Source organism: Conger conger, chromosome 4 (assembly GCF_963514075.1).
Source record: "Conger conger chromosome 4, fConCon1.1, whole genome shotgun sequence".
Taxonomy (NCBI): Eukaryota; Metazoa; Chordata; class Actinopteri; order Anguilliformes; family Congridae; genus Conger; species Conger conger.
The window spans coordinates 24274735-24335682 of NC_083763.1; the positions used below are offsets into that span (position 1 = coordinate 24274735).

The 60948-nt window shown below is 40.6% G+C and overlaps 2 protein-coding genes across 2 annotated transcripts; both read left to right on the forward strand.

The window, feature by feature from the left end:
• The first annotated feature begins 38434 nt into the window (after window positions 1-38434).
• cpb1 (carboxypeptidase B1 (tissue)) lies at window positions 38435-60745 on the forward strand. Its single transcript, XM_061238921.1, has 12 exons — window positions 38435-38498; window positions 42443-42536; window positions 54160-54235; window positions 54834-54958; window positions 55255-55357; window positions 55494-55595; window positions 55762-55866; window positions 55970-56080; window positions 56502-56592; window positions 57387-57589; window positions 58059-58143; window positions 60502-60745. Exons 1-12 carry the CDS (start codon window positions 38435-38437, stop codon window positions 60687-60689), a joined length of 1347 nt encoding a protein of 448 aa, XP_061094905.1. The 3' UTR covers window positions 60690-60745.
• Window positions 42447-51516, forward strand: agtr1b (angiotensin II receptor, type 1b). Its single transcript, XM_061240812.1, has 2 exons — window positions 42447-42536; window positions 47396-51516. Exon 2 carries the CDS (start codon window positions 47485-47487, stop codon window positions 48550-48552), a length of 1068 nt encoding a protein of 355 aa, XP_061096796.1. The 5' UTR covers window positions 42447-42536; window positions 47396-47484; the 3' UTR covers window positions 48553-51516.
• Window positions 60746-60948: the final 203 nt, after the last annotated feature.

The window sequence follows — 60948 nt, forward strand, 5'->3', positions numbered from 1 at the left end:
AGCCATCAGTACTGACCCTCAGAAGTTCTTTTTTAATGTATTTTATTCCCTTATGCCCTTGTCCGTTGTTCTCTGTGCCAGTTGACTTTTGTGGATGAAACCGTGTGTTGCATTGCCCTTCCTTTAAAGTGTCACAACAGGCATTGAACTGATGCACATCGTTGCTTCATCCTTCTTTTTGTAGATTTTTTTGGAGATATTGCAATGTCTCCTTTCTCAAGAAACTAGTAAACTTGTCCTTTTTATACACCTTGTGAGGTTCTATTTGCGTTGTTAGAGGTTTTAAGATATTGAGCTTCAAAGATACCAAAGTGAACAGGCTCCAAGCGCATACAACCTTTTAAATTCATTTTTTCATGCATTTTTTCATACACATATTTTTGTGTAAACTTCACACACATAATTAGTTCCCCAAAACAACAGAGAATATTTATAACACTAACTAATTTTTGTCAAAAATGTCATTCATAAAGGTCTTGACCTGCCACAATCGTTGCAGTGATTATTACTGTCATGAATTGCTGACATTAAATAGATTATCTGTTATGCATTTACATTTATTACTACATGGTGCAAAGGTTCAATCCTGAATTGTGATTATTAAAAGTTGCTCACCAGTCTTTATTCATGGCTCTTATGTCACATTTCACTTCATATATTTTTTTTAATGCGTCCATTCAATCGTAAATACACCTCTGTGGCATTTAGAATACACAGCTAAATTTATTTTGGTTGATATTATGGCATATGTCAATCTATTTTCTCTTCTTAAATATATAAATAAAATATAATGTGTAATATTATCAAAAATATTCCATTAGTCAGTATTGATTTATGCAATTGATTATCATCTCCCATAAGAGCATCTTTTGTAAATCTAATGTGACAGCTGTTGTTAAAAATGTTAAAAAGTAATCTCAACACAGTTTACATGAAGGGTTAAAGTAATTGTAATTGAGTTTTCTTAAAAGCATTAGCAACAGCATCAGTCATAACAACGATGACAGCTGCACCGAGCTCCTGCGTCACTCTGCATTGTTCTGCGAAAAATGTAGATTGTTTTTTTTGTTACTCCTTTTATTGGGACTCAATTTCCCAACACCCCCTACAAAAAAACCCTCTCTCTCTCCCTATTTTTTTATCCCCAGTGGTTTCTCTACCAGATTGACTGCGGACAGGTCGGCAGCGTAGGTCTGCGGCCTCCAGAAGAACCGGCTCCCTCAAAGTTAAAGAAATGCAGGGGATCGCTAACGCCTCCGAGGGTTAGCTCCGGCCCTAACAACCCTAAGGTTCAGGAATTCTTTGGACCAGACTGAGGTCATTTTTCCCCCTCGCTCTCTCCTCTCCCCCTAATGCTTTTCTCTATTAATCAGAGCTCACGGCTCAAACTGGTCTTCAGCTTCCTCCCGATCCTTGCTAAGCCTGTCATTTCTGCCCATTATTTACTTTAATGGGCTTTGGCTGATCCCTTATGAAGCCTTGGATCTGAGAATAATAAGGCCGAGGGTAGCGGGCCCAGACATGGGTGCGGGCAGGCCTGTAGATTAGCCATGGCAGATGGGCTTTACAGGGGTTTCCTGTGTAGAGGAGTGTTGATTGAGAGTGCATAATGAGAGAGGTGGTGTCCTCACAATGGACTCAGCCACCTCACTGCACCTCTCGCGTCTAAACAACCCCATTTTCCAAGCTCCTCGGCTCGTGATTTTTTTCTCTTTTTTTTTCTCCTGAGGAAGTCAGAGAACAAGAACAAGCACAAAAGCAACTGTAAATAACCATGAATGTTAATCCAGCATTAATTGGTTCCCTCTTAGACGGGGTGTGCACTTTTGCCGAGTGTATTCCTCCGCAGGTCGTTAAAAGGATAGCCCCTTCCATTGTTTACTTAACAAGGCATCTATATTTTGGTGGGGGATTAACAATTTTTTTTACTATTGATTATTTATTATTTTCTTTTGCATGGGGTTACTATCATTGTTTCAACTTTTAGCATTTGTTACTTGACCTTTGTGTTTATGATTATTCCAGTGGTGTACTGTAACATAACAATACAATGTCCTTTTTAAGCATGAAAGACATCAAATATGTAATGTCATAATAATCATTCTATAATTCATATTGCATATTGAATATAATATGCATGTTTTATCCTTTTCTGTCTCTTGATTATACCTGGCTCTATTTTAATGGACCATTTTGATTTTACTGCATTGTTGCCATTTAGCCCTAAACCCATAAAATGATATCTGAAAAAAGGTTGTGAATTGGAGAGCAGCTTCCTTTGTGGGATGGAATCACATATATTTATTCTTTTCATCCCCAGAGCGTTGGCCTGTTTAAACACTTTCATCATAGCACAAGGAGTACACAAGGCACTGTTCTGCAAATGAACTGTTGAAACCTGGAAAAGTCTTCAGGTCAAGTTTGTGTACAAGAGTTTAATTTTTTTGGTGACTGTTTTCTCTCTCTCCCCCAGTCTGGAAGTTTCCACACAAGAGATGCGGCACAATCCGGCAGCGCCAATTATCCCCCGCTTTGAGCGCCTTTTTTTCAACTTTTTCAAAACTTCTTTCACTTCGCTGTTGTCAACCGATGAAAGAAAAACTAACCACCATGTCAAGAGAACTCAGTTGCCTGGCAACTGAGCCACAGTTTAATTCTGATTTGCTTCAGGTCTTGAGTAATGGAAATTGACAATGTTAAGCCAGTCAGGAGTGTTGTTTGTCACCTCTGAAATGCAAACAAAACTACATTGTTTTCCCCAAGTACTGAGCATGATTGATGTATAGAGCTACAATAACATCATTCATTTTCCCTTGTGTTTTTGCTAGGATTGATGTCATATCTTTTCATGGCATATTAAATGTTTTGGAAGAGCATGAAAACATGTTGCTTTTCATCTTGGGGAAGAAGCAGACTCCTAGAACTAGCGAAGTTTAATGATTCCATTCAAGTTGTGTCCACTCCACCCATAAATAATTTAATAAGAGGGAGGCCCATGAAGAGCCACTGTGTGTCTCATTGTAGTCCTGAGAGAATAGACAAAAGCAACTTGAATATGACAGAAAACAAGTTCAGCCTTTAGCTTGAATGATTTTGACGCCTTTTAGTGGTGTTTATTTTGTCGGTCTGTGTTTTAACTTTTCTACTTTTGACACAGTTTCGTTTGTTTTGTCTTTTTTTCCCACATTATTTGTTAATACATAAACAATAAAAAACAACCTTTGCCAAAATGCTATTATGCGTCAGTTGATTAAAAGAAAATATTTCACTTATTTTTGAGGGAATTATTTTGAAGATTTTGTGAAACATATTTGCTTTCAGAACTACAATTATTTACTTTACTCTGGTAATTCTTTGAACTGAGATGTCCATATGACAAATATGTACAAAACATAATGCAACAGTGACCATTACTTCACAGTGTATTTTCTAGCTTTCTAAGCATTGTGTGAAAATATACTGGGAACAAGGTTTATTGAGGTTCTGCACTGTTCATACTGCATCTGGAGTGCATAGCAAACAGCATATATTGCTTGCAGTAATAATATATTTATATAATAATTCACAATTATAAACCACACACTTGATTGGTGAGGACAGATTCACAGCATATACTGCACAGCCTATTGCTCCCACAGGTGATGTAAGCCAAAATCAGGTGAGATTTTGTAAAAAGTCTAAATGTAGGGGTTTGTTTTTATTACTTATGCCAAATAACCTTTGTGTGAAGCTACAAGCAACCCTTATGCATGTAATCGGTTGTTTATTTTAAATTCATACAGTATTTTGCTGGAAGTTAAGGGAGAACTGCGATAATCTAATGTTTTTCAGATCTTCAGTCCATGATCTGCTTATTATAGATCAAATGAAAAATGCACAAAGAGGGAAAGGCCAACAGTGTGATCTTCCAAGCCGGCGATTTCATCTGCTCCAAACAAAACTTCTCAAAGGGCCGAGTGGCACAATGAGAAAGCCATCCATCATGGAGGCTGAAGAATTAGTGTAAAATAAATGACACTCTTTCTCTGTACCATAAAAAGTTGAGCTCGATATCAGAGGGACGCCCGTGACAATAGTAAACACGCTCACATCAAAGGGCTGGCCGCAGGCATTGAGGCAGGCCGCGGTGGGCGATGAGAAAAAATGTCAGCGTCCAACGGCAAGCTGCAATAAATAATAATAACGGAAAAACAAACATTTCCTCTCAGCGATGATAGTCTTTTTCAAAATTATAAATCCAGAACCGTGTTGGCGTGATTCACATTACTGCGAAGGACAACCTTGTGGCCAGAAAGATTTCGAATGTAATCCTTTGAGTAAATAATATCCTCCCGCCTTTAGTTTGATACAAACCACCTCCTTGTTTTGGACAAACAGCCTTCTTATCGAAATGGAACATAAAGGAGTAATGCTCAGTTGCAGGGGCTTAAGGCTTTTAATTCTGAACGTTTATAGAGTTTTCTTTGTCGGTTTTCTATGCATTGACATTTTTCTGTGCATTTGCATTTATATGTGTATGTTTTTTCCTTCTCTGGTCTGGGTGAAAGTTTGAAAGAACACCATAGGGAATATGTCCAGTATTAAAATGGCTATTTCATTTATTCCGGTAATATCTATTCATTGTTATTTTGGCAAAACACAGATTGAGACATTATAAAGCATGGATTTACATAGCAAATATGTTTTACTCAGCATGTGTGTGTGTACATTTGCCTCCATGTCTATCACGAAAGTTCACTTGCTTCCACTAGATACAGCAATAGTTGTTTGAATCCCACTGTAATATTTTTTATTCCGGCTTTGCCAGCAGTTATGAAGACATATTTCATCCTTTAATGTGTAATTATGTGTTATGTACATGTCCAGATATATGGTATAGCCCTTAAATTTTTAACTCTATTTTCAATACTGCATTGCCAAGACATATGCTTACTACTCTCAACCATGTACTGTAGAATATCTCAGTAAGGACTGCATAAAAAATGCATATACATTTTCAATATGCAGTGAGGTGGGTAAATGATGTCTGTCATTTCAACACAACAGTGTTTATACATTCCCTAACAAAACAATTGTAATCATGGGCACGCTTTAGAGAAATAATCAAAAGCCATGCTGCCACGACAACTAGTATTTTGTGGGACAAACATATTGGATGACTTTAAGATTTTCCACTGTCTTCAATGCTTCCCTCCTCTGTAACAAATGGTATTTTGCTCTACTGCCATCTGTTCTTAATGAGTCCATTTTTTGTCCCTATTTTCCATACTGTATTGTCTTGCTATACAGCCATTTGCATAATTGTTCAAAGATTTTCTTTCAAAATTAATATCCTGACTGTGAGTGTGAGAAGACGAGGTAGAAACAAAACCAAACAAAACAACAACAAAAAAATCACTGCAACAAAGTTTTTGAAATAATGTGAAAAGCAAATCCAATTTTCCCAAGCACCATAGTAACCTAATCAGGGATAGCTTTATCTAGTAATCCACATTTAAACTTTAACCTGTAGGGGGGCTCTTTGTGTCTGTTAATGTAAGCATAAAAGGAGAGGCCAGGCTGACTGGCTAATCAGATTAATCATATTTTTCAAGACTAAATAGCTTCACTAAAAAGAATCAGAATGAGCGCTAGTTCCATCTGGGTTGAGAAAGAAAATAATAAAATGAAACAAATGCGTTTGACAAAAAGCTGGCGGGGAATAAATTAATGTTCAAAAGCAATTTTTCTTTTTTTTTCTTAATCAGTTCAGTCAAAGATAGAAAGCCACTGAGAAAGTTGGCTCATTACAGATATCTAGCTTGTCAAGGACAAACTAAAGTGAGACGTGTCCAGTCACTTCTGGAGTTTAAGCCACGGAGAGAGGACATTTACTGGGATCGTTTTAAGCACAAGAATTGTGGCCAGTAAACTGATGTTCCTCTGAAATGCTTGGAAACTTGGTTAACTAATACATTTTTAAAAAGCACAGATTATGACAAAATGTTTTTCTAGGATGATAGTGTGACCTATGAAAGGTATATACACTATGACTGGTTCATTGATTGAAGTTCATTGATTAACAGTTCGTATTACAGTCAATGTCAAATTAAGTCTGGACTTATGTATGTGTATACAGTATGCACACACACACACACACACACACACACACACACACACACATGGTTTTCAGTTATCTCCAGTGTCTACAGGTACATAGATGTAGATAAAATCAAAATCAAAGTACCACAAGAAGCTAAATAAGGTGATTCTAACAAGACTGCTTTACCATGACAGTATTTCCAGGTCTGTCTCTAAAACAGCTGGACTCAGAAACCTTTATACCTTTGGGAATAGCACCCTTACAGTAAATCAAATTCAGTTTTCTTAGTCCCAAGTACACTGTTTCAAACATACTAGCCAACAAAACAAACTAGGAAAATCTTTACAGGCAGTGCCATATTGATGATCGGATCCAGATAGCTTGCTGGTCTAAGAAAGCTGTCAAAGATGTGAACATGATGTCCAAACATCAGTAAAGTGCAGCTGCTAATTCTGTATTCAAATTTATTTTTGTAACGGAGTTCCCCGAAATAGCATTAAATTCAAATAATGTTGCACGGAGGATAACATATACTTTGGACAATATACTGCATAGGACAACAAATGTTTTTTCCACATTATATGAGCAAATTGATTCTCTTTTTCATGGTCAAACTGGCCATTGTTGTGCTTCTTGAAATGCTGAGCCAACTGTATTTCCTTTGTTTTTTTCAGATCATAATACATCCATATGATATCATTCCAATAGCCTTCTTCTATGTTTCTGTCTTGACAACCTTCTAACTACAAACACCACAACAGCAGGCTAATTTTTCAGTTGATGGAGCTTGTTTCTTCAATTGAGAAATTATGTGTTTTGCTGTGCTTACAATACAATTAGAAAATCATTATTCACCATGCATGGAAAAACGTATACGTAATACCCTTATGCCAGAGTATATATAAAAGATATTTTTTAATGAAAGAATTTAAGAAGTTATATATTAAAGTATGGGTATCAAATGAAGAACATTATAGGGCTTGTAATGTTATTGGAATGTCCACGCCCTATATACATACATACATTTATTTTGTAACATACAAGCGGATGGTCACTAGACTACTGCTACAGGGGGCAGTTCGCAGAACTTTTTTCTCAGGATTAATATTCCAGGGACATGCGTCCCCTTTTGTATTATGGGCCGGAAGATCTTGAGGAAATCTGGGAAAATATACAGTACATATAGATATATCAAGTATACATTTCAACGCTGAGAATCACTGTGATTGTTTTTCCTAACTGTAAACCAAAAGAATAAATCATGTTTTACCAACAAATATTCAAACATAACAGCTCTTATATCTTAAGTTATTGTTCGGAAATGTCAGAAACTTAGGCGTATATAAAGAAGAAGAACAGGCATGTGTGGCAGTAAATGGAGTTCAGAAGAAAAGCAGTTGAGAGAGTTAAGAGAATCCGCTCTCTCAGTGTGTTATGCGCTGAATCTGGACACTGAAGAGACGGAGGGGTGTGTGTGGAGAAGTTCTGGCCCATTGCTCTCTGAGCTGAAAGCCTTGTGGAGTGCAGCAGCGAGGCTGGAAGTCCCTGTCCGGCACTTTGGCAGGATATGACTCCATCTAGTGGCCCTTCTGCTTCGCTCCCTCTCCTCCAGAGGAAATATGGCACTCGGCTCACAGACAAGTGTGACAGGCGAGAGTCTGCTGGGGCCTCAGCACTCCACAATACAAGAAGTTCTCAAACCTAGTTGTTTCTAATTGTGTAATCTTTTCGTCATATCAGATTGCTGTTTTTTTTTTTTTATTCAGCTGGTACATTGCTTTAATACCAGTGCTGCACCTTTGAGTTCAGAGAAGAGCAGGGCAGAAAAAAAATACAATTTATGGGGCAAAACTACAATGGGAATGATTACAGGGGCTATCTACTGGAGCTTAGCCTGTCCCCTGAAGCTTATTATTATTCTAATACTGTAATAAAGTTGTCTGTCGTATTAATTTTCGTGTGTCGTCTATACTTTTCAAAATTCTAATGAAGTTGTCTCGGTCATTTTAGTTTAGCAGATTACTATATGTAAAGAAACAATAAACCAGCTAAGGCTTCTCCTCCATAATCATGTAATTTACCGTCCCTCACAAGCCTTATTTGACAAGGCAATTTTCACAGTTATTAAGCTTCCGACACACTTGAAATAATCGTATTAGCGTTTTCTTTAAATTAGCTCCATTTCTGAAGGAGGTCTGTAATGCAGAGCACTACACCGGCCTCACTCAAGAAGTTCCGATGACTCCATTTTGTATCCTCCACGCAGCAGCCATAGGGGCGACGTAGTCCACCATCACCGACCAATCACGGAACACCGGCCCTCTCATCAAGTCAAAAGCGAGCTCCGTGATTTTTTAAATGTTTCTTTTTCCTTTTATTTTTTCAATTCATAATCAAGACGTTTGTGCTTAACGGCAGTAATGAGCTAAGTGCCCAGGGGCCTGGGAGATATCAGTGGTTTTAATGGAGCCGTCGGGTAGCCTGCTGTGGGGTAGGGGTCACCAGTGCCCTGGGCCGAGACTTGAGAACCAACTTTCACCTCGTTTTCACCCACGGCGCTTCATGGGCTTGACATTTCGCTCAAGTGACATCGCTAAACAGTGTAAAAGTGGAGGGTATGAAGTTGGCGCATCATAATTCACCCGCATGAAATGGGACCCCTCACTGGGTGAGTCGAGGAGAAGAAACGAGAGCCTCCTCACCGGCCGCCCCCCTCTGGTGAGGAGCGCACACACTGGAAACCAGTTACTTGTTAGGATACGCCACGTCCTAATACTTTTATCTTTGACCTTTGACCCGTCCACATCTGGAAACATAGTTTGAGCCAAACAGAAGGAAGTTTTCTTTTCGCTTTTCAAACAGTTTATAGAAGAGAAACGCTGAAGGCTCGACAATGTCGCCTTTCTCAGAGAGAGGAGCTGTTTTTACGGCTGCACTCGTACTGAACTCTGAGATATTGACCGTTGTCCAGGCCTCATGAGTAGAGGACACTGGGATAGTGAGAACAGCGTATTGTTTCTCTCTGCTGGATGGATTCCAGATTTGGGACAAGATAAACATCTTGTGTGGGGTGAGAGGTCAGGAATAGAAAGACTTTAAAGACTGGGTCTCTTTGATGTTCTTGGTTAACAAACACCCAGTTCATAGCCAATGCAAACAGTTCATCACAGGATATTAGAAGTGATACACAGTCACAGATTTACTTGGACTCTTGAATTCATTCTGTTATTTGTGACCCGTCCTATCATAATCAGTTGTTAGTCGGGACGGCCAATTTCGATGTTTATATAGAAATGTTCTTAGGTTGTTTTGGGCTTTCATCGTCATTTTGTAGGACCATACCTTGGCTTTCATAATCTGCAAGTCTTAATGCTACATTCAGGGTAATTTTATGGTTTTTAAGCTTTTTTTTCAAGCTGAGATGTCAAAATTAAAGTAACGGAGTTGTGCGTTGTTTGGAGGCTAGCCAGCTTGTCACCATTCACCACACAAACAAGTCCCCAGTCTGCCATTCACCAGTCACAAACAACCAGATCAGCTGCATTCTTGGCTACATGTTAATGCATTTGCTTTCATGCTCTGTAACTAAATGTTCAGAGTAAAAATAAGTTTATACATATTTTTTTTGTTTTTCCCAAAAACATGGTTTGGTGGCACTCAAAATCAAATAGGACACAACCTTGATATCTGGAGTAGAGTGATAACTTTGGTATCGTTAGAAAGCAGTCTCCTCTTTCAATAATTTTCTAAAACTACATTACATTATGGGGTCAATATGACTGATTTTGATAGACAGATACACACAGCTTATAAGGGAACCAAGATTAATTTAGATTTTTCACAATAGGGTTTTTACTTCATATGAACATGGTAAAAGTGTAATACAAGTAGTATGTGCATGTATAGTGGATTACTGTCCACTTCTGTCTGGACAATAAATACACAATAAATGTATGTGTATTTTTTATGGTGTATTGCACTGGAGAACTATTGCAGACAGAGAGCTGTTACTGGATATTCCTTGATGCACTGTAATCAGTCAATATGTGTTTGATTAACAGCTGGAAAATTCCTGAAAGTGTCGGTCCTCCTGACCAGACCCCTAACCCTTATGAAGTCCAAGACCAAGATATTTAACCATGACTGCCCGCTTTCATCTAGGTCAAAACAATTTCAATGAAATTGTCATTATGACAGGTTTCTCTTCCCTCAACTGTTGTCCTCAAATGTTTTGATCAAACCCATATTTATTAAAACTATTATGGAAAGGAAACGTCACATTGTCCTTTAATTTTGAAATTCGCCGTTCAAGATCATAACACTATTTATTAAGAAACCTATGTCAAGGTGAGTCTCCAGTTCCCAAGTTCAAGTGAACTTACTTCAAGTCCAACTTGAGTCCCAAGCTCTCAAGTTGTAGATCAACTCCAGGTCACCCATCCAAGCTATTACTGATTACAAGTACAGAGAGACAGAAACCATGAATCCTCCTTTTATTATTAGGCAGCATGAATAGCCCATTAGTAACAACTTCACAAGAAATTATTGGAGTGGTCTCTGTCACTTCTTGTGTCCATTCTTTGTTCACACTTTAGTATTATGTGTCTGCCTCAAGGTGGCGCTGAACCCATAGTAACATAGAAGACAGCACACCTTCTTGTGTGTTATAAGTGATGGCTGCAGCACTTTTCAAACCAGCTCTGTGATATTTGTCTTCTTCTTCACAATATTATTATTATTATTATTACTATTCTTCTTCTTCTTCTTCTTCTTCTTCTTCTTCTTCTTCTTCTTCTTCTTCTTCTTCTTATTATTATTATTATTAGCCTTTTTAAGTGTGAACTATGAACTCAATATAGCGTTTTAGTCACGGTTCATTCAAAATTCAAAATTCACACAATATAATTTACCTGCCCTTACTTCATAGCATTTGTGTATTCTAGTAGTCAACACAAAAAGCAGATTTTTGAATATTTATTTCACTCATTATTTTTTATTAATGCTGAGTTACTGCCATGTGATTGGCTGATGATTTTTGCATTAATAAGCTGGTGTACAGGTGTACCTAATAAAGTAGTCAAACCAGTTGTTCATGCAAATATCTAGTCAGCCAATCATGTGGCATCATCTCAATGCATAAGAGCATGGTCATGAGGTTCACTTGTTCAGACCAAACATCAGAACGGGGAATTAATGTGATCCAAGTGACTTTGACCTTGGAATGATTGTTCGGATCAGGCAGTGATCTCAGGAACTGCTGGGACAGTAGTCCAGGAGTTTACAGAGAATGTACATCCAGTGAGTGGCAGTTTTGTGGGTGAAAACACCTTGTTAATAAGAGAGGTTAGAGGAGAATGTCCAGACTGGTTCAAGCTGAAAGGAAAGTGATTGTAACTCAAATAACCATGTGTTACAACAGTGGTATGCAGGAAAGCATATCTGAACTCCCTTTGGTTGTTTCAGAGCTCATGACATTTAAAGAAAATGTACTTCTGTTGTCTGTTTGGGATACTCCAGTATGGGATCATGGTAGCCTTTCAGGAAAATCTGCCATAGGGTTCAGTGCACAGAACATTCAGAAGTCTTCTCGGCACCCAGGATCCTGGCTTGGTTAACCTGCCCAATCTGGGCCTACAGCTATCTAATACTTATTTTTCACAACAGCAAGTAAATAGTACATTTCACTTTTCCAACTGAAAGATATGTGACGCTCGATACAAACAAATACAGTACTGGCGCTTTCCAAACCTTGCTCCCCTCAACGTTCACCAGCGGATAGAAGCTTGCAATTTAATTAAAGTCTTTCACGTGAACTGGGAGTGTGAAGAGAGCCGTGGGTGAAATGTCTCATGATTTTATTTTCCTCTCACCCAGACAAGCGAGTCAGTGCCTCCGACTCAACGTGTAAATGCTGTGCTACATTTGACATGTTAGTGGGTTTTTTTTGCCTTCTATCTTAAACTGCTTTGGTTCCACCCGCAAAAACACCCTTGCATGTAAAATAAATACATGTATTTAATGACATATGAAATGCTAATAAACGTCTGCTCTCTTCATGGTTAATTGCAACTTGTCACCCCAATGTATTCCATGATATACTGTAGAAAGTGGTACATATATCCAATATGTGTGGTATACAGTATGTGATATATTGTAGAGCACTATACATACACACTGTACATACTGTATACATACATACATTATATATGGTAATATGCATTCACATAGCATGTATAATTATTTAGATTACAGACTAGATTAGAGCTACAATATAACAAGTCTATTATCACATTTTAATATGTATAATTAGACCAGTAGACTGCCTTTTTGCAGTGCCAGAGGCAGCAGGATTGCATACTAGTCACAGATTACACTGACATTGTAGCATTGGCTTATTTTGCATATGCTTCTGTTTTCTAGCCATGTTAAATGCATTGTTTGTCATTCCTTTCGGCTAAATGTATCAGCTAACACCTCAATCAGAAATTATACACATTCAGTAAAAGTATAGGGAAGGTCCTACAGGTAGTAACATACTGTCAAAATGTTGACTGGCCCAGTGATTGGTCACAGACTTCATTGGATCCCTCTATCGAGGAGGGCAAGGCTCATGGTTTCAATTAAAAGGAAACATCTGAATTGGCAGACGTTACGTGAATATATTGTATATGTTGTATACAAACATTTCACATTTCAGTATCAGTTGCCCTCGGTAAGCAATTCGGCTTTACCCTTACCCTGACTTCCACTTAACAAACAGCAACTGTTGGTGGACTTGCATTTGCATCTCTTATGAGATCAATCAAGCAACGATATTCACATCTTCACAGTCCACCATATTTAAAAAGAATGGCCTGTACCTCTAAACAAACCCAATAAAGTAATCTTAATCTGGTATCCTTTGCTTTGTGATGCTGCTGAAATTAGCTGAGGTCACCACAAATGCCTGCCAAAACCCTCTCTGTAAAGATAAAGGACAAGAAAGGAACTGTATGGGGATGAAGAACATCAGAACAGCAGTTAGATGTAAGACCCCCTGCTCTACTGGATCTTCATTGTTGTGCTATCAGTTGTAGCACATCAGAAGCAATCTCTGACCCACAACCCTTCTCTCCAACCGGCTTTTCAGACGGCTGAATTCACCCAGATTAGAGGAGGTTACCACATCCTAATAAGAATCACTATAATCAAATGGTAGGAAAATAGACTAATTGTCAGCTTATTTACAGGACATAACATTTCCAAATCAAAAAAAGAAAAGAAAAAGAAAAATCCTTGTCTGGACATGGTTGCCTGCTCGTTTCTTGATAAGCTTTAGGCGATGACATTCACCGATTACTTTTAATTTTTACAGGAAGTGCAACACTGTATAATTAGCAAAGATCATCAAGCAAGAGTTTGCATGGAATAGTTTTTCAAACTTGCTCACCCTGAAGGGCTCTCAGTCTGTTTACTCCTCCCAAATTAGATCGGTTTAATTGTTATGAAAAGAGACCGCTAGGATTGTGCAGCCTAATTATGCAAATACTTGAGTGTTCTGCAACAGTGATGCGTTAACTCTGGCAGCCAATGCATTTCCTTCAGCGTTGTCATGAACCGGCTGTCATCCAATCATCTGTGCGGTGTCTGCACCTGAAGGCAAGACAAAGAACACATCAATCCACCCAAACTCATTACCCTTAGACATGAAAGGAGACAAATATTGTCGCAAATTTGTCACTTGCTGCAAATTACATTTCTCGGGCCAGATTTATTAAATGTTTGTGGGCAAGTTTCACAAAGCTAGCAGTTAGTGCCACAACATTTTTATTTTTACTATGAAGCTATAATTGAAAATAAATGAAAAACAGGTGTTGTTTAATTGATTCATCAGATGCCATATGCATGAAAAAGAGATTACAATCTGCTTTGTTTAATAACAGCTATAAAAGCTTTAAACAGGACTTTTTGCTGAAATATTTAATTAGCATTTTGCCCATCAAAATGCACAATAAAGATATGTAATGATATACCTCTACCTCTATAGTACAATATTTTGTATCTGAATATTATTGTGCAAGACAATGTATTTTACTGCCCTTAATTTGATTATGGCTCATTGATCCAACATGTAGTATACTCAGACTTTGGACGATAATTTCCTGGTAGGCTTGTAGGAGGAACCAAGAGAATAAGTAATTATTGCCCCTACCCCATTAAAGAGAGCTAAATTGCTTCCTTTGTGGAGACAGACATAAGTGGTGTGTGAATGTATAGTTAGAGGCATCATGTTCACTAATGTTTATGTTTTGTTCTTGTTTGTTTTAATTAAGATAAGTGGTCGCTCACCCTATGCCTACAAAGTAAAGTCTAATGTAAGGTGGATCACCCTGTGCCTTTTCAAAACTTGCCATTAGAGCATGTGCTTAAACTTAAACGTACAGCCAAAAGCTGATTGGTTTTTTCCCTCAAATCATTTTGGTAAACATGGTCCTCTTGTATTTCTATATGCATGTTTTGTACCTCCATTTCGTGATGATATAATTAGATTTTGGTGTCCCCTTGGACTCATGTACCAAAGAGTCACAGAAGTGCTGAACATCTGAGAGGTTCACTGAAGGTTGCCCAGATTATGTTCACCCCACTTTGATCTCACAGACCACCATCTATAAGAATGCCCCTAACACTGAACAGGCTAGGGTGTAAACGTTTGCTGTTGAACCAATTGCTATGTTTTGTACCCAGTTTGTTGGCATGTTGATGTGAGTGTTTGTGTATACAAGCCAGCATTTATGCCTCTGTATGCTTCTGTGTGTGTTCATGTCATGAGGTCAGTCATATGTGCCCTTGAGATTCAAAGGAATTCCATCGGTGATAAGATTCAAGATTTCAAAAATTTTATTGCCTATCACATAACGATAGGAAATTGTCTTAGGATTGGGGCTCACAAACAACATGAAAACATACACCATGAAAGACTCACACAAAATGGCATTAAAACACAAACAAAGCTGTGCTGTAGAATGCTGGACTCTGGGCACAGCTGTTCATTGTACACGTCATCAGATGCTGAAACAGAACACATATACAGGAGATAATGTAATATAGTAGTAAATACTAAATTCGTTTTTATTATTATTGTTTTAGCAAAAACAAGCCAGACATCATGAACAGGGACTTGAACAATACCATGGTAGGAGCATCTGTTGTGTTTTTTTTATTTAGTAAATGACACTGCTAACACAAAGAACACATTTAATAGTGAGCATAACGCCAGATAAGAAAGTGTTGCTTTCATGGAGTGCCTCAGTCTTTTGCATGAGGGCTTACTTTGGATCAGAAGCTAAATCATCCAGGGTCAACAGAGCAGCCTTAGAACTGCGTGCTTTACTGCCATTGCAGTGTTGCAACCATTGCTCACTCCTACTAAGCTAGCAGTAGCGTAGAAAGCATCCTGAGCAAATCCGTGGCGATTGTAATAAAAGTTAGGTATTTGAACCTGTTGCCGTTCAGCGTGGGCTTAACGGCACTCTGAGGACCCTCCTATGGAGCCAATCCGTATTTATGTTGGCAATATTTGCAAGAGAATTAAGATCATAAAACCCAGTGGCCACACAAAGCTCTCATTAACTTTGAGGGGCCCCTGTTTTGCAAGGAGAGGCTTATTTATATTCTGTGGGCCGGAGCAAAATCTTCCTCAGTCCGTCAATATTTTCTTTTGTCTTTGTTGCTCCTTTTATGCGTCAATAAAAGCGGGATTTATTGCCCCCAAATATTCTCGTTCTATTTTAATAGATGGATGCTCTGTCAATTTTGCTTTATTATAACTTTGAAAAAAGACACGTGCATAAACATCTTTGAAAGATCACACAGAGAAAAATGCTATAACACTCTTGCTGTTGGAAAAGCATGTGTTGCATCATATTGAGCTTATTCTGCTTCAAAAAGCAGGGATGAAAGGGGACAGAAAGACCCTCTACAACGTACAGCTGATGAGGCACTTTAATGCGGAATTAAAACGCAATCGTTTTTGTTGAGAACTATATTTCGGTGTGAAATATTTCCATTCCAAAAATATTGAGGGTACTTTATTGTCTGAAGGGGGAAATTTCGCCCTTCCTTCATATTCCCGGTGGATTATAAAACATCAACATTTAACGTCATACCTTTTATGTTTTGAGAATACTAGGGGACATATTGATTATACCAAGTCTTCAGTACCATACTTATGGATTGCAATGATACCCAGTGAACATTTTCATGGTGAAAAGCCCACAAAATGCCACAGAGGCGTTCAGATAAAAACCTGGCTACATTTGGTTGAAAAGTGAGTTTCCTATTCAGCTAGGATAATGCCATCCAAGCAAAACCTTAGCTGCAGTATATTGGGATTCATCTAGCCAGTTTATGTCAAAATGTCTCTCAGCCTAGATTTCCTAGTCTAGACAAGGGCTGCCCAACCCTAATTTGGCACTCCTGATTGTACTAATTAGCAGCTCAAGGAGGTCTCTAGCTGTTGAATGAGGCATGCCTTGTTATGGTTGGAATGAAAACCTACAAGATGGTAGATCTCCAGGAACAGGGTTGTGCCAGCCTGCTCTAAACATATAGAATCCTCACTTGGTGCTTTGCTCACAGGGTAGTTTGTAATTTCAAGCCCCTAATGCCGTTACCGTGAATCTAGTTGTTAGACAACTTCTCTGTCACAGTTATGCTCATATTGGTCATTAATGTTGGTAAGTGTAGTATACAGTGGATGACAAAGAAGCGTAAAGTTTGTGGCAGACCATCAATAGTGTCAGGAAATACCTCATCGGCTAGCTATGGACTGAGAAACAGGTATAAAAACAGCAGGTAAAGCCAGTTCCAGTGGGGGGCAAAGGGTTCCATGTTGGGTTGTGGTATCCTTGTGTCCTGATTCACATGTTTGCTCAATGTTATTCACTCAGGAGTTTATGGGACCAGCCAGTTTCTCACAGTGGTTAAATATCTTCCAGTCAGAGAAGTCTTGCCCGTTATTGTGCCACTATTCTATTCTGATGACTCATCGTCCAGATGAGTTTGTGGTCACGCACTTGTTTTTCTAAATGTCGGTCAGTTGCCTGATGGAGTGCCGTGGCCATGTCCTCGGCTTGGCCCACGGGATGCCTAGGGCCCCAAAGTGATGGATCAGACCTTGGGAGTCTACACCATTCTAACAGCTAGAATAACCGGCACATTACCCTGGTATAAAATCCAGCTATGACCAGCTTGAAATTACCAGCTACCAGCAGTTTCAAAACATAGCTTGATCTGGTCAAACCATGTTGAGTACGGAGTTGGCCTGAACCGGTCAACCAGCTACCAGCTGTTTGAAAACCTAGTTTGAGTTGTTTTTTTCCAGCACGGTAGCCTTCTACTGTTATTGTTTCCATGCAAAACATGTAATTTAATGGGCAGTATGTAAAGGGTATGTTCACGTTGCAGGCCAGCAGCAGATGAGCTTTGGATGGTGTAGATGACATAAATGACCATTAGGCAGTGAAGGAGTACGAGAGGCCTCACGTGTACATGCATCATGTTGACTCGCAAGCACGCAGACGGGGGAAAAATGATAGCCCTGGCAAAACACAAGCATGACCTCAGCTGCCAAGCTGCCACCAATCACTGAAGAGGGAGAGTTTATTGGGCAAAGGTCAAGTCTAACAGTGAAATGTATCATTTTTACCTTTTCTATAGAAGGTAGTACCAATAAGTACTACCTTCTACCTTTCATGTTTACCAATAAGCAGGATGTCAGCAGGGCACTGTGGGTGTGTGTGCTTTCATATTTTCACCAGAATTAACACAATTTCAGTACATATCATATGAAACCATTGTTTGATTTTTCTTGTTTTTGTTGCCTGCCTCTTTTATTTTGAAACTGCAGACTCTTCAGCAAACCTGGCTTATATGCAAAACATGCAGATGAGCCCTCATTTCCTGGCCCTATTGTGTTCCCCTCCCCAGATCTGTTTTTGGACCTCCAAGGCTCATGTTCTGTTTGGCATGCTCAAAAGTGAGGAATGGTGCTAAAATGCGTTAGCAATTAGTCACTTCCCCAGTGGAAAATCTTCTCATTAAGCCTTGCGTTAATGAGGAAGATAGTGAACAAACTTGTCAGTGTGCCATGAATCAATCTGGCCTGCGCCTACTGTCAAAATATAAACTGAGCCCCAACATAAACATGTTGTGTAAAAAGACCTTTGTCCACCTCTGTAAACCCCTCCCTCACGGGCTGAATACCCTCAGTGAAAATAGTGCTGGTTTATTCAGAGGTTAATCGGATGCACATTTCTCCAGCATTTGCTTTGTGTCTCAGTACATACAGCACGCTGATTTGAATAGGCACGGAAAATAAAAAAAGGAAATCGGATCCATTTTAAAGAGAACGGAGAACACTTGAAACCGTGCGAGGCTCGTGCGCGCCGTGGGTGCCGGTCACCATGGCGACATGCGCTGGGTCTGCGCCGTGCCCCCCGACCCGGGCGTGGCGAAGGACTTCCCCCGGCGCGTTCGCCTCGGGACCCTGGCCTGGCGAGTGGCTGGAGTCTCCCCCGTGCAGAGAGAGGGAGGAAGAGCGGGCGAACAGCCCCGCCGCGTCACATGACTCGGTAAGCGCTCGGCCATATGTGCCTCCCGGCAGCGCCGTGCCAGAGGAGCGTGCTGACCATCTGCAGCCCCGGGTCATGTGACCGCCGCCGCAGCCACGGCCAGGGCCTCAGCCTGGAGCCGGCCCGCGTCCAAAAACAACGGCGGGGCCGCGGAAATTCTCCCCCCTCCCCCCTCTCCCCCTGCCGCCACCGACCGCACACACCTCTGAGGAGACCTTCCCGTACAGCGGGGGGGCTTCTCGCTGCTCGTAAAATAAACACAGAGATCAGTCTGAATACTTTCCCTTCCTCGGCACCGGGCGGGGGGAAGAAGGAAAGCAAAGACTACCGAGAGACCCGATTCTCTTTATTCACAGGGATTCGAAAAATAATAAAAAAGTAACATTATCGCGTAAAAAATAAAATCCCGAAATAAAATTTTACACGCTGCAGATATGCGGGATTGCCACTTCATTAGGAGAATGTTAGGCTGTTACCTCTGCCGCGAGTTTATGTTCGAAGCACCATGCTTAGTGCGGAGCTGAGTCAATGGGGGACTGCAATCTGTGAGGAGGCTGTTATGTAGCTGGAATTTCTCTCTGTACACTGCTTAACGGCGAAAAAAGTACAGATGTCTTTTAATTATCGGTTGTTTTATTTTAATCAAAATAGTGTCAGTGTGCTGCTGTTTCAAAAGCAAGCCTGCTTTTTTATTGAATTTGCTTTGTTTTAAAAAACCAATGCATTTGTATGATGACAATGTGACTGCAGTTTACCAAAATAGATGGATTTAAAATTATATCCAGACTGTCTATTTTCTGCACTGCATGACATCAGATTGCTTTTGGTGTTTTTGAGGTTTTTTATTTTTTTTATTGGCTTTTAACTGTTTAATATTGTGATGTGGCCTTTTAGCCTTTGGCAGGTAGTTGAGTGCTGCGTTTATAAGAACGCAAATTATTCTCACTATATGGTAGCTACCTCATGTAGTTTGTTTACTTGATGGCAATTTCATTTGCATATTTCCAGAAAATTGCTGGTGTTAAGCCCTCAGATAGCCTGTGAAATAGGAATATCTCATTAGATTCAAGAATATCTATTCTGCATTTTCACAACTGTTAATCAGGTCCAATGTCTCTGCTATTATTCCTAAACTCTCATATGATATTGGATTTTAATATATGATTTTGATATGACTAGATTTCTCTGCACATTTTTTTTTATTATATGCAACATATAGTAGTCAAGACAACAGGAAGAAACAAAACAACACAGTGCAAAAGCTTCTTTGATTACAATTCTGTGATTTTGAGAGGAAGTCCACATTAGAATCACAAAATAAAAAACACAACAGGTTGTTTGACTATTTGTCTGCCGCTGTTGTTATTGGCGGTGTTGCTCTTGCTGTAGAGTACACTGGTGTTCTTGGTTTTGTATTGCCGTGGGAGTTCCCATTGTTATTGTCGGTATCGCTGTTGTCATTGTTTACTGTAGCTATTGTCTGTTGTGTTGTTGGTATGTTGTTTTGGTGCTATTTCTTTGTGTCTGTTGTTTTTGCTCTGTAATATGTTGTGTGTTGTTTTTGTGGTGGCTGATGATGCTGTTGTTCTTTAGTGTTGTCTTTGCAGTGGGCGTTGTTGTTGTCATACTGTTGTTGTTGAGTATAGAAGGGGCTTGGGGGGGCTGAGCAATGAAGAGCGTGTCTGATTTGATTCGGCTCCCAGGCTGTCAGTGGGAATCCCTGATATTAATTTATTTTATCCATGTTACAGCTGTTATCTACATGACGAGAGTGAACAGATTGCACATGCTTAAAAAATCCCCCAAATGTTGCTGAAATAAAGATGCCTGCAGCAAAATAAATTCATAAAAAGATAGCATCGTGGCATGGTCTAATGACAAATAATCCATGCCTTCAGGCAGGTCAGTATCTCTGAGTGCACCTTTGGTACAAAGAACACCGACTGGTCCTATTGAGCTGGCGTGCTTTCAACAGAATGTGTTCCAGTCTCTGAGATTCCCTTGTGATTCTGGCACAGGAAAGGTTTTCCCATCTGATCTACTGCTGTTCCACTTTCTGTCAGTCCTCCGCAACATGCAGCTGCCAATCATATTTTTTTCTAATAAACACAGCACCCAGGTTCCTAGCATGCTACTCCAAGCATCTGAGATGATTTTCTCTTAACCATTCAGACTTTTTTGGCAAGATGAAAGGGAAATTAGCACATGAGGTGAGAAACAATTTTGAGCACTGCTTTTAGTAATTAACTTACATATCAGGCAATCTGATCAAGCCAAATTGGTAATTCTGTCAAATGCTGATTACAGCTAGGCCTAAATGATTATCTTTTGTAATTAAGGCAAAATTACTCAGGAATATATGCAGCATGCATGCATGTAGGGACGCATACAGTACATGTTAGTGTGTGTGTATGTGAGTGCTCCTGTGCATGTGTGCGTGTATGCTTGCGTATGTGTGTGTATGCATGTGCGCGTGTGTGAGTGTTTGCACTCTGAAATAAAGATACAAAAAGTGCCTAAATGGTACAAATGCTTGTCACTGGGGCAGGACCCTATAGTATCCAAAGAGAACATTACTGTACTTTCAGAGTTAATTTGGGAATATGAATCATTTGAGAACAAAGATGTACCTCCAATGTCGCTTTATTTCTGAGAGCGCGTGTGTGTATACATATGTGCCTGACTGCGTGTGGTGTGTGTGTGTGTGTGTGTGTGTGTGTGTGCATGTGTCAGATGCCTCCATCATAATGAAACGCGTCACTATGAATGATTTCCCCTTCCATTTTGCCTGTCCTGAGCCTGTCTTAATGAACTTAATGCATTAAAAAAAACAAATTAATTTATTGGTACAATTATACTGCACTAATAAATTACCAGTGCCGATTTTATTACGTCTCATGCAGATGGAATGGTATTACTTACGCTCATGCACTCCTGTTTATTTTATTACTACCTTTCTAATTGGTGGGAGCTCAGACTCTGAGCCCAGGGCCTGCTCTCTGCGTGACGACACTGGCAGCATGGCGCTGGAACTTTTCCATGCATCATAATTGTTTTCTAATTCACTATGCTAATTAACTAATTAATTCAGGAACAGGAGATTAGATCACACACACACACACACAAAAAATGAACTGCAGAAAAAGCGGGGCTACTGTTTCATTCTAACATTATAAATGCAAAGCATCTTTCAATTTCTGTTGTGTCTTTTCTCCCCTAGGCTATGGGAGTGATGGGTTTTTATACTCCGATAATGTGAGAGGAACAGCCTTCCCATGTTGTTCAGATGGTAAAGATCAAGTCTTTAAACATTCCATAGCCTACATGGCATTACTGCAGTTCTTATAAAACATTTTAGTCGTCTGTTTACAGACTTCGCTGGGCATGACCAGCTGTCAGGAAAGTGTACACCGTATAAGCACTGCTCTAACAAAAAGCTTTAATGCTTCCCATAATGGAACGATTCATTCAACAGCTTCCACGGCTTTGGCGGCATTATAGACCTCTGCTGGTGAATAGTTGGTACTGCAATTATTTCGGTGGGGATAAATGCTAAAGTGTGAGGGAGTGTGTCAGTGAGTGGGAAAAGTGGCGGTATTTTAATAGACAATAACTTCAATTTGTCTTACAATTAAAGCAATGATTTATTTATTTTCTTCACAAAAATTGTTTGGCAACTTCAGCAATCCCTAAAAATAACTGGGCCTGTGAAGAAAATGCATAATGCTTGTATTCACTTTTAGGTCGCAGTGAAAGACAAAGGTTGATAGAATACAGGCTACTGTTTCTAGAGGCTGCTTCTTCATAATGCACATACAAATACATTAATAAACTAACAGAAGTGACACGATTTCAGTGTGGACAGCTGCAGTACAATACATCTAGTAAAATTATCTTTGTGCTCTTAAAACACTCAGCTGAGAACCGGGTGAAAAAATATCGTCATATTTATTACTGACATTAACTAATCTTAAATGGACCGATGTTCCGTGTGTCAGATGCAATTCAAGTTCAAGCCCACAAGAGGGCAGGCTCCCTTCTACATCTGTAGGTCCATCTCATTTACACGGTCCTAGTGTTAAATATATGACTGCCAATTTAAAGCGCACTGTCATACCTAATGATAATACATTTAATTTACATAGAAAAACTTGGCACGACCACCAGTAAGGTACAGTATGCATCCAATATGGTGAAATAGTAGCAAAAATATATTGTATGTACATTTAAACACCTTTACATTTAAGTTTAATGGTGGGGGGGTGGTGGTGGTAGTGTGGGGGGGGGGGTTTATACACTTCTAAATAATGAATACGACTACTGTGTTAACATTCCTGCTCTTTGCACACCTCTGTTTTAATAATTCCACTTCTGTTTTTTTTCACAGCATTGGTGTTTCCATTGTGATCCTAATAAGACAGCTTAGCCAAGCAGTAGGATGGCCATTCCCTGTGCGAAGTTGAGGAATATGGCCACAAGCTGGCAGAGTTGAGACACGAGAGAATAAAAACCCAGTAGCCTTTGTACCCAAATAGAAAATGAAGTTGGCCACCTACTGCTATCTATTAATTAAATCAAATCAGTTAATGATCACATGAATTCATTCAGCGCTTACTTTAATTAGATCAATGAAATGTATTCAGTATGTATTTAATTTGCTCATTCTGTTAAACTCAGCTGGAATGTGAAAACATTTGCCTCGGTGAATATTTGCAGTGCAGGAATAATTGAAAGTTCTGAGCTGTGAAAGTAAAAGACGATAAGGAAATAAATTGTTACCAGGAAAACAGTCACTTGTCACAGACTCAGTATGCTTATTCAGGATCACATTTCATTTAGGCACTGGGACACTCTTATGTGTTGCTTCTCATCGTTACTGGCCTGTTTTTCCAGCAAATGATTAGCATGAACAGAAAACCCCCAAAAAAGAGTGTAAAACGTCATTTCCAGAAAACAGGTGGTTTCAGATACACTTAATAACATATTCAGTAAAACAGTGAAATAGCAAATTACAATTGTGTATTTAATTCACATATACCCATGAAACCTCATACCATAATCTAAACCAAATGTGCGTCACATTCAAAACTACTGAACCACCTTCTGGTTATATATACACACCTCTAATGGACAAGAATAGCGTCCCAACACAGTTCAATTCGGTTCTCTGTCTTATGACTGTTGTGTATTTAATAGTTAGTTCACATATATTTTGTCTGGGAAGATTCTGTACAAGCTCATCAGTGGATCATGTGTGTGCTACATTACGCTGCCCAGACTTCACAAGGCCTTATGCCAATATTTTTATAGTTTTGATGTGGTATAATATTGCTCCAACATTAAAAAATTAGTGCAGAGTTCACTGAGCAGTTATTTTCCTTGTCTTGTTGAAATCAGCACGTAGAGAACTGGAGGTTGACTCTCCCCATGCGGGTGGGCTCTACAGTTTTTTTAACTATGTGTTTGTGTGATAGCAGGGGCAATGAGGGAGAGGATATGTGCATAGCAATAGATTTACACTGTTGTTTGACAGTGGTGTCTAGATGACGAGTGTGTCTACTGGACGTGGGGCAAAAACTGATAATATGACACCCAATGGACGGAAGATAAATGCACCCTTGGTAAGTCATGGTAAAGGCAGTTTATTGTTCTTAGTGATTAGAAGAGCCCTTGTTATTTCCTCTGGAGAATTCCTAAGGATGTGATTCTGATATGTTTGAAATGGAGCAGGCATCACACTGCTTAAAATTCCACTTTGATGCTATCACTTTTTCCTCCATACAGTTCAAATTATTCAAGAGACCATAGATAAGACTCCCAAATGCATTTTTAAAATTTAATTCCAATTTATATCAGTGATGGTAGGATGAGCACTATTTCAGAAAGAATTGTGCTTTTATTTGTGTGTGTGTGTGTGTGTGTGTGTGTGTGTGTTTGTGTGTCTGTGTGTATCTGTGTGTGCATGTGTGCCTGAATGGCTGTATGTGAATGTGCGTACCTTTTGAGGGTATATGGATGGATAGGGTGTGTTTTTGTCTTGTCTTTGTGTACTTGCAGGTTTATTACTTTTCCTTTGGTTTGATGCCCTGTTAACCTACTCTTACATTTGTATCTACTGTGGTGATGTAATTCAGCTCCCACACTGTTCTGTTTAATGTTATCCGCTGTTTATTTGTTTCTCAATAAAAAGGGGAAAAGGACCCTACAGTACATAAACAAAATCCAGTATTGTTTTTATTCCAATTACTAATTCAAGCAAACTGAGTTGACTCCTGACAAACCACGTACGCATAACCGAATACGAAAAAGAGATGCAACTCTTCTGTCCCTTTAGACTTAAATAATAAACAAGACAAAACGATTGTGAGGGGCCTACTGTGGCCTATAAGAGTTGAGGACGAACAAATCAGCTTAGACTAGGTAACTGTAGACATTACAAAGTACATAATGTTAGCAATGACTGCAGGATGTGTAGTTACAGCTCACAGCTAAGGCTAATTTAATATGGGAATAAAACTCTCATGCGGACCATGAACTGACACTTGATGAACAGCAAAATAGTTTTTCTAAAATGTATTTAAAAGTAATGAGACGGGAAATGATGTTAAGCAATGTTAATGGCTTCAAGACTATTTATATTTCAAGTGCCGTGAACCTTTCTTATTATCTTCAAGCAATTTCAATGTACATGATTTGTAATTGATTATAAAAATGTTTTAATATTCAACTTGTCATATGAGGTATGTTTAAAAAGAAAACAATGGAGTATATAATAACGATATAATTTGTAGTTTTTTATGTATTTGTAACTTTTTTAGTTTAGACCCAAATCACAATATCACTTTGGTTTTGTATTCATAAAATGCAAACCATTCCCTTCTTTGGTAAAGACACACGTTTCGGTCTGCACAGATGCAGAATTTACTGTACCATGTGGTCTCATCCATGATGGGCAGAGACCTTTAAAAACTGAGACAAATGAACAAATTACAAAGATTTTTTTATAACACTGCGTAATGAAGCAAAACAAATTACACATTTCCAGGCCACTCTGAGTGTATGGTGTACAAAGAAACGGACTTTCATTGTGTCTGCTCATGAGCAGGGGCATTATGGGTTCGCTGTGTCTCGGGTGTCATCAGCAGCAGTCGCATCTGATTCAATAAAGACGAAAACAGGGATGAGTGTGACCGCGAGAGATAGGGTAGTCGTGCCAGACACACACTCAAGGGACATCTGTTTCCCCTTCAGCATAACCGACCCTACCTCCCCAACTTCTCAATCTGGGTCTGTTTACTGCAAAAAGTAGAGAGAACATAAACAACCCAACCAATTTCTACTTTCATTTCAAATGTCTTGGTTATTTATCCTGATAAAATTGATTGATGGCTTGCTTTATTGTTATGTAATACAGCTTGTAATTTTACAGTTCAAATTGCGTCCACGGACCAGGGGGTGGTGAGGGGATGATTCTATCTGTGTGTTATGGATGGCCAGGGACCCCCCTACAGTACCTTCAAGGACCCCCAGCAGTCTGCAGACCCCCTGTTAAAAAACACAGACAATACACTATAGGTATACCCAGGTATTAAAAGAATGAAACTTTTACAAGAAGACACCTTTGATTTCTGTGGCTGCTTACCACGTGGCTCATATAAATGAGGAAACCCTGAATGTGCTCGCTAAACCAACAGCAACAAATAGACAAAATTATGACTTAAATCTCCCTCCAGACATAATGTATAGCCGATTAGCTGCAGTAGATGTCAAGCCTAATTCTTGACCCTATGGGGCACCAGCACCTGGCACAGTGGCTCATCCTCCAGGGGATCTTCCGACTGGCGGTACAGGATCCCCCCAGTACCCACAACCGCTCCCACTCCCTCCACCACCTCTCGGTGGGGCCAAGCTCCAGCTTGAAGGAACTGTGGTTGTGGTCGTTCCCCTCAGCGGGGTACAGGCTCTGGCTGGCGTAGGCAATCGCCCTCTCCTTTATGCCCTCACCTGGGACAGGATGGCCCCCAGTCCCTGCCGACTCACATCTCTATACAGCCATTAAGGAAGGGAAAAATCTGCATATGTCAGCACAGGCGCAGAGAGCAGGGCAGATTTCAGCTCCTCGAAGGCGTGCTGGTACTCAAACCCCACTCCACCCGCCATGTGCTCTTACCCCTCCAACAACCAGTGCAGATCTTAGAGAAAGTGGGAATGAATCACTGATAGTAGCTGGCGAATTTGAGGAATGCCCCCACATGCTGCAAGGTCTCAAGTGCCGGTCGGTCCCAAACCACAGCCATTTTCTCTGGGTCCATTTCAACCCCTGGCAAGCTCACCACATGCCCCAGGTACCACACCTCCTTCCAGAAGAAGCAGCACTTCTGGGGCTGTACTGGTCTCTGCATCTCTGCATGAACTCCTGGAAGGTGGCCGGAGCACTGCTTAGTCTTGTCGTGGTCCCACGGATTCACCGCCACCTGCCAATACCCGCTCACTGGATCCAGGGTCGAAAACCACTCAGCTCCCTTCATCTGCGTGAGCGATTCCTCAGTCTAGGGGAGCAGGTAGGCATCCTTGTGGGTGACCATGTTAAGGTGGCAGTAGTCCTCACAGATCCGCCAAATGATCCAGGGACTCTCTCAGTGATCACCCTGCTCTCCAGCATCCCCTGCACCAAGGACCACAGCTCCGGGTACTGACCTACATTTACATTTTACATTTTAGTCATTTGGCAGACGCTTTTAATCCAAAGCGACTTACAAGTGCATAGGTTCTTCCACAAGTCAAAGCATCACATCCATAACTAGGAAAATACACATGAAATGCTGTTCTAAACATATAGTCATCATAAGTGCCTTTTTTTTTTTTTTTTTGGGAGGGGGGTATAGACAAGGAGGATAGGGATAACAGAAAGGGAGGGCAGGGGAAATCAGGAGGGAGGACTAAGGTAGAGTTTGAAAAAGTGTGTTTTGAGTCTGCGTTGAAATAGGGGGAGGGATTCTGCTGTCCTGACAGTGGTAGGCAAGTCATTCCACCACTGAGGAACCAGAGCGGAAAACAGGCGTGAACGTGCAGCTCGACCGCCAGGTGATGACGGATACGGCGTATATTATACAGAAAGAACCTGCAGGTTCTGGCAGTGGAGGATACTTGTGGAGCCAGGTTGAGGCAGTTATCAAGAGTCACCCCAAGATTCTTTGCCGTACGGGAGGAGGAGACTACAAAGAAAGGAAAGAAAGGAAATAAAGAGTTGGGTGTCATCAGTGTAAGAGTGATAAGAAAAGCCATTGGAAGAGATAACAGAACCAAGAGACATGGTGTATAGCGAGAAGAGGAGAGGCCCAAGAACTGAGCCCTGCGGGACTCCAGTTTGTAGGGGGTGAGGGTCAGAGACTGAGCCCCTCCAAGTCACCTGGTAGGAGCGACCAGAGAGGTAGGAGGAAAACCAAGCGAGTGCAAACCCTGTGACACCCATCCCAGACAGCGATGAGAGCAGAATCTCATGGTTGACTTTATTGAAGGCAGCCGACAGGTCGAGGAAGATGAGGACAGAGGAGAGCGATTTGGCTTTAGCAGAGTGGAGTGCCTCAGTGACCGCGAGCAGGGCGGTCTCAGTGGAAGAGGGCATGGTGCCGGAAGAGAGGGAGGTGTTGATTAGAGAGGAGAGAAAAGGGAGAATGTCATTGGATATAGATTGTAGAAGGGGAGAGGGGATGGGGTCTAGAGGACAGGTGGTCAGGCGGTGGGATGTAAGGAGTTTCAATGTGTCGGAGTCAGAGAGGGGAGAAAGGGAGGCTAGAGAATTGGGGAAGGTAGGAGGGTCAGCGGGGGGAGAGGGTTGGGAGAAAGAATTGCGAATGGCGTCGACCTTCTTTTCAAAGAAGGAGACAAAGTCATCAGGTGTGAGTGATGAGGGGGGTGGGGGGGGAGGGGGGGCCAGAAGAGAGGAGAAGGTTGAAAACAGTTTGCGGGGATTAGAGGCGGCCGCGTTAATTTTTGAGTGAAAGAAGGAGGATTTAGCTAGAGAGACAGAGGAATGGAAAGATGATAAGAGGGCATGGAAGGAAGCTATATCACTGGGGAGACAGGACCTTTTCCATTTTCTCTCCGCTGCCCGCAGTTCGGTTCGGACAGCTCGAGCATCAGAAAGCCAAGGACTGGGGGGGAGGCCCGAGCTAATTTGGTGGTGAGGGGACACAGAGAGTCAAAGGAAGATGAGAGGGAGGACGTGAGAGCTGTAGCAGCATCATCGGGAGACAGTCGAGAGAAAGACTCTGCGGATGGTAGGGAGGAGAGGATTGTAGATGAGAGGGTGGAGGAAGACAGGTGGCATAGGTTCCGCCGACAGGTGACAGTGGATGGTGGGAGAGATGGATGGGTGTTAGAGGAGAGTGGAAGAGAAAAAGAGATGAAGGAGTGGTCAGATATATGGAGTGGTGTTACAGAGAGGTTGGTTGTTGTGCAGCTCCTTGTGAAGATGAGGTCAAGAAGGTTGCCTGCTTTGTGGGTGGGAGGGGAAAGAGTGAGGGTAAGGTCAAAAGAAGAAAGGAGGGAGAGAAAGGTAGACTGGGTGGACTCTGAGTTGAGGTTGAAGTCACCCAGGAGGATCAGGGGGGTGTCATTGACTGGTGAGGAGCTAAGGAGGATGTCCATCTCATCCCAGAAGCTTCCCAGAGGACCCGGGGGGCGATAAACAACAATAAGAAACAGTTTGCACGGCAAAGTAACAGAAACCGCATGAAATTCAAAAGAGGAGAAGAAGAAGGATGAGGCGAAGACACTAGATCTCCATGAGGATGAGATTAAGAGACCTGTGCCACCTCCTCTGCCAGAGGTTCTGGGTGTGTGGGAAAAAGGGAAGGCGGAGGAAAGGGCAGCTGGGGTGGCTGTGGTCTCTGGTGAGAGCCACGTTTTGGTTAAAGCAAGAAAGTCAAGGTTGAGGTGGGAGGCATAGGCTGATATGAAGTCTGCTTTCTGGACGGCGGACTGGCAGTTCCAGAGGCCACCAGCCACACAGAGATCAATACCAGCGGATCTGGGAGGGAAGATGAGGTTTGAGATATTCTGCCCATGTTGGTGGGAAGCGAAACCTCCTACCTGACTGGGACCTGGGGAGAGGAGAGAGGACAGGGATTGGAAGGAAACACATGGAGGGAACTAGGGAGGACAAGAGGAATACTACGTAGTGAAATGAGGGCAGGCAGCAAAAACAAAATCAAACATCAGGCTCTCAGACAGCCTCGATGGACACCCATAGATAGACAGCCTCGACTTTGTACGCCTGCGACTTTGTACGTCGAGGCAAGTAGCCGAGGCTGCCGCACCCAGCTGCCGCTGGTGCGCTACACAACTGCTTAAATAACACTGACGCTGAATACAGAAAATGCTACCAACCCACTGCAGAACACTAATGCACACTGTGAGTTCAGGTGTGCCAGTAATTATACCCTAAGCAGGGTGCAAACTATTGGCTCCTCCTACAACAAAAGCTGTGGCCTGCCAGCCAGTAGAGACAATAGCCTTGTTTAGCCTAGCTCCCCTGAGAGAAATAAACACCTAACCCAGTTTCACTGTAAGCTAAACAAACACCACTTGTATTAACTAACAAACAAACAAACAAATAAACAGCAGAACACTATAATGACAACTAAACTGAATTAGAAACAGCAAACAAAGAAGAAGAAGGGGATACCGTTCATGACAAGCCATCACCGGTAGTTATCTGATGGTATGACCACTCAAATCGTCCCCCTGGACCCCACTCTAAGGTCGTGGCCTGCGGCAGCCATGCTCCTCCCTGGTCTAGCCCATGCCTCACCACATCCTGGAGCTACAAATTCATCCCCCTACCATCTGAACTCCAGACTCTACATCCCACCATTTGGACCATTTTCCTAGTTGCCTATTATACATTTAACCTATCGGCCAGCTGAGAATGGGCATGCCCCTATAGCCGGGTTCCAGTCGAAATTTCTTCCTATCGAGGAGCTTTTTTCTTGCTACTGTTCAAGGGTTGTTCGCTCCCGAACTGCGCAGGGGTGAGGCCCTCCAACTCTGGAAGAGGCAGAGGGCTCCCCACCTCTACCTCTCCGGGGTGTGGGATCCGCAGTACCAGGTCGCGCCCACCCTGTATCTGTGTGGGGGCATTGCGGGACACCGTGGCACCGTCGGGGTAGAGAGAGAGGGTAGGGGTGTGAATTAATTAAACACAGGGGAACCTTTCCCCCACACACGCAAACCACAGCCCAGCCCACCTTCCATTCACCTCCATCCATAACCGGCTCTAAGAAATAAATCTTCCAATCAACTTTTTCCCACCCCTCCACAGGAAGCCAACGGACGACCTCAGAGCACGGCGGGACCTCTGTATCTGCCCTCCTAGTCAATGTAGTGTACATGCGGCACTCAATCAGTACTCCCATTTTAGGAGCACCCATTTTGGGTTGCCACTGTTGCCACCCTTGATAAAAATGAAAAAAGGCTGCATATAAAAAACAACACAGTTAAGTCTGAATATGTTCAAACATATGGGAAAATACCTTTACTCACATGCTTCAATGTTTCTTATTAAAGTGGCATACTTTCATATGAACAAATACCATATTTGAGATATAAACCCACTGGCATTCCTTTAGCAATAACAATTAAGCCATTTGCGTTGTTTGATTTCATTGCTATGTATTAACTTTTTTAGTTCAGTCTCACATAACTTTATTGTGTCATTCCATCACTTTCTGTTTCAGTTGAGTATAAAAATGAGGTAACAAGCATGCAAATCCCTTTGTCATCCATCATCATGGGAAATGACAAATAAGTCAATTCAGAAAAGACAGATGATAATTAGCCATCAATCTTCCAATAACTAAGAACAAAGTGGTAATGGGAACAAGAATACATAAATGGTTAAGGATACAACTTACCACTTTTTTATGACAATAATAAAAATAGAAGTTGCATAGAATGTTGCACGCTTTCCAGGAAGAGGATACAAGTACACATTGTCCCCACAGACGGCGAGGTAGATGAGGACTGGTGAGGATAATAGTTTGATAATTGTAGTGATTGGTTGCATCTTGGGGTCACCAAGTCTCAAAGAACCATAAAATGGCACCACCATACCAGAAAATTCTTTGGAAGGGCGGCATGAAGGCAGCTCTTACTCAGCACAATAAACAAAACCATGCATCTGGAGTTTGCCAAACCTCCTTGGAATTATGACTGGAAGTCATATGGTCAGATGAGAGCAACATTGAACGTTGTGGTGATACACACCATCGACATACTGGAAAAGAAGAATGCATAGAAGAAGCACCTCATACCTACTATCAAATATTGTGGGTCATTGATGTTTTGGAGATGTTTTGCTGCCAGTGGTCCATCATATTTCTCCAAACAATTTGAATTTGTCATGATCTTTCATCCCCTCTACATACGCACAAACCATGGCAGGAAAATGTACTCCCCACCACGACAGAACCACCAGAACCCTTCATTGTTGGAAAACTTTTGTTTCCATTCTTCCCAACAGGTACAGGTAAATCCAAATGTAAAGACTGCTGTATGCAATACTGTGTGTTGATTCTGGGGGACCCTCTACAGGTGAATGTGGTCCCTGTGTTTAGCTCCTTGGGTCAACAATGCTCTTTCATGATTAATTAGGGACAGCAAGTGGAATCAGTCAATCAGCAATGGCGACTCCAAAAATATTTACAGAGCTCTCGGCCTGGAATGTCATTAGGACTGCTGTCTGAAGAACTGCTCGTGAGTATCCCCGTGACAATACCACATTGACAATAGGGGGGTGTACTGCAACTCAACCAGTCCAGCAGTGGCATAAAGAAACTGTGTAGACAAATACACATGCACAAACACACACACAAAGGCACACACAAACACACACACATCGACGGCAAGAAATCTGGGTCTGCTCGCATTAACATTCTCTCAAAACGACTGTCATGTTTATGGATGTTAATTTTGAAAGACAAATGGGATTATGCACATCCCTGTTGCCCATGGTCCTTTTAAATGATGTTTAATGGACAATGATTTATAAACAATTGAATTATGTGAATGTGCAACAACATTGTAGAAACTTAGTAGAAAGTAATATTTAATCACTTTATAAGTACATCCAGTTAGAATGTGCAATAGATCTCGATCGCTACATGCATCATGATCTTTTACTTTGTAGACAAAAGGTGCAGTGTAAAGGTCTATAAGAGTGTTCTTTCCTTCTTCCAGAGCCATTGACTAAAATAGACGCTCTGTATCTATTGTTTCAAGCTGTCTGACTCTCATCAACAAGTCATTACTGCCAGCCATACTGGCTTCACTAACACTTCACATCAGTACAAAGATATCAGGGAGAGGGTATTTCTTCATTCATTGGATTGGATTGTATGCGTGTGTTCCACACTGAAGAGATTGTGCCTGTGGGTAATGTCTGTTTGTATGCCTTAAATGTGATTAAGGAGCAGAGTCTCTCTGAGCTGGTCCACCTGCTACCCAGACTTCTCCAACGTCATTTCACAGAAACTGCTGTTTCATTCTGCTTTATTTTTAAACCGAGTTCAGACCTGAAAGAGATCTCTTAATATGCCTTCTCAGAAAGGTCAGAACGGTTGTGGTTCAGCTTGTTTCTATCATGGTAACTCATAAAGATGTGTAAATTGCTATTGTTAGACTTACTTGGCAAAAATGTAAATCCCCCCCCCCCATCAACAATCTCCAAAATGAACAACAGCAGATTGTTGTGGGAGTCTCTACCTGACAAATCAAACTCAGAGTTAGATTCACAGTTCTGGCACACATACATTTCCTAGTCTTGTATACAAGCATACATTTGACAACTAAAAGTCTGTCTTGTGTAGTCAAGGATATGTCTGCTGCTCTGAGCTATATGTATATATATATATATATATATATATATATATATATATATATATATATATACATTAATCAACTTACAATAACATTAGTAACATTAGAGACTTAGGTGCTGATTACACAGTATTACAAAGTCATTGAGACAACTGCATATCTCAATGTCAGGTTAACATAGGACTGCCGCTAAAGTTTCAAAAGATACTTTATTCACTATTCTACTCAAATATAATTTTGAACATTCATACCAAAAAAAGTTTTCTTACTTTAAATTTATTTTACTTTTGAAGGTGAAAAATAAGAAAACTGTCCTCAAATTAGTGTGAGTTTTTTTTTTTTAAAGATATTTTTTAGGCCTTTTTCAGCTTTATTGGACAGTATATAGTATAGAGAGACAGGAAGAATGGGAGCGAGAGAGAGGGGAAGACATGCGAGAGATGTCGGACGGTCGGATTTGAAGCGCCGACGTCGCGGCTCGCAATGAGCATGCAGTCAGTGCTCTACAGGCTGCGCCACCGAGACACCCAAATTAGTGTGAGTTTGACCATATGAAAACAGGAAGTTGACACAAAATGGCTATTCAATTCTTGAGGTAATCCATCTTGTTTTTGAGAAGAGAACAGTGTCATAACATCCTGCTCTCCCCTACATCATACATGTATTGTACATACTGTACACATTTATTTAACAAGTGCATAACACGTTGACATGTGTAGACACACTGTCGCTCTCGCCCACTTAAGTTTGTTTGCCACGTTAATACCATTTACGTTAGTATCATCAGTTGTTCACGTTTTAGTAGGCATATTCCCTGTAATTCAGGTGTCAGCTCTCCAAAGCATAGAAGCAAATATCTCTTTTTAACTGGTCATGTAAGTAGACCCAGGTCTCCTTATTACGAAATCATAGAGAACATGAGAAAACCAGCAAGCACTGCTAGAGCCAGCCAGTCTCCTTGTGAAGGGAAATGTTAATTTGGGTTGTAGTGCAGTTCTGAACGGCCTACACATTGTTGATTCAGCTGGGACCAAGTATCCTTCAGTTACCAGAGAGAAACAAGGAAAGAGCATGGGAATGGGGTGAGAGAGAGATTTAAAAACACCTTGAGACATTTTCCAAAAACAGAAATTATAGGGCTTCAAAAACAAAACCAACCAACAACAAAAAGAACAAACCCAAACAACCCCCACAGGGGGAGAGAGAGACAGAGACAAATCACAAATCACAAGGAAATGAAAAATGGACAAGGGGGGGAGGGGGGGGGGTATTAGGTGTTGAGAAACAAAATGTCAATGGTTGGCATTTATATAGTGACTTTATCCAAAGTGCTGTACAATTGATGCTTCTCATTCACCCATTCATAGACGCACTCACCAACGGCGATTAGCTGCCATGCCAGTCACCAACCAACTGGCCATCCTTATTTATCACTTAATTATAAATAATGACTTAATTATTGATGAGTGTACGCTACTCTCTAGAAACATGGACTTATCATACCGATATTGAAAAATTGAGATAAATTCAACCCAAAAGGCATCTGTGTGAACAGTTATCTGGGGAAGGTCCTTTGCAGTATCATATTTATAGACTTTTAACCTTCCTTACAAAGCATAATATCTTGAGTAGAAGTTAGATTGGATTTTACACCCTGCCTGCCCAAAAAATTAATATTTGCTTTCTTTATTGATTTTTGAAAAGACTTGAACTAATATATGTTCTAATTTGTAATTCCAATAAAGCATAGAGAGAAAGAGAGGGAGAGAAATATAGAGTGCAAGTATTGTCAGGATATAGTTTGTATAGTTTAAAGAGACAGAATGGGCAGAGAAACAGAATAAGAGCAGTAGACTAAACAGATAGTCATGGAGAGTAACAGATAATGTGATAAAAATAATATTCTGTCATTGTGGCGGATGGCTGTGTGTGTGTGTGAGTGTTTGTGTGTGTGTGTGTGTGTGTGTATGTGTGTGTGTGAGAGAGAGAGAGAGAGAGAGAGAGAGAGAGAGAGGTAGAGAGAGAGAGAGATAGAGGGGACTGCTTTGGACTATAAGATGGGGGAGTGGTCCACAAAGAGAAACAATATAGTTTACTGTGTGTGGAAACACTTATTGGGATGAATGAAAAGGTTATAGGGGACAGGGTGGGCAGAATGCACTTTGCATAGTGTTTTCACCGACAGACAGCAAAAGATGAGAAACTGGTTTCAAACAAACATACCTCTCTTGAAACAATACCAATCCCCAGGTAAAGTTTATGGGATAGCCATTTCCGCTTCTAGATATATTTTTTCAGGTTGATAGGTAATCTGGCAGACAAAACTTGAAGAATATATTGAAGAACAGTCCGTGAACTGACCATGGATTTTCCAAGGGCAAGCCTGTTTATTACTCAACCATCCTTTGTGTTTATAAAAAAAGCATTAAATGTATTTAAGGTAAGATATTTGAACATTTCTTAAAACTGACTGGGAAATAGTGGCGGTTTTTAGGACTGGGTAAGAGGTAGCATTCATGCAAAGGGAAAGTAAATTTTAAGTAAAAATACTGTGAACTTGAAATCCTTCATGTGTTTCTCATTCCAATGGTTGAACTGAACCAGGATTTTCTGTGTTTGAGCCAGTTTCCCAGACCGCTTCAAGTTTGGAGCCTAAGCACTTTGACTGTTGTTGTTTTCTGTTCCCTCATTCCTCTTCTTAATTCCATTTGAGAGACTTCCTGTTTGCGTAAGATTTGTTATTTTTGACATATTTATGGTACAGGGGATTATGATACAGGTCATAAAACAGGCACGCTCATTTTTACAGTATGCTGACAAGGGTGAGGAGTTTCCATGACGCTGAAGTTGGTCAAGGCCGGACAAGGCCCAAAAGGCAGGATGCACATCCGCAGAATTGCAGATAAGCATACAACTTGTACCCCACTCGTGACCTGAGGCCCAGAGAGCACATTCGAGAGGTTTACAGTTTTGCATTTACGCACATAATGTCAGTTGGTACAGGCTAGCCACACTGACTGCAAGGCAGGATTTATCCCATGGCACCACAGCCAGTGCCATAGAGGTCCTGGATTCTCCCGCAAATCAGCAATGTGCACGTAAAGGCAAAGTGAAGCTTAGTAATACGCATTTTCCAGTCACAAACTGAAGGACAAGCATGATTTATGAACCGAAAAGTGAAAAGTGAGGTTGCATTGCACAGCCTCTACCACTCCTCCCCCCTTTCTATTATACAAAAGCTCATCAGAGTCTTTGACCACCTTCCGGCTCAGACTGAAGACTCACCTTTTCAGATTGCACCTTCCCATCACTACACTGTTCCTCATTGTAATAATTAGCCGGAACTTGTCCCTGGTTATGATTTGCACTTTATTATACATAACTCTGGATAAGAGCGTCTACCAAATGTCATCCAGCCAACCCCATTCCACTCTTCAAATAAATTCACACATACCATTAAAAATGGCCAGAAAGTGCATTAAAAAAAAACAGATTTGTGGCCAAAAAAAAAAAAAAAAATACAACAATAAATTAAATATCAGCCAGTTCTTACTCTGAATTAATCAGCTACTCATCTTTTTCTATATTCAACATACCGCATTTGAATGCATACTGCTAAATGTTATTTGAATTTTTTCAAATATCTATCAAATTAACTTGAATTATTGCCATGGATAACACAGGAGTATCACATAAATCTGTCCAACAACTTCTACACACTGACACTGACAATGGGATCTGGGAAGCTGTCCTTGACTGTTAAAAGAGCAAAAAGAAAACAATCCCAAACAGTTCCTGACACTGGTTGACCTCAAAAACACTGTGTGGGTGGTATTTTGGTCACAAAACTTATTCAAATTGTAAAATCCAGTGGGGTGCAAAAATGTTTGCACCCCTGGTTTAAATGTCTGTTACAATTAATCTGTATGTGATTGAAAGCAAACATGAACTCTAAAAGGTACCAAGTTAAACATGAGATCTTTCTGAGTTTTAAAGAAAGATTGCTTTTTATTTAGATTTTCTACTGTTTATTATTTATTTTTATTTTTTTTATGAAAAGGGCCCTGTGCAAAAGTTTGTGAAACCTTTTGGATTATTCTTTGTTACTTTACAAAAAAAAAGATTACTAAGGCCCAGACCCAGGTGATTCAGGGTTTCAATTACATTAATGGCATTTGGCAGACGCTCTTATGCAGAATGACGTACAACAAAGTGCAAAGAGCATACCCATAACCAGGGATAAGTGCGCTGAAAGACCCTAGAGGGAAGTACAATTTCAACTGCAACATTCAATGAGTCAGGTGAGTATAATTCCTGGGCTGAACTTTTGCCGAAGTAACTCCATGCCTTCTAAAGTATCCAACTGCAGTGGCTGTTCTGTCTGGTGTTCTGTCTGGTGTTAACAACCATGGGTTCCTCTAAACAGTTGTCCAAGGATTTCAGAATGAAGATGGTTCATTTCCACCAAGAAGGATAACTCTCTCAATGTTTCAAACAACCTACTTCCACTGTCAGAAACATTATTAGAAAATGGAAGATAAATTGAACAGTTGAACGGCAAGGCCTAGAAGACCAAGAAAGATTTCAGATAGAATGGGATGAGAGAAGTGCTCAGAAGAGCACAGACATCACTGCAAAAGAGCTGCAAAAAAGAGTAGCAAATACAGGTCTAGCTGTTCACAAGACAACAAGACTTATTTTAAACAACAAAGACCTACATGGCAGAGTTGCCAAAAACAACGAGTTCAACACAAAATTAAGCATCTTAAGTAGGCAAAAGAAAACGTTGAGAAGCCTGAAGCCTTTTGGAGCTTTGGACTGACAAAACGAAAATGTAACTTTTTGGCCACCACCAAAGAACATGTTGGAGAAAAATGGTGAAGCCTTTGTAGAGGAGAACACCTTGCTAACTGTGAAGCATGGAGGTGAATCCATTATGCTTTGGGGTTGTGTGGCAGTTGGGGGAACATGAAATATTGAGTGAGTGGAAGGAAGAATGGATTCCACAAAATATCAAGAAAATCTCTGTTCAAAGCTCAGTCCAGACATTGAAGTTGAAGAGAGGTTTGGTATTCCAGCAAGACAATGATCCAAAGCATACCTCAAAATCAAACATGAAGTTTTTGGAATGGGTACCATAGTCCCCAGACTTGAATATTATTGAAAATCTGTGGAGAGGTCTCAAACATGCTGTACTTGCAAGGCCGAATAATGCCAGAGGTGAATGGCCAGGAAGAATGTGGAAAAAATCCAAAAGCTGGAATGGAAAGACTCTTACATGGCTACAAAAAGCGTTTACAAACTGTTATAGTTGCCCAAGGAGAAGCCACAAAGTACTAACTGACAGGGTTACCTTTGCACAGGGCCTTAGTTTAAAATAAAAAAAATGTGTCATATTTAACACTATACCATTGGGAGGTCAGGTTCACTTCTGTTCACTTAGATATTAATTATAAAATACTTTTTGATCAGGGGTGCCCACAGCTTGCTCTTCAGAACCGTGGTGACCATATAAAACGTGAAGAGAACATTGATGATTCAAAGAACATCCTGTTTGAAGAACATTGGATTACAGCACAGGTCATTAACTGAGCAGTGTCATGAAGCCACTTGGGCACGCGCTTGGCTTGTGCAATGCTGAACCACATAAGGCCATGGCAACACATTGAAGCAGGGCCTCTGGGAATTTTAAATGTGTCTGAATGAGGACTGCCAAGGCCACACAGATTTTAGGTAAACACATGACAAGGAAATACGGCATACAACATGTTACATTTCTAAGTACTATGAGCAGTGATTTATAGTGTAAACCTAACTGGCAGATTAGGCTAGAATAGATGGGACTATGAGCTGAGAACCAGACTGAGAGGGTTAGTATCCAATTCTCTTAATTTAATGGTGTGATTCTGAAAATGTTTGGAAAGTCGATACAAATAACCCCTTTAAATGAAATTGCGCACAGTTGTCGCTTCTTTACAATGAGTTATCAGGTTTCCTCCAATCCTGTTGTTAAGCAGGATACTACAACATTTCTTTATGGAAATCAGGTGTATAATATTAGGTGAGGCTGATTATTATTATTTATGTGGAGTCTTCGCTATATATTTTTTTCTGTTAAGCAACAATAACAATAATTTATCCAAGACATGCATGCGCTAATCCTGATATTCTTGCTTCACACTGTTGTAACCTGCAATGCTGTAACCTTGTGTTGTAATTACAGTACACATTTATTTGAGTGATGCTTTTGTTATTTTCATTCTATTGGGTGTACTATAAATGTGACAACTTATGCTCTTTGATTTATTCAGACTGCTAGGTAGTGTCCCTCTTGGAAATATGTATATTGTATATGTAATACAGACTCTTGAGCCATGGCCTCACTGAGTTTCAGCCAACCTCTTGGCATCCTCAAAGTTTGATATCATTCCACTAGAATTATGTACACAATTTGGCTTTATGTATTAAAGTTCTCTTATGAGAGAAGGAAGGCTCACTGTACACTGAATACTTTGTCTTTTTGTCACTTACCACACCAAAAGTATTGCTAACGAGTTCTGCTGGTCATTTTCAAAAGCCTATTTTTTACTCCAGACTGTTGGTTTCCTAAAGACTGTTTTCTCAGTTTCTCAAAAGATACCACTAATTCACACACACAATTGGACCTTTTGACAGATCTGCTAAGAAATCATGAACTTGTCTTTTCACTTGGTTTCTTTTTCATCCCCAATGGACTAGAAAAGCAACCTTGTATTGTTAGCGAGAAACAACATCCCATCTCCGTGACTGTTACTGGTCACTAACTGTGTAGGTTTAAGAAAGGAAAACTTTGAAAAAACAGACAGTTTGTAAATCAACATAAGGAGATGTTATCATGGAGTGCACAGTAAATGGTAAGCTAAAAATACATGTACGTATGTAGTTTGCCATTTTCGTTTCATGTCTCGTATCTGTGTTTTATGTCCGCTCTCACTTTCTGTAGTCCTTTCATTCATTTCACCTGTGTCTCGTTGCCTGTTCCTCACACTTATACCTGTTTGTACTTTCAGTTCTATTACCTGTGTATTTATACCCGTATGTTTTTATCAGTTCTTTGCCAGATTGTTGTGTGCTTGTCTCTAACTCTCCAGTGTTTTCTGGATTGCCTGACCTGTTTGTAGGACTGGATTTTTTGTAACGTTGCATTGTCAGACTGCCTACTAGTGAATTAACTCTCGCTTGCAACATCGACCTTGTGTTGGATTACCCCTGCTATATCTGTTTGCAGCCGATTGACCCCTACCTGTTTTACCTGTCCTAAATTTAATAAAGACTTCTATTCAGCATATTTCCTGGTTGCGATCGGTTCGTCAGTCCTGGTGTCTGACAACTTCTTAGTTACAGCGCTTTTAACAGATGAACAATCGACCATTGTACAGATATTTCCTCATTCTACTGAGCTAATTAAGCGCCCTGTGTGTGAGAAGACCCAGCAACTGTGTTTGCACTGCCAAAGCTCCCAAGTTCTTTATGAACACTTCCAGGGCCCCTTGAGAACTGAACTGCCATTCTATAGCCTAAACAGAAGTAATCTCTCTGGGCTGGCCCTCAAGGTCACAGGGATGGGACAGGCACAGACTGGAATCAGTGGCTTTTTACAGAGGCCATTAGTGCACAATGGCATCGCAGTTGGCTAACCAAAACCAACCCAACTGGACCTGGCCACTTATCGGAGGTATTTGTGTGTTCATCCTTCCCTCGTTTGTCTTGAGCGTCAAAGGATTTGTGGATGGAAGTTTTCAGCCTGGACATTTCGCCCATTCAAAAAGTCAGGCAAGAAACAACAACTGCTTAGCTAATCCATCAATTTCAAAAGCAATGGAAGATGTGTGTCTCTGTAGAGTGTAGAGACATACATGCAAAGAATGTGACTCAGCTCTCGACACCAATCTAGATCGACTGGTATTGCAGGGAGCTGCCTAAAAATAAACTTTGCAGCATTAAATTAGCTCCAAGTCAGCTTATGTGCTACATATGTAAGCAAATTTGACTGATTTTCATTTTCCAGCAATTATATATTGCGTAAGTGGAAGGAAGGTTGCATATATTACAACTTTGTTGGTATCCATAACAATCAAGGTTCTAAGTGATTTTCATTCACAAATAGACAAACTGTGAAATGGGAGCCGTAAGCATTCTACACTCAAGAAATCCTTGTCTTGGAGGAATTGAATCGTATTACAAAACAAGCAGCAGAAGTGTTATCATCTAAACCACTCTGCCTAAGCAAGTCTAGCGACTGTCCCCATTTCCTTAAAGTACACTAGTGCCTAGCACACCTTGTCTAAGCAAAAAGAAAATGTTTTGTCAAAAATATGAAAAGCCAATATCAAAGTGGCTGAGAAAATAGTAAGCAATATAGAGTAAAATAGACACAGCCAGTGGCGCATAGGTGCCTGACACCTGTAAAACAGAAAAGGTATGATAAATGTTCTCTGCGTCTGTGTATGTGTGTTTGTGTGTGTGTTTTTGTGGGCTTGGGGAGGGATTAGTGAACAATAGTAACTCAAATCCATCAGTTTCTCCTGTCCCATTGCCATACAGGACACAAATGCAGTCACACTCCAGTGACACATCTGTTAATGAGGGTTTCTGAGCTCAATTAGCACAGCACTCTATACACTGTGTAGGGGTAAGACAGGAAGAGATAATACCACGATGGGGGGGGGGGTTAATGTTTGGAGTACTGATAAAGCAGACAGAGACAGGGAGGAGCAGCTTTGGTGCATGTATCTGTGTGTGTGTGTGTGTGTGTGGGTGGGTGTGTGTGTGTGTGTGTGTGTGTGTGTGTGTGTGTCAGCCAGTATCACAGCACATCTCACTTCTCCAGCTAACTTATGTCAGGACCATTCAGCACTGAGGAGCTTTCTCTACCTCTGCCTCTCCTTTCTGAAGCATCTTCGCTCACCGCTAGTTAGCCGCAGGTAAGCACTCACCCGACCTATCTGCTGTTTTACATTTAGGTATTTGCTTTTTGAATGTGCATTTCTCCAAACCCCTGATTTAGCTGGTGTTAGCAAAACTATATCATTTTTCCATTTGTAAAGTCAAAAAACATTGCAGTTTATTACTGTACCTGCATCATTTGTTTTTTCATAAAAAATATGACGAAGTCATGATTTTGCTTAGGTCATAATACAATATTGTACATTTGCGTCAATCATGCTTTAGTTAGCATAATTCATCAGGAAACTTTTTTATTTTGAATGTTTTTCTGCATTTTTGTAATTATTATTTTTTCAAACTCGTCATCAATTACGGTCAGTAGATGCATAGGTTTGTAAAGTGTCCTGTTTTTTGGATCCCTGCTGAATGCAAGAGGCAATCCCACTGGGAGAACAGTGTGTTCAGATCCAGAGAGCTGATCCCAGAAGCCCCACTGGGGGAAAGTTTAACTTCCTGACCAATAACAATGCAAATCCAGTGCTGGTTATTTTTGAGACCCCTTAAGAGAGTAAAATAAGGATAGAGGTGTGGGAACCACTGGAAAACACACTGATGTGCAATAATCACTGAATCTCAGCTTTACAGCTAAACTTATTGCACAGAGGAGAAGCTCTAGTTGTTGATGAGTTAGTTAGTCGATCTTCCGTCCAAAAAAATGTGTGTGCGCGCGTGTGTGCGTGCATGTGCGCATACGTGTGTGCGTGTGTGTGTTCATTCGTGTGTGTGTGTACTACATCTGTCACTGTCCGAACAAGACCTCTGTGGCTGTTTCTAGCTTTTACGCATGAAACAGAAATAATAGCTTAATGTAGAAATGATTGCCATATTGCTGTTATCAGTAGATCAGCAGCATTACCTGAGGCATGATTTAGATGAATTATTAACTCATCGTAGTTGCTCATAATGACTCCATGCTCTGCCAGCCAGATGGCTGTGCTCATATCAAACGGCTTTGTTGAAGGACCAGATTGATATTCGAGTTGAGGGGGAGCAAAAATATTCCACTGAGCGAGCTGTTCGCTTATTGCAAGGCTGTGAGGCGATGTAGTGTTTGAGGAAGGTCAACGTTTTTGCAAGATTAGTGTTAAGCACTCCTGCACACGAACCCTAGAATATCAGTATATAAGTTCTGAGCATAATTTGTTTGCATCCATCTGCTACTGGCATACCATATGCTTCAAACTGCTCATCCAATCAACTGCATTTAATCAATTAAATTAAAATCAATTAAATTATGCATGTGTGTATATTATAGAAGCAGTAAACTACCATTACTTGTAAGCCATTTTCCAACCATTTTCAAATGTTTGGGAAATTGATGCACTCAAATACTTTTATTGACGCCACCGTGACTTTATTGGCTAAATATGAAACGACACTATTAAAAAGCAACAATTAAAATGGTCTTTCAAACAATTTGCCAACACCAGAGGTGGCACATAAATCCATAAGGAAAAACAACTTGGAAAGTTTTACTTTGTTACTGTGGTTTTATAGATATCTTGCACCTGGTTCTAATGGAAGCTCCATATAGACTTCATCTTGTTTGCAGCATTTATTTGGGTCTTTTTGATAAGTGCATGTGAGGACCATGCACATTCAAGAGCTTGTTTGCTTTGCTGTCTGTCGTCACCCTGGCTTTATGACGGTAGCTCTGCTATGTCCGCTGTGTGACGTTCAGTTGTAATCACAATATCACCACCCCATGGCAACACAAACAATATGCTCGCACTATAGAATAAACCTATTTATTATGCGCTGTAAGCCAAGGTGAAATTAGTGGTAATTTTGGTCATTAAATGCTTAATAAATTACTAATACATGCACATTTGACATCATTATATCATATAATACAACAATTCATTATTGGTATATAACATACTATTATATAACAGCTATTATACCCTTTAAATGTAATTTCTCAAATTTTTTCTGGAAGTACCAGGATCCTTCTTATTAATATATAATAAGTATGATTTCTTTTTTTTTTTTAGGAAAGCTGTTAATAATGCATTAAGAAAAAACTGCACACTATTATCAAGTGACAATTTTGTTCTCTAAACAATGACCTCTAAACCTACACTCAGTGTTAAATGTTAAATGAGGACCTTGTGTGAGACCTCATGTAGACAAAACTGTTCTTAAACAACTACTTTTTTCTTGTTCTTCTATTAGGTATTTATTCAACTTTTTTTTAGACTAATTGGTCTTCTGCTGTTGTAGCCTATCCACTTAAGAGGTTCAATGTGTTATGTGTGTTCAGGGATGCTCTTCTGCATACCACTGTTGTAACGGATGGTTATTTGTGTTACTGTCACCTTCTTGTCAGCTTCGACCAGTCTGGCCCTTCTCCTCTGACCTCTCTCATTAACAACACGTGTTTACCTGCAGAACTGCTATTCACTGGATGTTTTTTTGTGTTTTGCACCATCAAAAAAAAAGAAGCAAACTCTAGAGACTGTTGTGCGTGAAAAACACAACTTTTTAATATAGTCCATTGAGTCTTTAGACAGTGGGGATTTAATATTGATTTAAGAACCAGACTCTTCAATTTAAATAAATATTTTGTTTTTACTGAGGTTAGTCTGGTGTGATATTTAATAGTATTTTCCCAGAAAATGTTGTACCACACACATATTTCTTGTATATTATATTACCATTGAAGTGAGTAAGCAGTGTGATATATTAAATGCTTGGAATGGCAAAAATTTTGAATTAGAGGCAACACGCTATAAAATGTGTTTACATGATTAAGTGGTTTGCCTTCCTTTAAGAAAGCTGCTGTTTGCATTACATTTCTGTTCATAAAAAGCACTTTTTTATGTCCGGTATTAAATAATTTGTCAAATGATTTAGCAGAGCGGTTTTCACAATTTCCACAAAAGTAATTCAGTCATATTTATGACTGTAAAACCATAAAACAGAATTGGTCTGACCAGGTAGGTTGAAAATGCTCAGTAATATTTTTCTTAGAATATGGAATATTTTAAATTAAGCAAAAAACTATGCTTGTGATTTGTGCCCTGCATCTGGACTCATTTACAGCCCACCACTGTTATAATCATTAGTGAAAGAAAACACTTTTAAATCTAACTAGTGACATCTGTGTTGCTGGTTTATTGCGCTGGGCCAGCAGAGGAAACTCAGAGTGATATTTCATTATTTTGTTGCCCTTGGCACCCCATGTCCTCCACTTGCAACAATGTCCACATCTGCAACTGATATCTTTGTTAGTTTATGGAGGAAGGGTTTTTTTAGGAATGCTTGAACCATGAAGTCCAGCTTGGTGATGTGCGTGGCATTTTCCACTGAGGCCGCACTAGCCCATCGGCTGAAAGAGGCTCAGTAGGGATTTTTATATTTTATATTTTTATATGACCCCCAAAGCCTCTTAAACACCTATAGTTACCTGTCCACCATACTAGTGTTTCATAACACTGTTTTGGTGTATGAAGCCAAAGCCACACAAAGTAGTAGCTCTTACAATAAAGTGTTTTGAAACCCCAAAATATTTATTTATTTGAATATTCTTGAGCAATTCATATTTTTTATGATTTTTATTTGCATTGACCTTTCCAAATCTTGTATATTATCTTGGTAAGAGCTCATTACATTATGGGGGCCAGAAAATCAGTGCATAGAATTTGTGGGTTGGAAGCCAAAATAAATCTTAAATGAACAAATAAACACTTTTCAAATGGTCAGTCAAAGATAAATAAACCTCCCTCATGTCTGGGGGTTAGAGGAGGATTGTATCTTGTGTGATTGTATGCCATTATGTAACATAAAATAATTGTCATAGTAAAGTATTGTGTTATTTGGCACTGTAATCTATATGTAAATGTTAGTGTATGAAACAATAGATGCTCCAGACAAATCAATTACACAGTGTGCAATTACTGCTGCACAATGAATATCAAAAGAAGACATTATTTAAATGCTGAAGGAAATAAGTAATTAGGCTGCCACCTTGTGGCCAATTACTTGATCTTCTCAAATGATCTTTACTGCATCCTCTGTTCTATTTTCTCATGGTGGTTTTCCAAGGCGAATAAAACAGATAATCAGAAACTGCATAGATAGATTGAAATTACATTTACTGACTTAGATACAATCAACTATCTTTAAGAAAGATTTCATAGTATTGCACTGTATTATCAATGTAACTTAGATTATGAAAACCAACAAAAAGAAAGCTAAATGTGAAGCACGTTTAAGGAGCTGATTTTTTCCAAAATGTGCTAGGTATAATTTTCCAGAGCAAACAGGTTTCATTTTCTCACAGTGAAAGTGACATATTCCTGACATTCCACATTGGTGTTTGTTTAGCTGTTTATTGATTAGGAGTTCACATACTACGTATCTCAGTGCAAAGTCAGCCCTCAACCCGGTAGTGTGCAGTGACATTCTCTCAAGTCTTTCAGCATATTTCAGCTCTATAATGTTTAGTCTTGATTTACACCAGTCATAATGCACATGAATTGTTTCCGTCTGGACATTACCTGTTTGCCCAAATTGACTGCTTAAGTAATAAACATTGTATAGTTTTATTAACGAAACTCATTAGTGAAAAAATGTTCAAAGTAAAAATCTAGAAGGCCAGTATAATGTTTTAAAGCGCATTAAAAAGACAGAATAATAAAAAACATGTGTTGAAAAGGCCAGTAATGTGGACCCCAATGTACATTTTTATTGGGTGGGTTTTAATGACAGCTAGCACCTTTCAACTTTGGTAATTTGGGTTATTTTTATGGTTAGGCCCTGCAGTAATGAGAAATATTTTTTGTAGATCAGACTCTCATGTTTTCCTGTTGTTTTTTAAATATTTTTTTAATAGGACAGTGAGGCACTTCTGCCTGACACACTCCCCCAACTCGGCGCCTGTTGTACTTCCTGCAGTGTTTTATAAAAGGAAATAAATACAAAATGGGGAATTCCACAGCAGGAACTATGGAAGATATACATCTAAATTGCAACATGTCTGGGAACCATAAATTCATCTTCACTTTGATCCCCGTCGTCTATGGCTGCAACTTCATCATCGGCATTGTGGGGAACAGCATGGTGGTGGCCGTCATCTACAGGTACATGAAGCTGAAGACGGTGGCCAACATCTTCGTGCTGAACCTGGCCGTGTCCGACCTCACCTTCCTCATCACCCTGCCCATGTGGGCCACCTTCACCGCCACGGGCTACCGCTGGCCCTTCGGCGGGTTCCTGTGCAAAGCCAGTGCCGGGATGGTCATCTTCAACCTGTACACCAGCGTGTTCTTCCTCACCTCGCTCAGCATCGACCGCTACCTGGCCATCGTCCACCCTGTGCGCTCGAGGCGGCAGAGGACAGCGGTCTACGCGCGTATCACCTGCGTCCTCGTCTGGCTGTTCGCCTTCCTCCTGAGCGTGCCCACCGCGTTGACCCGCGACGTCTTCCAGATCAGGACCTCCAACATCACGGTGTGCGCCATACTGCACGGTTCCGAACCCAACCGCGTCATGGTGGCCATCAGCCTGATGAAGACCGTCCTGGGCTTCCTCGTGCCCTTTGTCATCATCTTCACCTGCTCCTGCCTGATAGGCAAGGCCCTCCTGGACTCGGACCGCATCTGGAAGGACAAGTCGCGCAGCGACGAGGTCCTGCGCATGCTAGCCGCCGTGGTGCTGGCGTTCTTCATCTGCTGGGTGCCTCACCAGGTCTTCCACTTCCTGGACGTGCTGGCCCTGCTCAAGGTGATCGAGAACTGCCGCACGCTGGACATCATCGACTCCGTTATGCCCTTCACCATCTGCGTGGCCTACTTCAACAGCTGCATGAACCCCATCCTGTACGGCTTTGTGGGGAGAAACTTCCGGAAGAACCTCCTGAGGCTGCTGCGGTGCGATCGGCCTGGCACCAGGCCGCACACGGGCAGCACCACCAAGGCCGGCAGCCTCGCCTACCGCACGTCGGAAAAGCTGCACCTAACCAAAGAGGTCTCTTTGTCCAATGTTAAATGAGGTCCTTGTGTGAGACCTCATGTTGACAAAACTGTTCTTAAATAACTACTTTTTCTCTCTTTTTTTTTGTCAAAATGTTTCCACCTCACAGTGTTGGAATTCATGGGCCCATCTGCAAGGTCCTCCATCAATTCAGGGTATATAGGCAAGTACAAGCTATCCTCTGAAATAAAGTATACTAGTTACTGATTCTTTTGAGACTGGGGATGCCTGATTAACCATGTCACTGTTGTGCAATGAGACCACTGTTCTATTGAATGAAAACCTCCTTCCCTGTGGACTGTGGCCATCCCATAACCTCTTCTGAAGGATTTGAAAATTTGATTTTCATAGATCTCTAGGTGCTTTTTTTCCCTCATTTCCTTTTTCCACAATTCTTTGACCAATGAAGCTGATGGCTTTATTGTCATCATATACGTATAGTGTATTTAATCTATTCAGTTTCAGTAACACACTATACCTGGGTCTCCACTGCAGGTTATCTACGCACAATATGCATTGTCTATAGTATATAAATAAAATGTGTGAAGTATAACCAAACATTTACTTTTTAATATGCTAAAAAATTGAATTGCCAAATTACCAGTTGTGGAACAATATGGAATCAAAAGTCATTGGAATTGCTGGAATATGCTGTGTGATTAACATACATTGCTTGCTTAAATGTATAGTTAATATACATACTTGTGTATTTCCCAATGATACATTGGTATGATAATTTTGGTGATATAATAAGTTAGGCCTTAATTATATAAATAGTACATATGGATGAATGACACAGGTCAACATATTTTACCTCTTATTATGACAAGTAAATGTTATTAATACAGAATATCATTCATAATCTAAGAAGTGTATATGTGAAGCAGTCCATGTTTAAATTGCAGTTTCAAGAGATTTCATAGTGCAGGAATGTGTTCAAGTAATGATATTTTTTTTATTTCTTACTGGAAGTAAATTGTGACGGGAATTGAGAGATGCAATACATTATTATATGGTGATTCTGACTAAATCATCACGCCACCCATTTAAATGACCCTGTTGGTGGTCACAGAGATCTAGAGCTCAAGGTTACGGGACATACACTGAATGGGACACTAGTCCATTGCAAGACAAACAGTGCATAATATATTTATTTACGACATTTTGTTGGATTACATTGCACCCTGGGAGAACAAGCAAACTCCTCACGGAGAGAATTTAATGATAACATATAGTCATTCTCTTATTTTATTTGACATTAATTAGACTGAAACATAAAATAGTAATTTCATTGAGAAAATTGGAATATTCATGTTCAAAACGTACTACTCTTATGCCATAATAATTCTAAATTCAAATATATATGAAAGTATATTGGGTGAGTTTAAAAAATGGTAAATGGCAGGCATTTATATAGCGCCTTTATCCAAAGCACTGTACAATTGATGCTTCTCCATTCACCCATTCATACACACACTCACACACCGACGGTGATTGGCTGCCATGCAAGGCCTCAACCAGCTCGTCAGGAGCATTTGGGGGTTAGGTGTCAGGGACACTTTGACACCGCCTGGGCGGGGGATCGAACCGGCAGCCCTCCGACTGCCAGACGACTGCTCTTACTGCCTGAGCCATGTCGCCCCCTCTGGTAAAAAAAGAGAATGTTTTTTTGTGTACTGCATGGATTGTGGTCAGCACAAGGCACAACAGTTCCACACTCGTGGGGATTACATTCATGATTATTGTTGATCTCAGTTGAGAATAAGGAATTCTTCAGTATGTTTCATCTAGCATCCTTGTCGTTAACTCTGAAGCAGCATCCTAACCATTTGAACCATTTGTCTTTCTTTGAAACAACCTGCATATTCTGTTACTTGGTGAAGGGCTTGTGTAAATACGTGCTAGTGTACAGGTATAATATTTTGTACAGATTTATTTCTGTTTAATGTGCTTTGCTACTTCAAAGTGTCACTGTTATGTTGCCTAGTCGTCTTTGACTGCTGTTGTGCTTCTGTTTATGGCCTATTCAAGTGCATGGAGGTAATGTATTTGAGTGGCAAAGCTAAACTTGCAAAACAGTGAAATAATATAAATCTGAGAGACACAAATAAAACAGCTTTTTAGAAAGCTCAATTCTTAAAACTGTGATAATACTGTTCATATACTGTATGTATGTATGATATTTAAATGATGTGTGAAATGATTTGTGGTTTTGAAATTGGGCTTGGATTTGAGGTCTGGACTAATACACTGAGCTTTGACTGTGTGCTTGTACAGTTCTCAAGTGCTCAAGTGATTGCAATTGCTTTTGTTTTTATCAGGTAAAAAACTTGAAGTAAAACAGGTTTAGAACTAAGCTAAGTTTCTTTTTTTTACTTTCTTTTTATGAGTGACTATCAGACCTTTGTCTGATGCATATTTACACTTAGATTTTTAACAGTATTTAAATATTGCCATTTTGGATTCAATTATTTTCACTTACACTGACCGAAACAAAAATGTTGTAAATGTAGCATTTCAAATATGTTTTTTGAAAAAGCTGAATTTTGAACTATACCATGGCATGACATTTTGTTACTAAATGACAGCATAAAAATGATAAAATCGCTATATTACCCACATTATTTCACATGAAGGCTATACTCTGAGAATACTTTAAATACATTATTTTGAATCGCAAATACTTATTCAAGTAATTTGAAACAGATTTTTGAAAGAATATTTTAAGGTAATTTGACTATTAAAATACCTGTATATGTTTCACCCATGTCTTATCTCTCTGATTAACAAACTCATCCATGCTTATGTGTGTCTGTCTGACATCCTGCTCATGAAGACTGATGAAGCATGGCCCACAGTGTATGAAATCCATGTCACTGCTGTGACATACGACAAATACGATTGCCATTGCTGTCTTATTTTAATTTCATTTTTGTTTTATGGATTAATGATAATAAAAATACATATGTATATGCTGGGAAATTCTGATTATTTGCTATTTGTACCCTATAAAATAGAAATGTTATCAAGAAACCCCTTTGTAATTCCAAAGTAAAAGCACAAAATAATGTTTTGTAGCTATATATCTGTAAGTTAAATTCGAAAAAAAAAAATTTTGTACAGGTAATTTAGAAAACGCCCTGTAGTTTTTTTCTTTTTTTTGGTGCTTGGTTTACTTGACACAGCTCGTATAAAAACACTTGAAAGTTGTTTCTGATCAGATATTTTATGAAACAACAGTAGTTTTAGGAGCTAAATATCATAATATCTCAAAAATTTACCTTTCCTGCCAAAATTGCCCTTTTCACCTGTGGTGCCTCCCCTTAACAATGAAAAACGAAGTATACATTTGCTATTGGTGTGACACATTTTAGGTCAGCTGAGTCATTTAATCCACATGGGTTTGTTAGGTAACCCTGCCGTAAAATCCAGTGATGACAGTTTAACCAGCTTGTAAATGAAGCTGGTCAAAAGCTGATCTAGCTGGGTATGGCCTGGTCAACCAGCTAGTGTTACAGCAAGTATATTAAGGGATCTGGTTTCCTAGTGAGCTGTTTCAAAACATAGCTTGAGCTGGACACACCATGTCACACTCGTGTGAACTGGCCAGCTAGTTAAACACTAGGAAATCAGATCCCTTAATATTTTACCTTAAAATGCCATTAATCTTCCATTCATAATGAAGGCTATTAAGGTGTTTTTAATGGATCATTTTTTTTGCGTGCACAAATTAATGATCCATTAAGGGATCTTGGTTTCCTTTTAAGGGGTACTTAATTTAAGGGGGTGTGGTTTCAGGGGTAATGTAATGTAGAATAAATAATAAAAGTAATATATAATTAATGACATTCTAGGGTGAAACTTTAAAACTTTTGTATTTCATAGTGACATCATGTCAAGTTCTCAATTATTCAAAGGAGAAAAAAGACAAAAACTTAGGTGAATTAGGCCTACAACAACAAATTACCGATGGTTTTTGGAAGTATAAGTCAATATTTTCAAAATGTAGGCCTACTTATATTTTATACAACCCTAAATGATGTATAAACAATAGCAAGATCAAACTGTGGACATATTGAAAAATGATTACGACCATGGCTATACAACTATATAAAGTATGGCTGTCAGAATCGGAATTGAGTAGCTATTTAGCCAAGCCATGGTATAAATGAAATATAATACACACAAACATATATTGTTTTAAGGTTTTTTTAAGCTTTTACGCTACCTTCCCTTCTCTTACTTATGACTGCCCTGCCTCAGGTTAGTGTTGTCAAATGGAGTTCACTTCCGCCCAGCTGTCTATGAAAATCCATTAGCGCTGTAGATGGTTATTACCTGCACATGTTTGTTCTCCAGAGGATGAGTAACTGCATGGGTTTTATGGGTTGCTTCCACATAAGATAATATGTCTCCCTCCATTTGAGGAAGACGGCACATGATTTAATGATGCAGCAGCTTTGAGCTGAAAAAGAGTCAGAAGACTTGAATGGAAGGCAGGATGGGAGAGATCTAAGAAATGTGCTGACTGAGTTAGGTCGGATTTATACTTTTTGTGTTATTCATTTTTAAATGAATAGCCTAGGATGCAATACATGATGTTGGGTCATCAATGGTGAAAGTTTGCCTTTGCAGAAATTTGACAGTCAAAATCTGGAACAAATCACAATGTGGAAGAACCTTGAAACCACAGGATACAACGGATGGTATGCAGAAACCTTCATTTTGTAAATAATCAGCTGAACTACAATGAACTCAAAATATTTAACAAAACTTATTTAAAACTGAAGCAAAATTTGTTTGGACAACTGTGTAAAGAACATTATTAAATGCTTCTACCTGAAACTCAGGTATGACTTAATCTGTAGACTGGCTCCTGAACTAAACTGGTGTCAGTGTGTTTCATGACTTTTCTTTATGCAAGGAGGCCAATGATTGAACTGACTTACTGTATGTGATGCTGGATAAATCAGCAGTTTTAAGGAAGATTACATGTGTATGCTGTTTTAAAAGATGACGCAGTATCAAACTTAACAATTAAGCAGCAATGATGCTCAACACATTTCAACACAATTTCTGTTAGACATGTCTGAGACTACAACACAGAACCCACTGAACCCATGGCTATTTCCCTCAGGTATGGTCAGAAATCACGCGAGTCGTGTGGGCACATGTCTGAAGACCAACATACATGTCCTTGGCTCAAGGCCTAGCCTTCCACTGGAACAGCCATGGACCTGTCCAGTTGTCTGTTAATTATTGATTGAGCATCATTCTGGTGTCAGTCTCTGATTAGAAGTTGAGCATTGCCAAAAGGAACATTTAAAAATAGAAGATGCCGGAAGCGCAGAGCAGATAGCGTAGGGCGCGTCATGCATGCCGCGATCCAGGCTGTAGGGATTGGTGGAATGGTGAAAGGAGGGGGTTATAAAGGATGAGTGGACTGTCAAGCCATTCACACAGTCAACATGAAGGTGCTCCTGCTCTTGGGGTTTGTGGCAGTCGCTCTGTCTGAAGTGGCAAGATTTGATGGGTATACTTTACATTTTCAGCAAGACCTGTTGCGTCGAACCTACAGCTTGCGCTCTGGCCTGACGTTTTTGTGTTCTGCTCTTCCGTTTTCAGAGAGAAAGTCTTCCGTCTCAGGCCAATGTCCGACGAGCATGTGGCCATCATCAAGGAGTTGGCTGGCAACATTGAGGTACAATGCTAAGTATTGAGGTGTGAGATGTGCTCAGAACAGAGGGATAAAATAGACCTGACTTAAGTTGTAGATCTACAATTGAGCTGGTCAACCAGCTACCAGCTGTTTCAAAACCTAGCTTGCGCTGTTTCTTTTCAGCAGGGTGTACATTCAAGTGTGTGTGTGTGTGTGTGTGTGTGTGTGTGTGTGTGTGTGTGCGCGTGTGTGTGTGTGTGTGTAATTTCCCTGGTTATGGGTATGCACATGCACTTTCTTGTACGTCGCTCTGGATAAAAGCGTCTTCCAAATGCAATAATGTAATGTAATGTAATGATGTGTTTTACAGTCATGAAGCTGTGTACTATTATAGCGGCTGCCTATAGCCTAGTGGCTAAGGTGCTTCACTAGGACCTGGAAGGTTGATGGTTCAAGCCCCAGTCATGATAAGATCAATGCAACTGCTGGGTCCTTGTGCAAGGCCCTTAACACCACATTGCTCCTGGGGGGATTGGCCCCTTTCTTAGCCTAATTAACTGCAACTAGCTGTGGATAAAAGCCTCAGCTAAATAACTGTATTGTAGAGTAATGTTTTGTATTCGTTTGTCTCCCCCTGCAGGTGGACTTCTGGAGTCCAGAAGGGGTTGAGCAGGTGGTGGTGAGCACTGAGGTGGACATCCATGTTGACGCGGCCCACACTGAAATCGTCAGCACTCTGCTTCAGCAGAGCGAGATGGAGCACGAGTGCGTTACTGAGGCTGGGAGGAAACTGAATTTCAGCTTGAGTTACTCCTTACATAGACAATTACGTTTGAAAAAGAATTAGACTTTCATTTATTTTCGTATACTCTCACTCTCAAGGAAATTTAGTGCCGCAGAGAATTAAGCGGTTCGTTTTTACTCTCATTCTCTGTATGAATTGTTAGAATTTCAGTGCAGTTAACACAAACGGCAATGGTGTTCTGTTAAAGTAAAACAGTCAAAAGTCAAAGGAGACAAAGGGCAGACTGAAGTATGTGTTCATTCTCGCTCCCCGAAAGGGTGCTGGTTGAGGATCTGCAGGATTATGTGGAGTATCAGCTGGACAACCCGGAACTCTCCACCAAGTCCTACAACTACATGAAGTACAACAGCTGGGACAAAGTAGGGGGCTCTGCTCTCTCTCTTTCTCTATCTCTCACTCTCTCTAATCTATTTCCCTTCACTTCAAATGGCTCAACTGCCACTGTTTCTGTGTTCCCTTTTTTCAGTGATTGATGTTTCATATGTATTCTCACAGATCCAGGCCTGGATGTCCTCCATGGCTTCGTCTAATCCCGATCTCATTAGCACCCAAGTGATTGGCACAACCTTTGAGGGGCGTGCTATGACTGTATTGAAGGTATTGCTCTGATTCCTCCTTTTAAAACCCAGACTAAGCTATTCATCATTTTTGATATTATTTAGCATGTGGTTTGAGAGCTAAGTTCCAAGCTTTGAGTAAATTAATGAAATAATTAATGATTGCTGGTTTTAAGTTGAGAGCCTTCTCCTCTCGGCACACACAGATTGGCAAGCAGTCTACCTCCACCAAGCCTTCTATCTTTCTGGACTGTGGCATCCATGCCAGAGAGTGGATCTCCCCGGCCTTCTGCCAGTGGTTCGTCAAAGAGGTGTGGAGGCTTGTTATGTACAGATGCTGTGAGATTCTCCATCTGTCTTCCCAGTAACATTGGCAATGGTGACCGCTAAGCGAGCTTTCTTGCCTTATTTCAGGCTGTGGAGACCTATGGCAGCGATGCCCAGATGACCGAGCTTCTGGACCAAATGGACGTTGTCGTTCTGCCTGTCTTTAACATCGATGGCTATGTCTATACCTGGGCTAAAGTAGGTTCCCAGCACTCCAAATCTGGCTTTTATCTGTCATGCCATAATGAGCACACAGCCCTGCTCACTGTGCAATCCCTCATGCATTTGTGAGTACCATGTTGACACTGAATGTAGACACAAGCAATTGCATTCTATGACGGCAATAGATTTATGCCGTCGTCTGAAAGCAAGGATAAGATTGCCAAATTATGTCTTCATCACTGCCTCGTGATAACTGAAAATGAACAATTATCTCGATGAAGATGATATATTCTCTTGCTTTGTGCTTGTCACGTACACACATTCTGTTCTCTTTCAGTGATCAAGAAGCACAGCTCTCTGAATGCCAAGCTGAAGATGTTGCATTTATGTAATGTAAAGTTTGCAATATGCTGGGGCTGAATGTGTGCTTACCATGTCTCATTGCTTGAAACTGTAGAACAGAATGTGGAGGAAGACCCGCTCCAGGAAGGCCGGTTCCTCTTGCATTGGTACCGATCCCAACAGGAACTTCGATGCTGGCTGGTGCAGTGAGTACTTTGATACTGTGATTTTTGCACCCTACAATTCAGCCACAATCTGTTACTTATCTCTCACAACAAATATCAACAAAAGATTAAGAGAATTTACCAGAAGAAGATATAGATATAGATTCTTTTCAAACAACCTCAACCCATCACAGAAAACCAATTTGGTTTTAATGCTTTAATAAAATGGACAGAAGCATTTTTCACAATGCATGATTTTTGTGAACAGCTTTTTATTGGCAGTTTCTGGCGACATTGTAAAGACATCATAAAGGCCAATAAACGGAGGATGTCAAGTCATACATCAATATTAAGAATCACTGACATCTGCAAGGAAGTATCAACATGACTAGTGGAAGTAACTCAAATTCTAGTTTTTCTGTAGATTCCTGTAGTAATTTATAATAAATTAAGGGCCGGTTTCACAGACACAAGTCAAGCTTAGTCCTCGACTAAATTCAATTTCTCTATTCAAAACAGAATTTAGTCTAGGACTAGACTTAATCTGTGACTGTGCAACTGGCCCAAAAAGTGTGTAATTACTTTTTTTTGGAAACCATTTTTGACACAAGTATATTTTCGAACTTCACTCCTCCTAATTACTATTGGTAATTAATTTTTGTTCAATATTTTATAAGTCATTGCAGTATTAGTGGGATTCAGTACAGTAGTATGAATCAATGTACAGTAGTACTTAATTTCTTCCAAATTATGCTAATTAGAATTGTATTGGAAAACAAATGAAAAGTGCTAACCAATGTTTTGCCCACCCTGACTTCTTCTGTTCACCATCTCAGCCACTGGGGCCTCCAGCAACCCCTGCAGCGACACCTACTGTGGCTCAAAGGCCGAATCTGAGGTAGAGGTCAAGGCTGTGGCTGACTACATCCGCCAGAACAAGTCCAACATCAAGGCCTATCTGACAGTCCACTCTTACTCCCAGCTGGTGCTGTTCCCATACTCCTACACCTACAAGCTGGCTGCCCACCACAATGAACTGGTACTAGCCCACATTGTACATTACACCTGATGTATGTCTTTGCTTTCCACTATATACAGCACTGGAGAAAAACTGTGCTGGTATGTCAGTAGTATAGTACAATTATAAAGCAGCCTATCAACAAAGAACATAGGAGAGTTTAAAATTGCAGAAAGGAAGCATACTAATACAGGTTCTGTGCCATGTCACCCATGTGTATACCATTGGAATACCACTGGAAGAGTCATCGGAAGTGTCTCATGAGCATTTGTATGTAGTCTATAAACTGATATGCCTGCACCTCTCTCCCTGTCGTTTTTTAAAATCTTATCCATTATTTGATTGTATGTCATATACAACATAAACCCCCATGTAGAGTAATTCAAAGTGAGAGGTGTATCTGCCCGTTACACTCTCCCTGTGATCTCACCCGCAGAAACGTGTATCACAGTAAGCTGATATCCAGCATCCTTTCCCCTGTGCCTTTCAGATGCAGTTAGCTGAGGAAGCTGCTGAGGCTCTGCGCAGTCTGTACGGCACACGATACACCAGCGGCCCTGGTGCTACGACAATCTGTAAGTCTGATAACGACATCACTTCCTGTTTCATTCCTGAACAACTACCGGCCTGTCTCTCTTCTTCCCTTTCTCGCTAAAACTCTGGAACGGGCGGTCTGCTCCCAACTGTCCACTTATCTTCTCCAGAACAATCTCCATGACCCCAACCAGTCTGGCTTCAAGAGTGGCCACTCCACTGAAACCGCCCTGCTCGCGGTCACTGAGGCACTCCACTGTGCTAAAGCAAAATCCCTCTCCTCTGTCCTCATCTTCCTCGACCTGTCAGCCGCCTTCGATACAGTCAACCATGAGATTCTGCTCTCATCGCTGTCTGGGATGGGTGTCACAGGTTCTGCACTCACTTGGTTTTCCTCCTACCTCTCTGGTCGCTCCTACCAGGTGACTTGGAGGGGCGCAGTCTCCGACCCTCACCCCCTACAAACTGGAGTCCCGCAGGGCTCGGTTCTTGGGCCTCTCCTCTTCTCGCTATACACCATGTCTCTTGGTTCTGTTATCTCTTCCCACGGCTTTTCTTATCATTCCTACGCTGATGACACCCAACTCTTCATTTCCTTCCCCCCCGACACCCAAATCACCACACGGATCTCTGCCTGCTTGGCTGATATCTCTGCGTGGATGACTTCCCATCACCTGAAGCTCAACCTTGCCAAAACTGAGCTTCTCTACATCCCTGCTAAGTCCTCTCCGTCAATCGACCTCTCATTGACTGTTGAGGACTTTGTAGTTTCCTCCTCCCGTACGGCAAAGAATCTTGGGGTGACTCTTGATAACGGCCTCACCCTGGCTCCACAAGTATCCTCCACTGCCAGAACCTGCAGGTTCTTTCTGTATAATATACGCCGTATCCGTCATCTCCTGACTGAGAAAGCCACCCAGCTCCTAGTCCAGGCGCTCGTCATTTCCCGCCTGGATTACTGCAACTCCCTCCTAGCCGGTCTCCCAGCATGTGCCATCAAGCCCCTCCAGCTGGTCCAGAATGCTGCAGCCCGCCTGATCACCAGTCAGCCCAGGTCGGCTCATGTCACTCTGCTTCTCATTGGCCTCCACTGGCTTCCTATTGCCGCACGCATCCGTTTCAAGGCCCTAGTGTTGGCATTTCAGGCTGCTAAGGGGACTGCCCCACCTTACATACAATCCCTGATCACTCCCTACTGCCCAGCTAGACCATTCCGGTCTGCCAGCTCTGGTTGCCTTACGGTTCCCTCTCTACGTGCACCTGGCGGTCGAGCTGCACGTTCACGCCTGTTTTCCGTTCTGGTTCCTCAGTGGTGGAATGACTTGCCTACCACTGTCAGAACAGCAGAATCCCTCCCCCTATTTCGACGCAGACTCAAAACCCACCTTTTCAAACTCTACCTTAGTCCTCCCTCCTGATTTCCCCTGCCTCTCCTTTCTGATATCCCTATCCTTGTCTAACCCCCCCCCAAAAATTTTTTTTGCTAGTTTCTGGATGTGATGCTCTGACTTATGGTAGAACCTATGCACTTGTAAGTCGCTTTGGATTAAAAGCGTCTGCCAAATGACTAAAATGTAAAATGTAATGTAAATGTTATACATTCAGCTTACATCATTGATCAAAGCAGAAACTGAGCTGTTTGTATATACCAAGAGAAAACACAGACACACGCCACTTGGACAAACATAATCCTTAACATATATCATGTTTACCATGTAATAAATCCTTCATTCAGCAGTCTGACACTAATTTATTCTATGGAAAATGTCTCATTTATGATAATGATATGAGCTGAGGTATAAAAATGCATCTATTTGACCACCAAGCATCTAGGTTACAGTCCATCCTAAGAAATACAAAAATGGATTTCATGTAATGAATGAATACATATCAAAGCAAAAAAGCTGTTATTTACCTCTGGAAGGCTTAGCATTTCATACCTTAAACATCCCAGTTGTCCCATTTATCAGACCTTCTATAAATAGTAGGGTACTACATATTGTAGCAGCATGGTGCACATAGCACACAGAAAATAGCAGCCACTGCTTATCCTTGTATTCTGACATGCTCATGATAGGTATTTTTAAGCGCAGAACTGATAAACCCTAGAGGCAATTTATATGCACTATTTGAATGTGTATACCCATGACTTTGGCCTCAAAAAATAACCAAAATTTGTCCTTAATTTATATAATATATAATAACTATTTAAAAAAACACCAATGTAATGTCAGATAATATGGCTTTTGACCAGGGTAGCCTGTATGCTCTATGTCCACCAGTGTCGGTTAACTCTCAGTTAGCTGATGGAAGTGTAAAATGCTGGACTTTTTACTTCCGAAGATAGAACAAAGGTATTCAGCTGATATGATAAAACACCTTAATCAACTTTGTTTCAGACCCCGCTGCTGGAGGCTCTGATGATTGGGCCTATGACCTGGGGGTGAAGTACTCCTACACCTTTGAGCTGCGTGACACCGGACGCTATGGCTTCCTCCTCCCTGAAAGCCAGATCAAGCCCACCTGCGAGGAGACCATGCTGGCCATCAAACACATCGCCACCCATGTGCTGAAGAACCTCTACTAGGAGGGGATTCGCACCTGTGTCGAAGTAACACGTACAATAAAGTATCCAAATATTCACAGGACCAATGTTATTGTTCTCCTCCCTGCTGAAAAAAAACAGCTTGGTAGCTGGTTGGCCCATTCAGACCAGCTCCCAGCTCAGCATGGTGTGGCCAACTCTCATTTCAAACCAGCTAAGAACATAAATTGGTTGCCCTACTCAGACCAGTGAGACCAACTATCAAACCACCAGTAATAGATAAGAGGTTGATAATCAAGGT

Bases quoted from the DNA above. Each gene is read 5' to 3' on its own strand.
- cpb1 (XM_061238921.1), top strand. From the start codon at position 38,435: ATGTTGGAGAAAAATGGTGAAGCCTTTGTAGAGGAGAACACCTTGCTA. The intron at 38,499-42,442 runs GTGAATCCATTA...TCACTTCTCCAG, and splicing joins GCTAACTGTGAAGCATGGAG to CTAACTTATGTCAGGACCAT. The intron at 58,144-60,501 runs GTAAGTCTGATA...ACTTTGTTTCAG, and splicing joins CCCTGGTGCTACGACAATCT to ACCCCGCTGCTGGAGGCTCT.
- agtr1b (XM_061240812.1), top strand. From the start codon at position 47,485: ATGGGGAATTCCACAGCAGGAACTATGGAAGATATACATCTAAATTGC.